The sequence below is a fragment of the Mercenaria mercenaria genome, chromosome 2, assembly GCF_021730395.1.
Source record: "Mercenaria mercenaria strain notata chromosome 2, MADL_Memer_1, whole genome shotgun sequence".
NCBI classification, from domain to species: Eukaryota; Metazoa; Mollusca; class Bivalvia; order Venerida; family Veneridae; genus Mercenaria; species Mercenaria mercenaria.
This window is the reverse complement of record NC_069362.1, coordinates 7,979,040-8,040,592: the sequence shown is the minus strand read 5'-3', so window position 1 is coordinate 8,040,592 and position 61,553 is coordinate 7,979,040. Positions and strand designations below refer to the sequence as shown.

The 61,553-nt window shown below is 32.6% G+C and overlaps 5 protein-coding genes across 6 annotated transcripts; 4 read left to right on the top strand and 1 right to left on the bottom strand.

Moving 5' to 3' along the window:
* Window positions 1-4,225: 4,225 nt before the first annotated feature.
* Window positions 4,226-9,356, bottom strand: LOC123563121 (solute carrier family 22 member 4-like). Its single transcript, XM_053522969.1, has 9 exons — window positions 9,242-9,356; window positions 8,592-8,950; window positions 7,827-8,248; window positions 6,760-6,978; window positions 5,993-6,127; window positions 5,469-5,551; window positions 5,199-5,316; window positions 4,750-4,822; window positions 4,226-4,514 (listed from the first exon to the last, which is right to left on the bottom strand). Exons 2-9 carry the CDS (start codon window positions 8,934-8,936, stop codon window positions 4,359-4,361), a joined length of 1,551 nt encoding a protein of 516 aa, XP_053378944.1. The 5' UTR covers window positions 8,937-8,950; window positions 9,242-9,356; the 3' UTR covers window positions 4,226-4,358.
* Window positions 9,357-17,096: 7,740 nt separating this feature from the next.
* Window positions 17,097-18,254, top strand: LOC128548370 (uncharacterized protein F23F12.3-like). The gene is made up of 2 exons (XM_053522965.1): window positions 17,097-17,407; window positions 17,812-18,254. Exons 1-2 carry the CDS (start codon window positions 17,171-17,173, stop codon window positions 18,235-18,237), a joined length of 663 nt encoding a protein of 220 aa, XP_053378940.1. The 5' UTR covers window positions 17,097-17,170; the 3' UTR covers window positions 18,238-18,254.
* A 791-nt stretch (window positions 18,255-19,045) lies between these two features.
* LOC123562547 (solute carrier family 22 member 21-like) lies at window positions 19,046-26,579 on the top strand. Its single transcript, XM_053522958.1, has 6 exons — window positions 19,046-19,215; window positions 21,552-21,686; window positions 22,732-22,814; window positions 24,921-25,038; window positions 25,722-25,794; window positions 26,105-26,579. The coding sequence occupies exons 1-6, from the start codon at window positions 19,199-19,201 to the stop codon at window positions 26,294-26,296; spliced, it is 618 nt and encodes a 205-aa protein (XP_053378933.1). The 5' UTR covers window positions 19,046-19,198; the 3' UTR covers window positions 26,297-26,579.
* Window positions 26,580-30,565: 3,986 nt separating this feature from the next.
* Window positions 30,566-34,251, top strand: LOC128550311 (uncharacterized). The gene is made up of 3 exons (XM_053529126.1): window positions 30,566-31,526; window positions 33,284-33,623; window positions 34,115-34,251. The coding sequence occupies exons 2-3, from the start codon at window positions 33,306-33,308 to the stop codon at window positions 34,205-34,207; spliced, it is 411 nt and encodes a 136-aa protein (XP_053385101.1). The 5' UTR covers window positions 30,566-31,526; window positions 33,284-33,305; the 3' UTR covers window positions 34,208-34,251.
* Window positions 34,252-34,255: 4 nt separating this feature from the next.
* LOC123563120 (solute carrier family 22 member 4-like) lies at window positions 34,256-61,026 on the top strand. Of its 2 annotated transcripts, XM_053529115.1 has the most exons (7): window positions 34,256-34,536; window positions 34,924-35,151; window positions 36,444-36,578; window positions 37,160-37,242; window positions 37,594-37,711; window positions 59,537-59,609; window positions 60,118-61,026. In XM_053529115.1, exons 1-7 carry the CDS (start codon window positions 34,256-34,258, stop codon window positions 60,253-60,255), a joined length of 1,056 nt encoding a protein of 351 aa, XP_053385090.1. In that variant the 3' UTR covers window positions 60,256-61,026. The 2 variants fall into 2 exon arrangements, with proteins under 2 accessions (XP_053385090.1, XP_053385092.1); XM_053529117.1 differs by lacking the exon at window positions 59,537-59,609 and having other exon boundaries at window positions 60,118-60,247.
* The last annotated feature ends 527 nt before the right edge of the window (window positions 61,027-61,553 follow it).

Genomic DNA, 61,553 nt, shown 5'->3' with positions numbered 1-61,553 from the left:
GTTCAAATGTATCCTTGATAGATTTCAATGAAAATTTTATTTGGTCCCCTCGAAGTATTCACCTCCAACAGATATGCAAAGTTTCAGTCTTCTAATCCAATCCTTGAAGGCATTTTCATAGTATTTTCTAGGTAAACTATGAAGATACTGGAATATTGCAGAACCGAGGTGTTTGCACAAATTTTCGACCAGAAAGGTATTATGTTTTGAGCCTTGAGAACAAAAAGAAGTCACACGGGGCAAAGTCAGGCGAATAAAGAGGGTGAGGGAGCACAACAACCTTTTCCTGCTTCAGAAAGTCTTGTACAATAGACGCCTTGTGCGATGACGCATTGTCATGTAGCAATCTGACATTGGCCAAACCAGTTGCGGGTCTTCGATTTTTTGAAATATTTCTTCAGCTTTCGAAGAACTTTAGTCTTGTAAAACTTCGCATTTACGGATTTGCCTTTAGGTACAGCAACCTGAATGGCAGAACCCTGAGTTGTAAGGATATGGCATACATTACCTTCTTGACACTTATGGTCCGCTTTGCAGTGCATGGTCTTTTGCCAGACTTTGTTGCCCATATTTTGTTCTGAATCTTTTGTTTGGGCTCAAAAAAGTGAACCCATGTCTCGTCACCAGTGACGACATTTGCGAAAGACCGTGCATTGTAATTTGGAAACTGTTTAAGCAACAATTTGCGCATAGCACGCGTGCCGTTTTCTGCTCATATGTCAACAGATGGGGAATCCATCTGCATAGATCTTTCTCATTTTCAAATTACGTTTCAGAGTTGTATGAGCTGCTCCTAATGAGATGCCAACCACACTAGCTATTTGCCTAGCGGTGTATCTTGCATCAGTAGCAACTATTTCTTTCACTCTAGCAACCATCTTGGCAGACGTTGCTGTTTTCGGACGACGGCCATGTGGTGCATCTTCTGTTGAAACTAACCTACATTTGAATTTCTTAAACCAAAGAATAACTGTCGAAAAAGACATTTCATTATGCCCATAAGCAGAACATATTTCACCAAAAATGTCTTTACACCCTATGCCAAGAATACAACGATTCTTAATATAGGACCGTATTTCAACGGCGTACGCTGACCTTCTTCCAACTATTTTTGTATTAGTATGCACGAGTAGTCAATGTTTAGCGAGCGATAGACACAGCTAAAGTAAACGGATTTAATGGTAGTGGTATCAATGTAAAGCTAACATATTTATCTACCCAATAATCTTAATTTCCTCGTGATTTTTGCATTATTGAGCGAGATAATGTTCTAGATGAATTCATATTTGAACAATCCTCGTACCATAATGTTATTTCATACCTGATAAAAGTTTCCTTAAATCTACATTTTAATAAATTCTATTTGCAAAAATGTAAATGAAATTATGATAGACACAAGGTGTGTGCAAGATGGATGAGTACTTTTGATCAAAGAGCAAAACGCCTACAGGGTGCACCACTGATGCAAAAACTCCCAAATCTATAAAAATGCAGCTGAATGCAAGTTTCACGAATTCTTACAAGGTATGAAATATTGGTTATATCATTTTAAACTTCAAAGGGGGATAAACAACAAAGTTAACAGCTAAGAAAGTGCGAAAATGACAAGTGATGGCAAAAAGATCTAAAAGTTGCAAGCGGGTTCTTTGTACAATTGTCTTTAGTTCCTAAGACTTTGCTGTGCAATTACCCAGCCAGTGCACCCCACAGATAATTTACTGGAAATATTAAAAGAAACAAGGTTCTAGAATTAGTAAGAAAACATAACCTTTCACATCAAAGCAGAAAAGGGCATTTCCTTTTCAAAACTGTAATTCTATTGAACCATTCAAATGGTTAGTTTCCATTATAATGATAATTGTATTACCATCAGGAAGATAACTTTAGTGTAAGTATATCGTCAGCATTTATAGTGTAGCTGCATATATTTCAGCTTCAGTTCCCCACGATGCTTCTGAATCGTCCGTTTTTTATTTGTCATTTGTTACTCATATTTCTCATTTAGATATACTGATTTCTTCCTCCGCTTATGTTCTACGGTATATTTAAGTATTCCTGTGTTGTTTCATCGTGTTTCATATATCTCTTGATGAACATCTGTATAGGTATTGTACATGTTTCAATGACAGTGCTACCAAAGCCATGTTTTGTATATAGCCTTTGATTTTCTTTATTTGTTTCCTGCACCTTATAATTTGGAAGTTTCCCTAGTTTCTTTATCTCTTTAACCTTCTTTATACACAATTTTTCTCTCCTATCTAGGACCTTTCTACATTCCATGTTTCTTTCACATGTCCCTTTTGCAAGATCATTTAATTTCAAGCATGTATCCTTTTCATATTATTTTCTAGCATTTTGTCAAGAATAAGCGTCTTAATGCGTGTTGTTCCGTGTGCGATGCCGTGCCCCTTTTGGCGGGACGTCGCTTGTATTGTTAACGTTAACGTCGTCACTTTGGTGAGTTCATTTAGCGTATTAATTTTATAAATGTGTAAGCAAAAGTAATGCAAAATTTGTAGTCTAAAAGATTTTTAATCTGATTTGATAAAGAACCTTGATCAACAGGTTGTCGCAGAGAGTGATGGTTGAGTTTATTCTGAACAATTTCCTGTGGATATTTATTATTACACATACTTTTTATGGCTTTTTCTTTCGCTCAAAATACGCACAAAGAGTACATGTTCTTAACCAAAAAATTGTAACAATATATACCATAAATATGCAATTTAAAGGAGGTATTTTTGTAAGAATTTTACAAATATGTCGACTGTGCGTGACTGCTTTATTATTTGAGTTACATTTTGAAAATGCTAACAGTTAAGTTTCAGTTCAAGACAACAAATAACTTACCGATATCTGTTAAAAATAAGATTATTCGTTTTATATTTTTTTGATGATATATTGAAGTACAGTCATAAAACACTATTACTAAAACATAGCTATTCAGTATACCTCGTTAATTTGATATACTAGTATATAATGTATAACATAAACTTAGAAAAATTAGAGCAATATAAAAATAAATCTTGCTGTAAAATTCTATTGAAAGATACTTACTTTTTAATTTTTGTCCTTACTTTAATCGGGTTTAACAATTGCGTTTCAAGTTAAATGTATTGTAAGATAGTGGTTAATACTTATATAATTAAGATCAGCATGAATATCAGAGCTTCATTTGAACTATGTTATCTCCTAGACAAATGTTCATGTTTATTTATTATCTAATTAAACTTTAGACTTTCCTGCGATCGCTGTAGCATAATGTTATAACATTTTTTATTAGTACTGCCCGCGATATCGCTTGATCATCTACAAACTGACTGAGTAGTTTGGAGGTCAAATTTTGTAGGTTATCAGATCGCTGAAATACGTAAATGTGGCTTTATCGCGCACATTACAGAGGAGAAGAAATAGTTGTTAATTCACTGAGTTTTATTTACGCCTAGAATAGTGGTATTAAGCGCAAATAATAAAAAGTTAGATATGTGAAAAGGTCTTTTGTAAGCATGGAACGCAACACAGCAACATAAAAGCAGACCCTGTTTGATCGAGTCTGTTCATGAGAGGTTGTGAAATATGCAATGCCCCTCACACCCCTGGCACCGACAAATTAAGTGGAATTAAAAACTAATGCCCTCCATGATTCTAAAGGACCAGTAAATATAACAACACTGAGTAAAGTTACAGGGTAACATTTTACAGCCGCCACAAGGCTATTGTAAAACCTGTTTCAACTCACCTACTGGTCATTCAAATGTGGTGACTTGCTATTTGCGTCCCTCATGTATGGGTCACGTGTTTGCAACAAATGTATTTTAATTATTTGAAGACAGGGAGCTACATGTATATGTATATTATTTACCTCAAAATAAACTATATTCCATAGGAAATCGGGCTTACAAACCTTGAGGAAATCGTATGGGATGTTATCAGATTATCTTCATATTTGTTTTGCCGCACTTAATTGGCTCAGCAGACCATATTTTTGATCAATGATTTCTTATTTCTTTGCCATGGAAAGGAAAATATATTTCTCACATGTGGATGAATAATTGTAACTGTTTTGTATTTCTAGCAATGTCTGCTTCGCTCATTTCGGCAAAATAGTCCCGGCGATCCTAATGCGCAGTTGGCAATATAGATGCATGAAAACAAACCATTGTAGAGAATGACAAATTAAATATAACTAAGAAATTATGCTTGAAGTTTAATCTCTTTTCCATCCAGCGTACACAATTCTTTTATTTTTAATACTATGAAAGAAGAAGCATACAATTTTAGACGGAATATAGAGTAGCTTACACTCTAAGGGCACCATTTAAACAGTGTATATACTATGACCAATGATTTTCCTGCATTTAGACAGGCACATCTTTTTGGTTTAAAACATTGTGTTCCTTTATTTTGTCAGTTAGATTTTTGTCCATTGTCTCAGGTAAGAAAACAAGTCCGATCACACAGATTACAGAAATAGCTCCACAAACGTAAAATAATAAGCCAGGAACGTACGTGTTCTACAAAATAAAATGGTAAATTAATTGACAATAAGAAAAATTTTAAAACCAAAGAATTACTAAAATATACATAACAATATTCGAACTAAACGTTAAGACAAAGGATGAAATTACGAACATATGAAGTCTTTTCTGCACAGAGTGTTTTCTTTTTTTTCTTACTACAAAGTTGTGGAATCGTGAACAATAAGATATATCAAACAAAACGACTAAATTATTACAACAGTACTCGTACCAGATAGACTATTTGTGGCGCAATTATTCCGCCTATCCGTCCAGCAACGCTTAGTGTGCCAAATCCAATATTTCTGCAGGTGAAACAAATGAATTTATGATAGCATTAATATCTTGTGTAAAATCGAATAATGATTGAAATATAAATAACTGAAAAACTGAAACGATATGTAAACATAAAATGTAATGTAAACTAGCAAAAATGAAGTATAGTTCTAATTTCAAAGGATTGTGGTCATTTCTCCGAAACAGTTGTACTGCCACTTAAAGTAAGTAGGTTTCAAATGAAAACCCGCAGCCTTTTATTCATAGATGAAATATTTATTTTTTTATTTCAATGTTTCATCTAACTTGAAATAGACAGAAAATCAAGACAGTTCCCATTGGGCTTGGGTGTATTTTTATTGGTTTAGTGTTATTTATCTACGCGAAGGAAGTATTAATACTCACCGTACAACGGTTGGGTAGAGCTCAATAGTCATAGTTTGTATAGGACCCCATGCTGTTACTATACCGGTGTTTGCAGTCAGTGCAAATGCATTAGTAAGAACGTCCTTATGCGGGGCATCTGTAAAAACGATAATAATAAAATAGTAATGAATACATTAAATGGTAAGCATGAATTGCACGCGACTTTGCAAACTAAAGAAATACTACCGGATAAGAGCCATACTATTAGAGAAGTACAAATAGTGTCACAAAAATAAATGTACAAAGTACCTGTTGTTTCAACGATACCAACGACTAAACCACCAAATGCCACCACAATGAAACATAACATACATGTAACCCGCCGACCAAATCTGTAAAAATATGTATCATTGAATTTATACTTTATTTTATATATTAAAAAAAAATATTTATAAACCAAATATATTGTGCTAATAAAAGCGTTAAGACAATTGGTAGACAAATTTAAATGTGTAATCAACTTTAGACTTCCAAAACCGAACCACAGACATTTGAATGTTTGTTATACAGGCAAAAATCCAGAAGGACAATTAGTATCCTGTATCTGTAACTTACATACGTATGGATGGGTACATGATATTACATAATAAATATATACATATAGTTCCATTAACAAAGTAAAATAGAGACAACGAAGATAAAACGAACAAATAAAGCAACGACTTGGACTGTCGGTGGCAAACTGGAATTGGAGAGTTTAAACCATTATATTTCATTTTACATTCTTAATCAGTGCAGTCTTGAGTTTAATATCTGCAAGCTTTAACTTTTACCTGTTTTGAAGCCACAACGCAATAGCCTTAGATGGAATTCCGGTTAGACTGAACAAGAAGAGATTCAGGTGAATGTTGCCCGATAATGACTGGATACCAAAGGCTAAGCCAAAGGAACAGAAGCCAAGGGCTATCCTGAAAAATCAGATCCATTCAGTTCAAGTACAATCATATCAGTTAAAGTGTACAGACTTGTCAATCCATCCGATGGCATACTATTTCAAAATGATAATACACGATCACCAGCTTGGTGTTATCAGCTAAAAATATTTGTTTAGTTAATGAATTTAAGCAGAATGATGTCAAAAACTTGTATCATACATCCTATCATATATGGAGAAACACAAAATAAAGGCGACCTAAAATGGGATAAGCCAAACGCAAACGAAACAGCCTGTACTGAAATACGCCCAACTCAAACAGGCATTCACAGATTTGAACGTCAACGTCAGACATGAACAAAATGTCGATACTCAAAACCGCATAATACCTTACATCATAGCTTAAATATCCAAAATACACCAAATGCAATCGACACTTTACGGCATACACTAAACGTGATTTTACTTCCTAATCAGAGATACACCCAACGCAAACAACATTCACAGCCTAAATCGAGATACACCGACAGAAATATCGGGTTTAAGCCTTAATCTAGATGTGCCATAAGCAATATAGACCTTACACCGACGCAGTCAAGTGTTTACAGCCCTAAGGCTCACTGCCAGCAAGATTTAATTTTATTTTATGTTATTTTTGATTATTACCAACTTAAAGCTGAGAGCAGGGTTACTCTGATCAAAGTCTTGGTCTTGACCAAGTCCAAAACCGTGTATCTTTTGTTATCTCTTGTTTCTGGCTTTCGTAGCGCTCTATGCAAATTGATGTTTTCATGTTTGTTGAATTTTGCAACGGATCTGAGTATTTCTTCTGCCTTTTCTGGTTTATCATGTGCTACATACCATCGGAAACTCTCTGGAATTATGCTTGTAACAAATATATAATCATTGTACGATTTATTTTGTATAATAAACTTTTCAAATTAGATCCGGGTTAGTTTCAGCATAACAGAGTATTATAGAAATTTACATAAATTGTATTCATAATTTTAAAAAACTAGGAATATATTTAACATTTAAAGTCAGAAACATGCGAAACTACGACACGTTTATATAAATTAGTATTAGGATATAAAATTCTAGCAAATATGGAAGTTGAGACCGATAATTATGAACCAAGGACAAAAGTTTAAAATAAAATCTGTCAGAACAATTATGGCAGACTCGGATTGATTGAGTATGTTTAGGAGAGGAAATGGTAAGCACAATACCCCTCACGCTATCCAGCATCAGCCTAAGCTGAATCTTATTACATAGATATTGAAAGAATTCCATAATCTAAAAGGACAAGAATATATAACAAAACTGAGTTCAAAAAATGGGGAGACATGTTAAGGCCACCACTGAGCACTTACAGACTGTTGTTGTGACACATTAAAGGAATACAGCCTGAAATGTAATAAAATCTGTAAGATGATCCTTTGGAAGCATCTAAATAAAGTAACAGTAGACTCGGTTTGAATGAGTCTGTTCATGACAAGTGATAAGTGGGCATCAGCCCTCTCGTCCCCTTGCACAGGCTTAAAACGCGTGACTAATTATTTGAGATATTTCAGCATTGTGATAATGATGTACATAACAATAGAGATTAATAAATATGCTAGATAAGGAAGGGGATTTTTAACTTTAAGAATTATATATAGAAAATATATGATATATTTCATGCTAGTATGTAAGGTTAAAGCATAAAGTATATACATGAATATTCCACTTACAACCAAGAAAGCAAACATGGCAACGCAAAGATTGCGGTAAAAAGTTGAATGTATCGCCAGTCGTGAAGTAACCAAGACACAAGTGAAAGGAAACATCCCTCTATCGGCCAAGATGGAAATCCCGTGATCCATACACGCCACTTTGCGGGTGAAAATTCGGATAGGAGACAGTAATGGGTCGTAAGAAAGAAACCACCTCCTACTCCTGTGAAAAATACCGCAACAGCAAACATTTCCCAACACGTTGAGAAAAAGCCTAGAAGATTAGATACCATAATTATAACAATGGATGCAAACATCGGTGGTTTTCGTCCAAACAAATCGGAAATTTGACCAGACATTAAATTTCCGCAAAGAATTCCGGCAAGTTGAACAGAATTTATTGTACTTGGAATGAAGTCTTGGGTACAAACAAGATTGAACTGAAAAAGAAAAAGGAAATGTTTCATCTATTGAAATGTTCTGAATAATAAACGTTAATTATTTTTCAGTTAGAAATGGTAACGTTTATGTTCATTAACATAGAAAGCGTAATAATCTTCGCAAGAGTATCAGCACAATTTTCTGTCAATAAAGTTTTTACTATCTCATTACTAGTACGGAAAGGTCTAGCGCACGTATTTACGTTTAACTGTACAATGCTCCCTCCCATTTGTCCTTAAATAGTACAAGATAAATGCTTTATAAAATTATTTTGAAGTAAACACCGTTACCTATAGTACAAAATATTACGAAAAATCAATGAATCGGTGTGGTTAGTCTTACCTCATTAACTATTGTATTTAAACTGTCTTCAAAGCCATATGATGTACATTGTGTTCCGTTAGCTGTATAACATGAGTGCGACTTACAATAGTTTACAGATGATCCATTTTCTACACTATAGCATGACGTCAAATTGTAGTGCACGAGATCATTTTTGCACCACCAAGAAGGCGGGGCAGTGTAAATAATCATTCCTGCAAAACTGAAGCAGACGATAGTCTTTATTATATGAGCAGCAATACTCATTCTAATTTGAAAGGGCCCGCATCCGCCGATATCATCAATTATTTCGTCAGGACTGATACTTGCAGCATGATCGCTTGTCTGTTGCTTCGAAACTGTCATTTTGAATTTCACAACTGCAAAATAAAATATTTTCTTGGTAAAATTGCCCCACATTCAGACCTTTCATTAACAAATAGTGATATTTTACATTTATTTGTTCAGTTTGAAATAAAAAAAAATACTAAAATACCAGGTTTTACTATAATTTAAAACTTTTAAATAATCAAATTAAATTAAATGCAAATTGAACGTTTGGTGCCCTTAACCACATGCATAGAAATGAATGTGTTTTTGCATTTACAACAAAAAAGTAGCTGTATACATAATAAATGTATTTGTTTTAAGAAAAGGAAAAGAGTTTTTACCTCGATTATAATTCCTGTTTAATTTGTAACGGCATAGTTTTAAGGATAACAACTTTAATATCTAAACATTTAATTTAACCTAGTTTTTTAACCATATCTTTACGGTGAATTTTGTTTTGACCTTAGGTCAAAATGATTCATATCAATCAAAACTTGGTTTATAACCCTTATCATCCTCGACACGACTGATTCTGTCTTTGCGACCAGTGTAGATCATGATCTTTAATATCTAAACATTTAATTTAACCTAGTTTTTTAACCATATCTTTACGGTGAATTTTGTTTTGACCTTAGGTCAAAATGTAACATATCAATCAAAACTTGGTTTCTAACCCTTATCATCCTGGACACGATTGATTCTGCCTTTGCGACCAGTGTAGATCATGATCAGCCTGCACATCCGTACAGTCTGATCATGTCTGCACTGTTCGCCATTCAGTCAGTACGTTTTTGGTAAGCACCCATTTTAACACTAAATGGTACTGAGTATCCAAATTGAAAGATGGACAAACGTCATTTATGTTTTGCTTTAGTTTTTCCCCTTGTAGAAAAAAATTGATTCAAACGTGCAGAACTACCTTAAATCTGTTTTATTAAAACTGAATCCCGTTAAAAGGCACGAGGGACTTTGTTCATTTCATTCAATACCTATCATGAATAGATTTAATCAAACTCGGTACGCTATTATTTAGATTGTCTCTTTCTATGTTTCTAAAGGATCTCCATATCGATTTTATTAACTATCACAATAATCAGTGACTTTTGCGGCTGTAAAATATCTCCCCGTACTCGGACTTACTGTTGTTATGTTTTCTGATCCTTTGGAAGTCTATCCAATTTTATCATAATAGAAGTTTGCTTCAGCCGGTGCTAGGGGGCACAAGGGGTGATGCACACTTGATAAGCGTTCATTAACAGACTTGTCAAACCAAGTCTGCTTCCATTTTTCTTGGTTGCGTTCTATACTTTGATACTTTCAATGACTTTTTCACTAATATAAATCAACATGGTCATGATTTAATTGAATTTCTTATGGCCAGTTTTTCAACTCTAGCACTAAGAAAGGCTCAAACCAGTATTAGTTAAGCCATCGCTCAACCTTGTTTTCTAACGGATTTTTACTAATACTTGGCGGGTATATTTGCGATGTATTAGCTAAGCCTTGGTCACACACTATAAACATGTAGATACAGTCATCGGACCGTTTCGCTGTATTTTTCATATATAAAACGTGTTAGTTTGGTGATTTACTACTTTCGAAAGAGAATTTCTCATAGAAATCATAGAAAAATAAAAAGACACAGAAGCACTAGCGCCCGTCTAATGAATGAAAAAAAAACATTTGCTGGGAAAAAAGGTGAATTTATTTCAATGTAAGACTACAAGCATTCCTATGTTTGCTCATTGTCTTATTGTTTTCATTATTCTTTAATGTTCCACCTTTCATGTACAAAACACGTGCAATATGCACTTGTAATTAGGAATGAATTTGTAAATTTAAATTAATAGTATAGGTACTCAAATTGCACTTGCAAATGCACGAATTTCAAAATCCACACGTCATTGAAAGACGTATATACACAGACGTGCGTATCCATATATAAATATGTTCACCTACTTATTTGTGCGTTACATGTACTTATAATTAAATGCATGCACTTACTATGCCCCAACGATAACTTGATATTTACAAACATGACTATAAATAGATTAAAATGGAACATAGGGAATTCAGCATTTTTCTAGCATGTTACAATCTATATATTTCTAGATTTTGTACAGGTTACAAATTTGCTCAGTGGTAAAGCATATCTTTTGCCGTGTGGGTTCGAAACTCAGCATTGAAATTAATTTTTTATTCCACTTTTGTATAAAAATTAAGTTTCCTTCATGAGCTCTGTGACAATACGACAGAGACTGAGAGAGATACCTAAAGCCGATTTGGCAGATCAGAATAGTTTATTATATATCAAAGATGATATTGATTAAATACATGTACTTAAGCCATGCAAATAATGAACATACTATTTTGTTATATAAAGACATATATACAAATTCAAACCATCAAAGAAAGAAACAAAAATAATGAAACAAAAATGAAAACGAATAGAAAAATATCTGAAAAAAAACAAAAAAACATGAAGATTCGAACCCACAAAACGATTTGTTTATACCCAATTGTTGTCTGCAGTTTTACCCAACTGAGCTATTTTTCCATGTACATAGTGGATTTTCAAATGAAAAAAATACTAATATTTAATTGTCAAGTAATGGGTAACCATTATGATTATTATTTCATAAGTTATCACGAAATAAACTCGTCCTCGCGTTTCGGCGGAAATCACGTTATCATTGGGGATTAGTATATATTTATGCTTGCATGTATATTTTGAAACGTGTACAAATGTAGCGAATTTAGTAAAGTTAAAACTGAAGAGTTGAATCTGTTACATTTTTAGCTCGACTTTTCGAATAAAAAATGAGCTTTTGCACTCGCCCCAGCGTCGGCGTCGCTGTTGGTTTAAGTCTTTTTTATAAAGCAAAACATCTGTAATACTAGCTTTACTGAGACGAAATCTATCCAAGCCCGCCGTTACATGACTGAAATACTTTTGAAAAACGGCGTTAAACCCAAAACAAACAAAAAATCTATCCAAAAGTCCAAATCATCGTACATAACGAAAGGGTTTGCTCAGTCCCGTATCATTCCCTCCCTCCTCAACATTTCCGCTTTAACTTCATACTGGAAATTTAAATCCATGTCTAAATATTCCGCTTCCCTCTTTCTTAAACCACCTATGCCCCAGGTTTAAAATAACAATAGAAAGATAAGCCATTGCTGACACCGCTCAAAGTAGAAAAATCCAATCGAAGGTTTAACTTTTGTCGAGCACGGTTATTCACGTGCTGACTTAATCGTTGTAAATATATCCGACACGGCTTAAGTCAGAGCTTAAGTCTTTACTTAATAGTTGAAAAACTGGCCATTATTGAATCTAGATTTTGCGTTTTAAACGGCAGATATGACAAAGAGCATAATAATTTTACATCTATATCAAGAAAGGGTAGAGCAGTCGTAGATTATCTGTGTGTGCCTCACGACAATTTGCAGTATTGTATAAACTTCAAGGTGTTAACGGTACAATCAATTGTTGACCGTCACAACTTGCACGATCTTTTGGGAAAGAGATCAAGACTACCTGATAATTCTGTATTTTTGTCTGAACTTAATACGTCACAATATAGGACACCGGGTCATTGTTCTTTCTCAAGGGAAGGAACACTTATGGTGAACATGTCATACTTGACTGAGCAGGTAATAAATACAATGGTATCATCAAAGGCATCCGAATTCCAGTAGGGCGCCGCCATCTTGGACTCATGCACATTCATTACACATAGCCTCTTTGACAATGTTTGTTTACGCATCTTTAAGTCTATCTTTAGTGGAATACAACGACGTAATAACAGACTTACAAGAAACAATAATATAGTTTGAATCATATAACTCCTAAATCTAACATGTCATAATATAGATTAGAGACTGATTAAATGAATATGCATCATCTAAAAATAGACTCCCGCCCAAAATTATTGTCTGCAATTATTCTCTTTGCTTTCAAAGGATCTTTTACAGATTTTATTTCATATCAACTATATTAATTTGACGTTAAGTATTACCATCAAAATATACTGTACTTATAAAGTAATTTGAGATTTTTTCGCTTGTCTGTTAATGCTATTTGCACGCTACGCACCGTCATTTCAATTACTTCCCTTGCTTTTATCCAGAATTGTATATTGCATTTTTTTTCATTTCATTGAGCTATAAAATGTTTCGAACTTTGTAATTTAATGCCTTCTGATAAGTTGTTTTGTAAGATTCAAGCTGTGATTTTTAATACGCATGTTTTCAAACCCATTAGAGTGTTGGTTCCCTACTTATATATAAGCCCTTGTTCTTATAGCTTAATAGTACGGTCCCAGACGGCCATATATCCCCAAAGTTTAATAGAATGATGATCTTTACTATCTATTGCCCGTTGATAATATTTAGGTAGAATCGCTAATCAAAAGGTGAGAGATTATTATTATAAATGAAATAAATATTTGTGTGTGAAATAACTCTATATACTTAAAAAAAGAGAGAAGAATGCACGGTAAACTAACAAAGCACTAACAAAACACATTTTTCATAATTGTTTTATTACACATCTGAAACAGGACCCTTAAAAAGAATATTTGATGTGCGCTAGAAGGAACCTTTTGGTAAGCTAAATATTGTACCAGTTTTACGGCTGAACAAACAATTCAACGGAGATACAAACTGAATGAAATACCGGATTATGATTATATTAGCTGTGTTAGAAATCATTTCTAATATTGAAAGATGTAGGAAATCACAAGAAAACGTTGATATTACTTACGAACGGCTGTGTAATGTGATACTTACTGAAATGTACAATAAAATCCCGACCGTCGGCTCATCAAACAGAACGAATAGACGTTTCAAGAATAAGAAACCGTACTGGAATGAGGATTTGACAAATTTGTGGAATGATAAGCGGACTAAAGAAGACCAGTATCTTAAAATGTAACGACAGCAGACGAAAACGGTTAGAAATATGTCAGATTTACATTACAAGAAATATATTTGACAAAACATTAAATAAAAGCGGAGCGATGTTACAGAATGTCAGTTGCCGTTGAAATAGAAAGTATGTCTACCAGTAATCCGAATGATTTCTGTGATAAAATAAAAAATATAGGACCAAGAAATAATAAAAATATACCTATAGAGATAATTGATTCCACTGGAATAATATCCAATGAGGAAACCGATGTTTTCGAGAGGTGGCGACGGGATTTTTAAAATCTGTACAATGGCGTAGACGATAATGAGTTTGATAATGATTTTTTTACAGAAATGCTAAAATACATAAACGTTTGTTAGCGGACAATATAAATGACCCATTGTATGTTTTAAACGAAAATATGAACTGCAATATTACAATAGAGGAAATCTCAAATATAGTGACGCACGCAAAATCAAGGTCAGCCAGCGGATACGATCAAATTCTGTATTGTGTATTAAAATTTCCGGCTATGATTGCGGTGCTGCAATAATTGTTCCAGCTTATTTTTGATACAAGCATTATTCCCTCTGTTTGGAGAAAATCAGTTATTTGTCCCATTCTTAAAGACAATACAACGGATCCCCACATTCCAATGAACTATAGAGGTGTCACTTTACTGTCGTGTATATGTAAACTTTATAGTGCATTTCTTAACAAACGTTTGTCAAAATACTTGGACGAAAGTGATATATTAGCTGATGAACAAAATGGCTTTAGGTCTAATAGGTCATGTGAGGACCATATCTTTACATTAAATAGTATTGTGCGAAATAATCCCTCTTTATATACAAGTTTTATTTTTCTTCGGAAATGCTTAAAAGTTTGATTTCATAGACAGAGACATGCTTTTGTACAAACTTTTGCTCAACCATGTTGATGGGAAGATGTACAATTCTATTCAGAGCATATACCAATATTCAACATCATGTGTACGCATAAATAGCAAATACACTGACTTGTTCGATTGCAAAACCGGAGTAAAACAGGGAGACAACATTTCACCGACACTCTTCTCCATATTCGTGAATGGCCTGGTGAAAGAGGTCAATGACCTTGACCGCGGTGTTAAAATTGGGGAGACCAAATTATCAATATTGTTATACGCAGATGATATTGTGTTGTTAGCCACTTCTGAAAATGACTTACAATATATGCTAGACCAGCTACACAGCTGGTGTAAAAGATGGAGGGTACTAACAAACACAGACAAATCAAAGTGCTTACATTTCCGAAAAGGCCGGTCCCAACAAACAGATTTTACTTTCACAATAGTATACTTGAAACTGTAGACACGTATAAATACCTAGGAGTATTTTTCACTGCAAAGGTGACTTTTCTTACAATTGCGATACACTAGCGAAAGGTGCAGGCAGAGCCCTAGGTTGCCTCTTATCAAAGATACATTGACTGAAGGACTTCGGATTTCAATCCTATGAAAAAGTGTATGAATCATGCATAGTTCCCATTTTAGACTACAGTGCATCAGTCTGAGGTTTTAAAAGCTCACAAGCAATTGACAATATACACAATCGTGCTCTCCGTTACTTTTTTGGTGTACACAGATTCGCGCCAACTCTTGCCTTACTTGGAGATGCAGGTTGGCTCCCGAGAAATTATCGACAATGGATTACTATATTAAGATATTGGAACAGACTTATATGCTTAGACGACAATCGTTTGTTAAAAAGGTATTCAATATGGATTATAATAGATGTGCCAATAACTGGTATTGTGATATGCAAGGTATTTTGTCCAAATTGGGATTATCAGATCAGTTTGAAAGAAAAACTATTATCAGCATTGAATCAGCGAAAGCAGGAGATTTATGGTCACGCAGCGTAAGAAATGTGTCTAAACTTCGGACATACACTACTTTTAAAGACGCATTTAATACTGAACACAACTTGAAATTATATCTACAGAAAAATGAAGGTTCATTACTGGCACAATTCAGGTGTGGTATTTTACCACTGTGAGTAGAAACTGGACGCTACGTGGGTGAAGCCCCAGAACAGAGACTTTGTAAACTTTGTGATGCAATTGTGATCGAAGATGAAACACATTTTCTTGTTGTCTGTCCTTTCTATTGTAGAATTAGAGATGAATGTTTTAACGAAAGCTACTCCGATCAATATAATGCAATGTCTTCAGAATGTAAACTTAGGCATTTAATGAGTATAATCCAAGAAAAGTGGCAAAGTATCTAAAAAGGAAAAAATCATTATACAGGTAGATATTTTGCATCTAATAGAGTGAACAATTTTCACTATATCCAATGTTGATGTATTATTTGCTATCAAATCACCAATGCATTTCTAATGCATACAGTTTGTTTCCATTTTTTATAAATGTACATATTAGATACCATTTTAAATGCAGAAAGATTTTTCTTTCCGCATGTAAAGTACAGCCTTTATTATATGTTATCCGGACCAACCACGTTACACTATGACTTCAGGTTTATTACATGCACAGTGTAACTGCCCTAAACTGTGATATGAAACAGTGTATTGCTTTTTATAAACCTACTTGTTAGTTATGAATATGTATGTAATTTGATGGAAAAAGTCAGTTATGGTGATGCATTAATAAACATTTAAACTTACACCGTCCTTTATGTTAGTAATACGGTTTTAGCAGGAGTGTATAAGTGTCAAATATATCAGACATATCAAATACTGGAACCTGAAAAAGATAAAAGTAAGTTCTTATCTATGTTCTATTACTGATTGCTACACTTAAATTGAAGTATGATGATACGCTAAGAGCAAGTGTTATACAAATATTGAATTGTTGGTAAATGAATTAATATTTTAGCGGATACAATAATTCTTTAGTTTACTCCCTACTCAGTCACTCCTTAAAGAAGGTAAATGGTCGGTCACTGCGATGTCTGACAAGTGCAGTTTTGTTTTAGCACAGCCTCTTGAAATATAGAAATCATATCTTATTTTTGTCATATAAATTGAACTCATAACTCAAATTAAACCCAAAAGAAGTTGGACTGAAACAAGTGTTGTGTTTTAAGGCATATTAGAATAAATGAGCATTGGTACATATTTTATTCTGATAGAAATACTGCATACGTCCTTGACACTGTTCGAACAAACCGTTTTTAAACCTTTAAGTCCAGGAGAAGAGGAGACCGATTTGTCTATACATCGTTATTGTCCATAACCGTATATGAAAGTTTAATTTCTTCTTTTTTCTAGAAATCATGGAACAATCAGTAGCTACAAGTCCGGATAAAATAATTGAAGATATTGGTGGATGCGGCCGTTTCCAAATTAGAATGGGAATTACAGTACATGCAACGAAAACATTTATTAGCTTCAGCATTATGAGTATGATACTGATTTCTGCTACCCCACCTTGGTGGTGTGTTAGTGAAGTCACATATTCAAATATGACATCATGCATTAATAGCCCCAACAACACGTTGCATTGTCAGGAAAAGACATGTTACTTAAACGGTACAAAATGTAAACGTTTTCAGTTTGGAGGAAGTGCTAGAACTATAGTTTCAGAGGTAGGGATTACTATAATTTACGCATTGTATCATCTTTGTCGTGATTATAAATGTATGACTGATCTAATTTTATACTTTGTTACTTTTACATAATTATTAACTGAATTCTCTTCTATTAGTGATTTATGACAAATGCTGTATTTTAAGACATTACTGTAGACTAGGAATATTTGCGATGTTTTAAATTCTTTTATATTCGTGAATGGTTAAACGCACGCTTACTTCTTAAATAGGTTTGGTTATTAGCCAACATTATTTTCAAATGCAAACTGGACACAATTTTTAAATGTTTAATAATTATGGAAACTATCAGATCATAAGTTAAATTGATAGATATGTATACAGTTTTCTACATTATTTCCATGCTGACAATCTTGTAATCTTGTTGACATTTTTAATTTCAGTTCGAACTTCTGTGTGGTCTTGACTACATTCCAAGTACCGTAATGTCTATGCAGATATTTGGAATGCTTACTGGCGCACTCCTAGCAGGGCAGATTTCAGACCTATTTGGAAGAAAACCACCCTACTTCGCTGGTCTCGTTTGCTTAATGATCTTCAATTTGATAGGCTTTGTCTCAGTTAATTGGATAATGTTTGCAATTTCAAGGCTTTTCATAGGTATAGGCGCAGGAGCATTTCTTGCCATACAGTATTGTATTGTGTCAGAGTTCTCACTTGCTCGGTGGCGCGCCTGGATTACTGGTTTTCCATCCTGGCCTTTACAATCATGTCTGTTTGCACTGGTAGCGTGGTTGATACAAGACTGGCGATATATTCAATTGTTTTGCTGCTTACTAGGTCTACCCTGCCTTCTTACATGGTTGTAAGTCATTCATATTTTGCACAAATAAGTTATTGATTAAAAAAATATGGTAAGTGATTTTGATAAAAATGATTAATACTAATAGTTTTAACACATTGTATTTAAATGCACCTGAAAGATGCAGCTTATAATGACATAGATAAAGGTGAAAACCACCACGTTAAAAAGGTTTGTGAGTCTTGGATAAAAGTAGAAAAAGAATAGTAGACGTGTATGAATTTCTTTTTTTTTTTTTTTTTTTTTTTTTTGGTAATGGTTTGACATTTCATTTTTTGGGTTGAAAAACATCGTACTTCGTAAATTCATTTTCCCTTTTTTATAGACTGGTTAATTTTTCAAGAACAACCGATTCTTGCTTATAATATTAAAGAGACGATTGTTATAACTTTGTCACTGAAATTCGTGCTCGCATATTAAAACAGTTTAGTATTTAAGGTCCATGTTAGGTGTTTTGAGACGCACAATAGTTCATAAACAAAATGACGAAATATTTTTGAAAATGAAGTTTGAAATTTTCTACAATAGAACGTGGACAATTGAAGTATATGCCATATCAGACGTAATTTGTTTTTCAAAACAAAACAACCAGTCTTGGAAGCCTCTTCTACTTATTTTGAACAGTTTTGTATACGTTGTATAATAAACAAAGGCCTATGAGCCGTAAAAAACCTAAAACAAAAGTTGGCCCGAGGGACGGTTTGAAAGCACTTAACTTGAACCTCAAATGTTTGTGACTGAATTCGTACTATTCGTACAATATCGTGAACTAGAAAGTTTTTCGCTGGTACATTGCACACGATCGCATAGAAGATGCTGCAAGGGTTATAGGTCGAGTAGCAAGGTTCAACAAACGGCCAGTACCAGATATTAAAAACATCGGCATTACCAAAGAGACGACAAGGGAAAGCAAAAAATACACATTCATTCATCTTTTCAAGTCAAAATCCCTAGCAAAGACAACAATAATGTTATCTATTAACTGGTAAGTATTAAAGGACTTAACAAATATTCTGGGCGTGATTCCTGATAAAACCATGTGTCATGTATTCCATTCATTTTACTTACAGATGATTTTAACATTAGAATGGAAATGAAATGGTAGCATCACTTTTTTATTTTACGAAAAGAGAGACTGAAATAAATAACCAACGTATACTTTTTATACTTCCCCTGTGGTAATGAATGCATTTCAAAATCTTTTAAATTTGTTTATATTTTGAAACATCTTTTAAATTTGTTTAAGTATTTGTATAATTTTATTAACGATTGTGTATGATTAGAGCACAGGTTCAAATTGATCGAAGATATATATATATGTGTGTATGTTAATAAAAAACGCTACTGAGCTTTATATGATAAACCTTACACCGTTGATTTTAGCTCACCTGTCACGTAGTGACAGGATGAGCTTTTGTGATCACCCTTCGTCCGTCCGTCCGTGCCCGCGAAATGATGGTTAAGTGACTGCATAACGGTACTTTCTCTTTGATGTCATTCATTCCGTTCTGTTTATGTGACTATTTTTCTTTTTATGTGACTGTTAGAACAATAGAGAGAACAATGGGGGAGTCACATAAAGACCGTTTCGTTAGAACTTCCGTCCGTCGTCCGTCCGTTCACAATTTCCTTGTGAAAACGATAGAGACAACATTTTGTATTTGGTTTTTATCAAACTTGCACACAACTTGTATGGGCATAATATCTCGATTACTTTCGAAAACTGGCCAGATCCCATCTTGGGTTCCAGAGTTATGTCCCCTTAAAGGGCCAAAATTTACCATTTTTGGTTTGTGAACTTGATAGAGACCACATTTTGCAATCAGCTTTAATAAAACTTGCAGACAACTTGTATTGGCATAATGTCTTGGTTCCTTTCGAAAACTGGCCAGATCCCGTCATTGGTTACAGAGATATGGACCCTTAAAGGACCAAAATGGGCTATTTTTGGCTTTTAAACTCGATAGAGACAACATTTTGTAATCAGCTATAATCAAACTTGTACAAAACTTGTATTTGTATAGTATCTCGGTTCTTTCGAAAACTGGCCAGGTCCCATCTTGAGTTCTAGAGTTATGGCCCCTTAAGGGGCTAACATTTGCTATTTTGCCTTTTGCAGTCATATAGAGACTTCATTTACAGTTTGATTTGATCCAAACTTGCATATTATATCTTCAACAACAATAAATCTTGGATTCCATGATGAATCTGTCAGATCCAATCATAGGTTCTGGAGTTACGGTCCCTGATTGACCCCTGAAAATTTTACCTTGTGAACACGATGGAAGTGACATTTTACGTTCGATTTTAATCATACTTACACACAACTTAATTCACAATAAGATCTCAGTTCTTTACAAAAACGGGCTAGATTCTATTATAGGGTCGAGAGTTACTGCCTCTGAATGCGGGAAAATTTTCTATTTTGGCCCTTTTAGCCATATAGAGGTTTCATTTATGCTTTGATTTTATGCTAATTTGCACAGAATGATTATCATGATAATCTCTAGGCCTGGATCAAAACTGGGTCATGTCGGGTCAAAAAATAGGTCATCAGGTCAAATCAAAGGAAAAGCTTGTTAACAAGATAGAGGCCACATTTATGACCCTATCTTCTTGAAACTTAGTCAGAATGTTTACCTTGATGATATCTAGGCCAGTTTTGAAACTGGGTTATATGGGGTCAGAAAGTAGATCATAAAGTAAAATCAAAGGAAAAGGAAAAACATTCTTCAGGCCACATTTATGATTCTATCTTCACGAAACTTGGTCAAAATGTTTATCTTCATCATTCCTAGGCCAAGTTTGAAACTGGGTCATATGGGGTCAAAAACTAGGTCATCCAGTCTAATTAAAGGAAAAACTTGCTAACATTCTTGTTCATTTGATGTGCATGAAACTTGGTCAGAATGTTTGTCTGCATGCAACATAGTATGAATTTTTATCAGGGTCATATGGGGTCAATAACTAGGTCACCAGGTCAAATCAAAGAATAAGCTTGTTTACATCCTAGGGAGCACAATTTTTATTCTACCTTCATAAAATTTGGTCAGAATGTTTGTTTTCATGAATTCTTCGATAATTTTCAAATCTGGGTCATGTGGGGTCAAAAACTAGGTCACTAGGTCAAATCATAGGAAAAGCTTGTAAACACTCTAGAGGCCACTTTTTTCTCTAATCTTCCCGAAACTTTTTCAGAATGTTTTCACGAAAGTTTGGACAAGTTTTCACTGGTATAGTGTTTTACACAGGTGAACAACCTAGGGCCGTCTCGGCCCTCTTGTTTGCATGTACGCTAGAGTTCCAAGTTTAATATTTCAGGTTTGCTCTTGGTTTGGTTTTCTATGGAATAAGCTTTGGCATTCAAGCGCTTGCTGGGAATATCTACCTCAATCTATTTCTGTTTAATCTTGTGGCAATACCTGCAAAACTGATTACAGTATGGGTAACAAATAAGTAAGACATAGTGTATAATTATCTATACAGATTGGTTTTGTAGGAAATTTTACCAAACAACGTGTGTAACCACGGTCAAACTAGCGTTAAAAGGCCTAATAAACAGATAATGTTTTCTGTTTTTTAGGGATAAAAAACATTGATATTATTTTTTATTTTCTGAATGCAAAAACAAACAAAAAATATTTTAATGAAAACACATTGTTCGTTTATAAAACATCATTTAAATCCGCACGGTTAATAAATTGTCATCACAGTAAATAAAGATATACTACTAGTACCGTTGAAAACCAAATAATACATTCATCATAATGATTGCTCATTAAGCGGCTGTGATTTTTTAAATTTTGAATTTCCATGGAGATATTGTAAGTAACATTTTGTGCAAACGCAAGGCAACATAAAATCAAATCGTCCATGTCAAAATCGCAAAAACTAATAAGTGACATTTTATGCACATGTTCGCAGACCTTACAGATCCAAGTTATGAAATATATGTGAAAAGAATTCTCATATAAGCGTGAGACTCGTTATAGAAGAGTGCAGTATAATAACAGGAGTAACATGAAATTTAGATTTACTTTATTACATGCTTTTCAATGAATTATCGAAATATTAGAGAGAAATATATTGGTATTTTCACAGTGAAAAGCAGGAAACTATAAACTGTGTAAATAAATCCAAAATACGAAAAGAAAAGAAAATGTGTTTGTCTTACATAAGATCAGAATATCTTTCACTAATGAACAGCTTAAGTTACATTTTCACTCTTGGCTATGACACTCGTAAAACTGCAAATGTTGTTCAATTTCAATCTCACACTGAAACAAATAATCTCTTTATCTAGTTTACAAAAATGATATTCTGATGTTTGTCTATAGGCAAGTTCCCGTAAAGGAAAAGTATTAATATAATAAATTTTACAATGAAGTGGTTATTTAAATGTTTTCACGTATTACACTTTTCTTATAAACAAACGTTCCGCATCAAAAGAGCATTATGATACGATGGTTTTCAATCTAATCATTTATCTTTCTATTGGCAGACTGGGGCGTAGGGGTTCAGCTATTATCTGTTTCACAACAGTTGCCATAAGTGGTTTTGTGGTTGGAATAGTTCAAGCTGTCGGTAAATAAAAATCAATTTTATACCTCATTTGCATACTAGTACGCCCATCTCGATCAATACCATACTATTTCATGTTCCACTTTATTAGATAAATATCATATGAAATAAGGCACTGCCTCAATCGGGAATCGATCAGTCTTCAACTTGAAAAAACTGTCTAATGACAGCACGGAAGGACACATATTTTAATTCGATACTTAATATTTCTCATTCGGTATACTCGCATATCGATCCCGATATTCGTCGCTATGCGTTGGATCCATTCCTTATCAATTTAAAAGTGGATTTTGGAATAAAAACAACACAGCCAGTATTATAGGTAATTTCCGGCTCTTGGATAGACGCTACATACGGAGAGGTATCTTTATCTATATGAACTGTGCTCACAAGGTGCTTTTATTTACAAGTGCACACTAAATGTATATAATTATACCAAATATCCATATTTGTACTGATGTGCGAGACGTTGCGGTTCGAACAAGTTATGTGGACGCTTATTAGGCACAAGAAAAAAGCGTATTCTTGCAAAAAATCCGAAGTCAGACGCTCTGTACACGTGCCGGAAGTACACATATTTTAATTCGATAGTATATATCTTATTCGGTATATCGCATGTTATACCGTAGTGGGATCGATTCCCTATAAATCATCGGTCTATATTTATTAACTGTACTTCTGTGTAGTCTACAGTCCAAACACTGGGCTAAGGTAAAAACCTGGAGGAAAAAATGAAAATTTATTTTGATGTCACGTCATATGTCAGAATGTCTTGCAGTTTGATAGACAAAACTATTAGTCATTTCTTCTATTGATCTCAGGCAACAGTTTTGACTGTTGACCGAAAAGCCATTCAATAAGTGTATGATACGAAACAGATTTGCAAACTTTCATGACGTTGAACAATGAAATGTATTTTTCATTTTTCAGAACAGCAATGGAAAATTTTTGGCCTTTGACACTAGCATTAGCAGCATTCAACTCAACGACATTAAATAAAAAGCAACCCAACGAATTATTTCTGGTCTTTACCACAATATTTCATATCATATGCATCAAAAACTGTGAGAAAATTAATCAGATATCATCCAAGAAATAATCATGTGTACTTTAAACAACAATAGTCAGCTATTTTCATCATTGACGTCAAGTCTATAATTTCGCGATATAGGTCAACAACAGTGGCAATCAAACTATCATAGGTTAAAGAATACTAAATATATTATTCAAACATTAAAAAGCCGTCTAAGTCTAACTAACAGGAACACTCAAACGTCATTAAACATCAATTTAAATTTTATATGAACTGTTAACATTGTCATTATCGCAAATATACTCCTCTGGGCAGTGGACACACCAGATATTTCGCAAGTAAACCACAAGGTCGCAGGCGTGGTAATTATTTATCGGAGCCTAACTCTGGTACAATAACTGATTGTTTTCTACCGGATACTTAGTAAACATGTCCTAATTCACTGTTCAGTATCATGGGCGTTTTTAGAGGAGATGGTCCCGGGGCCTCTTCTCTACCTCCCCCATAAAATTCGCCGCGCTTAGACGTATTGATATTTCATTCATTTTTGTTTAGTAGGCTGGAGGATGCTACGTAAAATCTGGTGTTCTCTAACCAATGGGCGGGACTTAATTTGCATAAGAAATGAGGGCAAATGCCGAACGGCTATTAGACGAACTTGTAAACATTGCAAATATTTGCTAAATTAATGGATATTGTTTTTAATTTCTGCACTTCAATTTGTAGATACGCGAAAAATACAATTGTAATAAATATGGACAGATCCTTACCAAGGTAACTGCAAGCAAGAACGTTTTTTCACTAGAAAAAAATAGGTCATGATCTTAGACAAGCAAACACCGCGTAGGTGGCGCAACTCAGATACCGCGAAATTAGTGATGACGCGAGATTAGTGATGGCGAGTATAGTAGCAATAGTAGTGAAAATAAATAATGAAATAATAAGAAACGTTTTATTCTACGAACGACTTATAATTTATGTGCTTTGATTTATGGTTCCTGCATATATAAAATACCTTCGACATTTATTACAACACCACAACAATATCCATACACAGTTAGTCTATTGTTTTCCAGATGCTCCAAAGCGCGACACTTTGACAAATGTGTTTGCCATCATAGCAAATATGGCTATCAACATGGCATGGGGACCGATACAGACTATGACAATAGAGGTGTATCCAACAGTTATTAGGTATGAAAAGGTGTTAACCCTTACCCAGCTAATTTTCTATTATGAACTTGACCATCTTTCAATTTGGACAGTACCATATGATATTAACTGTTAAAAGGGGTGCTTACCAAAATATACTGACTGGCAAAAGCATGATCAATCGTGTTTAGCATGATAAGGGTTAACATTTTACCAGTAATGCTACGAAAGACTAAATAATGACCTACGTTAGGAGCATTTTGCTGTTAGCAAAAAGGTTGATTGTTGTGTATCTATGTTTAAAGAATTGCCATAGTCAAAAGCGGCTATCTGTACATACAATCATTATGGCAAGTTTTGGTATTACAGTACGTTGCTTTATAAGCTAATGATAAAATAGAATATACATGTAACTAATATCATCACTAGGAACATGAAAAATATAATAGACTTAAGCACTATTTAAATGATGTCATTAGAAGTAAGAATATTTCTACGAAAGAAAAGTAAATTATTATCCTATCGTTGAATAGAATTTAAGTACTACAATGTTTAAAATGGGTTTTTCTACCGTAAACATCCGACTGATTTAATGCAGTAACTACCTCTTAAAATTGTTAAGTAACAGTTACTGTTATACCTTTTCCCGTTCTAACTTTTCTCAATTACGTTCGCTGAACTATGGTACTGTACGGTACATAATGAGACTTGTTTCTTACTTTTAGAAATATAGGGTTTGGATCATTAAGCGTGATTGCCCGCGTTGGTGCTGTGCTAGGACCACAGTTTGTTTATTTGGTAAGGCAATAAAATGTTTCTTTTACCTTTTACTAGTTGTGTAAATGATACCTATAATGATCTTGCAATTTTATAATCTTTCAATTTATACATCCATAATTTGTATATTCAAAACAAAAGGAATTTAAATTAAAAATAGAAAAGGCGCCGTAAAAGGTGTGTTCCAGATACGTTCCCCGTACAAGTATCATCTGAGTTTTTTGTTATCTTCTTGTTATTTCTTATTTTCTTATTAAAAAGACAGTATCTTTATTATTCAAGTAAAACACTAAAAACTGCTTTTTCTAGGTTATACACATACGTCTTTCAGAATGCTTATGTACCGGGATTACTGTTCTTTGTATGTGGCGGAATCGCGGTTTTATGTATTCTGTCACAACTGTTCCTACCAGAAACACGGAATTTAAATCTAAATGATAAACTACACCAAGCGGAAGCAGAAGTAGTGTCACTTGAAGACAAAATACAAGACGTAAATGGAGAAATGAAAATAGTTAATTAGATGAATATGTTGATATATTGTTAGACTATGTGTTCATTACTCAAGTGAAAATTGTTTGAATTCTGTCGAGGTTACTGTGTTTAAATTTTGTAAATAATATTTAATTCTATCAAACATAATAATTCCCGTTTAAACAGAATCAAAACTAAAATTATTACATTTATTGTTTTTACAAATATTACAATTATTGTATTTTGCTCGGGAATATGGATAATATCCCGTCAAACAAAATTTCTCCTGCTCTATTTCACCAAGGTGGACAGTTCACTTCTATGATACGTGTACATGCCAAGTCAGTACAATTCCTGACCATGAATATTAAAATGAATATCTTAATCCAATAACCTACTTACGTGCCTTTTTAATTAAATTTTACTAACCTCAAACGCGTCTGGTTCCTGATTATGAATACATTGCTAGTACAACATGTATAACTCATTAATTGCTACAAGCTCGGCCCGTCATTGGTTTCAACATGATTATTATTATGATGTGATGCATTTTGTAAAATAGCATGTTAATTGATGCAGTTGTTTCACCACTTTTAGTGCACCTCGCGTTATAGGTCATGTTATGCGCAATAGACTTGGCACTTAAACATGTTAAAGACATCTGTTTTGATGATTAATAAAACTTATAAGAAGATTATTAAATAATAGACTCGGTTTGATTGAGAGGTAATGAAATGATCAACACCCCTTACGCCCCCCCTAGCACTGGCTTAGGCGGATTTCTATTATAGAAATATTAGATTGGCGCATTTATTCGAAAGTACCAGAAAATATAACAACACTAAATCCAAGTATGGGGAGACTTTTTACAGACGCGACACGGCACTAAAAGACGCTGTTGTGATGATTAACAAAATCAATGGTCGCCCAACTCGACAAAAAATGTAAGTGTTGCAGGCTTGTTGTGATTGTAGCTGTTAATGGAAGATCTATTTGAAACATAGTACGCAACAAAGCAAAATATAAGCAGACTCGGCTTGATAATGTCTGTTATGAGAGGAAATGAAAAGCGCAACACCACTAACACCCTGTACGACGGGCATAAGCGGAATTCGATTATAGTAAAACTGAATGTTCTCCACGATCTTAAGGGACTAGTACGTTTAACTTAAATTAAGAGGTGCGGATAGAGCAGCTATACTGCAATACAGACAAATCAAAGAGCATTCAGTGATTGCATTTTTCAATTATTGATTTGTTTTTCTATTATAAAGTATGTTATGTGAATTGATAGAATAACCTTCATAGTGTTTTAATAAATTAATATGTAAATGCAAGCTGTATTTTGCCCAACACCACAAAAATGAGAATGTTGCAGATTCGGTTTGAGTGAGCCTCTTCATGGACGGTAATGGAAACGCACGCTACCCGTCTATGCCTTCTAGCCCCGGGTTGATCAGAACTCGACATCTGCACATGCTACAAGTACCAAAATACAATTTTAAGAAAGACGTCCGTAAATGTATTCATACGACAGTGTACAAGGTACCTTCAATAGTACACAAGAATACAATTCTATCGGTATGTGAAAACGTCTGCCTATGGCTTTAATACTGGTCAAAGTGTCTGCAGTTAAATCTTATGTTGTTGTGATGTCTGTACTACAACTTATGTCATGATATAGGACTTGTTGTTAAAAAGGCGAGAATAAGTTTAGGCGGCAGAGCATAGGTAATCCGAGGTCCCGGGTTCAAGTTACAGGGTGAGGTTTCTTTTTGCTGAGCAATTCGTTAAAACATATTCTTCCTTACTATACACCAGATTCTTCAACACTTTTAACTGATACATTGATGGTAGATATTTATAGTTTTCATGATTTAATTATGTATGCATGTAAATTTAATTTAGATACCGATCTGAATTTGCAAATAAACAGTTAATTAGACCTTTAAAAAAGATTCTTCAGAAACGTAGAACGCAAAGAAGTAAAATAATAACAGACTCGGTTGCTTGCATATGTCATGAGGGGGAATAAAGTGTGCATAACCCCTCAAGCACGCTTGCGTTGGCATAAGAGAGGAACTCCATTATAAAGCTACATAAGTGTATTCCACAAAACATTCTTGTAAATATTAAAATATTATAATAGGTGATGTACCAACCGTCTGCGATGGTACATATGATAACTGTCTAAAAATTAATCACATTAGCATGACTCGCTACCTCCCTTAGTCTTAGTCAAATGGCAATGGATATTTCTGTTACGACATCGAGCATTTAGAAGGTAGCTGAACTTGGTATCTCTGTAAAGTGGAAGTTATGATATTAGTTTGTTTAAAACGGCTTAATTTAATTATTGTTACTAAACTTTTTTGATTGATTTTTTTTTTCTCGCTGGGGTAAATTGTTAGTATGAGGCAAATTGTTATGACTGCCTGTTTAGACTTTTACGACAGTGCAGTAAATATAGAATGAATTTATCAATCTATACTATTTTTACTTACAATTGAACCATGTCGCTGAGTCAGTTGTAGAACCATTTTGAAAGAAAACCTATCAAACTCTCAGACCTTGTAAAAAAGGTTAGGGTAGATTTCCCGGAAGCGCAGAGCACACTAAATACAGTCAGAGAGCCACGTATCGCAAAGTAGGCCAGCATAAAAAACTCTGTAGTGGAAATATATAGCAGATAATTTCTTCAAGAATCCAACAAAAACAGTGAAATTATATGCCAGCTGCAAAAATGGATAAGGGGTAGAGAAAGGGATTGGGGTGTTAGGGGAAGTGGAAAAAGCAAGCATTAATATTCAACTGAGATCATAGCCATGCTTCAAAAGCGCAGTCTACTAGTATACTCTGATTATTTCAGCATGAACGCAGGCCTGAATAATGCATTACTGTTTACTAAACTAATAGTAAAAATAATAACACCTTTATTCAAAATGATGACAAATATGAATATTGTTGGGACATAAGTGCAGCCCTCACGGACTTATTCTTTGCACCCGTGACACTGAATACATACCTCTCTTCACAGACTGCTAGGGTATGGCTCAGTGCACACCAACCGAAACTGGTTTCCACCAGTATAAGTGTTTTATTTTGTTTTGCAGTTTTCGTTTAATATTGGGTACTTGTTTTGCTCACTCTAGCAGATTTTCAACATTTAATGCATTCCGTTTCGTGATGAGTTTGATGTTCTGTAGCATTCTTTCTGGGCCTTTCTGTCAGAACAGACACTTTATATTTCTTTTGCCCTCCATTTTTTTTTCTTTTAGCAATCGTAGGAAATGGGCGTATCTTTTCCGAAGAAAACAAGGCCTTTCTTTTTGTTCGCACACCCTTGTGCACTAGAAGTGATTTTTTTATATAAATGTTAATTACCGTTAGCACAAGTCAGATATATTGCAATGCTTTTACTGCAAGTATTACGATCACTTACGCATAGCCTGAGCATTTATAGCTAATCTCTGACAACTGCGTCAGGGAGTTGACTCTTTGGCTCAGTGGTTAGAACCGAACAACCCGGCTTCAAATCCTACCACAGGCCATTGAGATTTTCCGTCATGAAAATGCTATGCTCCTTGATTTTTTACGGCTAAAAGTCTTAAGATGGGGGCTCGTCCGGGATACGGCCTTTATTTCGTGCCGAAAATGGCACTGTCTATGCCAAAATGTCTTACACCTCATCATAAATGACGACTTCTTTGAACTTACAGTCGTTTACGCATAGCCTGTACGTTTAAAGCCAATCTCTGACAACTGCGCGAGGGAGTCCACTCAGTGGTTAGTGCATTGGATTAGCACCCGAGCGACCCGGGTTCGAATCCCGCCACAGGCAATTAGGATTTTTTTGTCATAAAAATGCTATGCTCTTTGATTTGTTACGGCTAAAAGTCGTAAGACAAGAGCTCTGATGATAGAGATGCTAAGGCAGTTAGAAGTCACACAATCCCGATAAAATAAGGTTTGCAGTGTCATTGTTCAATTCTTTTTAACTAACATAGCGCTCAATATCATCAGCTACATTTTGGCCATTTGAAAGTCTGTAGCAATCGGCAGCGGTATGAACACAATGTTCATTCCAATGAACATCTGCTACCTCTCAGTTCTAATATAATCGGGCATTTACTAAGACAAGAGCAGTGTTCTGAATTTATGTTGCCCAGTTTTGCTCGTCTCAAAAAGGAGTGTGTCCTCTAACATATCTTCTGCCTGTGGTGGCGCAATGACCTCAGTGCTTCCTGATATGCTTTCATGCTTTCAGTTGACACTTTACACGGGTCAGGGAGATCGGTCATGTAAAACGGGCCAAAATCTTTATTTTGAAGGATCTCGTTTTTAAGGGGATGAACGTTTGCAACTTATTCTAATATCTCATAAATAAATATAAAAGATCGTCAGTTGCTGACTTAATACTAAATGGTTATAACCTTATGATGTAGATCTAATACTAGTGACAGTTAAAAAATGAGACAAATATCTTTCGTTTAAAAGTAAAATTAACGTTTCAACAATAACATATATCTAGGTTGTAGGTGAATCATTTTCATACAAAGGTACTAACATTTCTGAAAGTGACTGGGAAGACCAGAAACCTTACGCTCATTTATTTGAAAAAAAAAATGAAACATTTGAATAACAAACTTTAATTGCAACATGTGTAAGGCTATCATCAACTTTACTAAACATATCCTTACAAGGACAATATCCCAATAAAATGTTTCATCCGTGCAGTCTGATCAAGATCTGCACTGTTCGCCATCCAGTCAGTACCTTTTAGGTAAGCACCCCTTATAGAAATTTAGCAGGATAAGGGTTAATACTAAGCTTATGTGAGAATGCCAGTTGTCAAGACGAAGAACCATTTTTCCAGGATTAGGTCTGCCTATCATGGTAAAATGTTGTGTGAATGTGTAAAAGTTTTCCAGCTGGTTTGCCTGATATTTTGCCCGAGGCGTCTGTCAGTACACAAAAGATATACGACCTCTCGATATATATGGCGTGTGTCAATACTCCAGATAATGAACCTTGCCCTCATCAACATCGAAATGCTGCAATGAATAATGAAAACAAAATTAGTGACATACACTCAACCAGCAGATGAACGATAATCGTTATGTATACACAAGCGTGTTATTATAAGGGAGATTATGTTTACCTGTGCTTATCACCGTGACGTTAAATGTATTAGACTGGGCTACAATACGTCGCTAATTGTCATGTATCTTTGATTTTTACTGACATTTCTCTTTATTAGAGCAAGTAATTTATCTCAGGTAAGTTTTGATTTCTTTTCACTTATTTAATGACAATTAATGTTTTTGCTTACTGACGACGCTAGGAAAAAGATCAAACTGGGAAGGCCACGCTCCGATTGATCAATAATGCCATAGCTGAAGTTTCTCTGATCTGATGTGTAATTCTTATTGTAGCATAAAAAGAATTTCTGTTTATACTTTACGGTGAAAATACACTTTTTAAACATGTGTATTGCCAAATTTGCTTATTTCTCTCTATTCTATATGACGTAACTCGGGCCATAAACAAGAGTAAAAGAACAACGACTTTTTACTTTTTATTTGGAGCGTGATTAAAACGCGACGTGTTCTTTTTATTTTTTTTATTTTTTTTTGCTAGTAGAGTTATCGTAAATCGTATATGGTTTATGTTTTGCGATGGGAACCATAAATAATTCGTTTTCTTACATGTTTTTCAGCGAAAGATAGAATTATTAGATTGAAATATATCTGGTATTTTCACAGTGAAAAATATCAAAATATATTTTCACTTGAAAGTAACTATAAAATGGTTAATTTTAGTCAAAACATGAAATGAAAAGAAAATATGTTTGTTTTACATGTGAGATCAAAATATCTTTCTTTCAGTGAACACCATATCTTACATTTTCACTTGTGGCTATACCACTCGTGAAAATATTGTATCTGGTGTTTACTCGTGAAAGATACTTCAATCTTACACTGAAACAAACAAATGTCTTCTATATAATACAACATTTTATACATGACATTTCGGTCCTTATGCAGTGTACGGACTGGGCAGTCAAACAAAAAAAAAGCATGCGACACGGACTTCAATTCCGCTTCGGTCCGAACCGTAAACTTGCATGTTGTATGCAATATTAAGCGTTTTCTATAAGTTAAACGTTAAAGACTTTCTGCTTGTATTTTCCAGCTGTTATTTCATTGTGCTTATAAGTCAGCCTGAAACGGTACTTGATATACTTAAGCTAAAGTCACACATACGGATATGTCCGTGCGTTGAGGTACGGTGCGGATAGGATTAGTCTGTGGGTGTATAACTACGGTGCAGTACGTCTTAGTACGGGAAAAATGGTGAGAAATAGGAAACAAACAAAACAATACAGGACGCGAATAAGTACGGATAGGTACGAGGTACTACGTTGAATTACGTTTTACTGCGCCTTGCAACTTGCCCAGCGCACGGACGGGTCTGCGTTAAACTACGTTGAACTTTGCTTAAGTACGAGTAGCCTCGGATAACTACGTTCAGCTACGGCGAGGTACGTAACAGCAGGAATAACTACGTTTAAGTACGTTTAACTACGGATGAATAGGTTTCAGCCAAGTTGGACTAAAGTCACGCTCAAATGGCTACGGTTCGCTCAAACTTTTGTGCATGTTCAAAAGTTGGAGAAACTTGCAAGTTTGGAATAAGTTTTGAATACGTTTTGACCACGTTTTGGTACGTATTTATACGAATGACTACTCTGAGGTACGGCTCAGGTACGGATCGATACGGATCGATACGGATTACTACGTTTCTGTCTGTAGCTAGACGTAGCTATCCGCGCCATATGTGTGACTGGGATATTACATAACTGTAAAGCGTAAAGTTTGGCCGTTCTTTTCACCATGGGATAATAATGTATTTTCTTGCTTTGCTCTAACTTCTTGTATTGCCTGAGATAATACCTTTACTTATGTTTTAACATCTTACATATTTGCCCAAATATAGATAAGTTGATACAATATGCAAACCTTTCTTCTTTCAGACATTAATTAATCACATGAAACATGCAAGAGAAACGTTCCTCGACCAAACCAACAAGCCCAGATCAAATAATCGAGGATCTGGGTGGTTGTGGCAGGTTTCAGGTATTCATGGGTATTACAGTCCATCTCACAAAGACGCTCATAAGTTTCAGTGTAATGAGCACGATTATGTTAACCGCTACTCCTCCGAAATGGTGGTGTGCTAATGATAAAGTGAAGTTTAATAAAACATCGTGCTCAGTGGATGCCAATGCAACATGTCCTGAAAAGACGTGTTTTATGAATGATACCAAGTGTGAAACATTTGAATTTGCCGGTGTTAGGACATTAGTGTCTGAGGTAAGTTATATAATCATATTCGTCTTCGCTATTCACTTGGATGCCCGTCCGCTTAGCTCAGTAGGGGTAGCGTAGAACTACGGCTCGCGGTGTCGTGAGTTTGATCCTCGGGCGGGGCGTATGTTCTCCGTGACGATTTGATAAAAGGCAATGTGACTTAAATCATTCTTCCTCTATCTCTGATTCATGTGGAGAAGTTGGCAGTTACTCGCGGAGAACAGGTCTGTCCTGGTACAGAATCCAGGAAGACTTGGTAGGATGACTGCCCGTCGTACTCTTGAAAAATGGCGTTAAAACCAAAGCAAACCAACAAAACCGTTCAGTTTGTATGCAAATAAATTAACAAACCTAAGTGTATGTTTACCCTATTAAAAATGTCCTGAAACATATGTCAAACAGCATTAATCAACATTAGATTTAACTTCCAAAAGGTTCTGAAACATGATGCTTTTAAAATGGTCTTGTTGATTGTCTATCTAGTTCCATTTCAGTTCAGCCTTCTGTGTGACCTTGACTACATTCCAAGTACAGTGATGTCACTACAGGCTTCCGGTATGCTTGTAGGAAGTCTCATAGCGGGGTAGATATCCGATACCTTTGGAAGAAAACCCATATACTTCGCTGGAATACTCATGGTTGTTGTATTCAATTTCGTTGGTTTTATGTCAACAAACTGGATAATGTTTTCTGTATCACGATTTTTCATAGGATTTGGTGCAGGGGATTTCATCAGCGTTCAGCACTGCATTTTATCTGAAATTATGCTAGCAAAATGGCGACCATGGATTACTGGCTTTCCTTCTTGGCCAATCCAGGTCTGTGCTTTGGCATTTATATCATGGTTAATAAAAGACTGGCGCTATATACAACTTTTCTGTTGTTTACTTGGGATACCGTTCTTGTTCACTTGGTTGTAAGTAGTATATTTACATTTTTTTATTTATTATTTTTGCAGAAACACTATTTCAAATATGACATCTCAAAACTCCTGTCTTTGACATCCGTTAACATAAAGCTGTTATTGCATTATTGAAATATGATTGTTTTATATCCAGTTTTGAATAAGAACTACAAGCAGAGTTATTTAGATACGGTTACATGATACACACTGATGAAAGGTGCGATCTGTAACGTTTTTCATTAATCTTTATTTTTATGCGAGTCAACCAGAACACAAACGTTCTTGTATTCGGTTTCATTCAATGTTTCGTAAGTATTAGTAATACTTGTAAAAAAAATTCACAAAACACAATGTACTATTGTTTGTAAATTATTTCTCGTTCTGATTTGTTTTCCTTAGCATCATACCAGAAAGCTTCCGTTGGTTTGTTGCCCATGATCGTCTTGCCGATGCTAAAAACATAATAGAACGATGGGCAAAGATGAACCGAAAACCTGTTCCTGAGCTTGATAACATAATGGTATGTGACGATTCAGAAACGAAAGAATCAGAGAAAAAATACACATTCATTCATCTGTTCAAATCGAAAGCTCTTACAAAAATCACACTTTTGTTGGCAATTAATTGGTAAGTTTTTATGAATTATTTATTTAAAAAAGAACAACAAGGATGATATCATAAAACTTCACTTTTTAGCTCGACTATTCAAAGAATAGGTAGAGCTATTGGACTCGCCCATGCATTGGCGTCGGCGTCGGCGTCGGCGTCGGCGTCGGCGTCCCGATTTGGTTACGTTTTTGTATGTAAGCTGGTATCTCAGTAACCACTTATGGGAATAGATTGAAACTTCACACACTTATTTACTGTAATAAACTGACTTACATTGCACAGGTTCCATAACTCTATTTGTTTTTACAAAATAATGCCCCGGCTTATTTGTAAGGTGGTATCTCAGTACCCACTAATGGGAATGGCTTGAAACTTCACACACTTGTTCACTGGGATGATCTGACCTGCAGTGCACAGGTTTCATAAATCTATTTTGCATGTTTACAAAATTATGCTCCTTTTTTGACTTAGCAGTTTTTGGTTAGGTTTTTATATGTAAGCTCATATCTCAGTACCTACTTGTGGGAAAGAATTGAAACTTCACACACTTGTCCATTGTCATGAGCTGATATGCTTTGTACAGGTTCCATAACCCTGTTTTGTAATTTTACCCATTTTTTAACTTTTATATTCAGTCAATTGACAAAGCTGTTGAATAGTCGAGCGTTACTGTCCTCAGACAGCTCTTTTTATGTTATTTTTGTTTGATCATTTATTTTGCGACAGCGCATGCAGTAAGGTTGGGCTCTCAATTCATGGAATTTCTGAACAAACTGGCCATGATTATTAAGTGACTGAGGCGTATACATGTACTCGAGGAACTCCACATATAATTTAATAGTGTAAATATTCATACCTTTTTTTTTCAAGGAATGCAATGTGTTTGCATTATAGAATTAATTCATGTTACAAATTCTAGAATGAATCGATTCGTTTGTCAATTAAACAAAACAGACGAAAATGAAATAAAAACGTTCGATTTTAACGTTGAATATTCTGTGATAAAGAACGGATTAGACGCACGGACCTGTAAGAGACCATTATGATATCAGATTTTGCCGAATGATGGCGGATTCATTACCACGCTTAAACTAAAAATCAGCATACGGTTTATCACATTATTATGAGCATGTTAATTAATTCATCTAGAATCCTGTGCATCTAATTTCTGAACAATAAAATATCAGACAATAATTCGTACAAAGGTCTTGATAATTTAATAAATAAATTTAATTTTGGAACGACGATTGATATATTTTGAGTTCTTAATTATACTACAAATGACATATTCTATGTCTGGTCTGTTGTAGGCTGGCTTTGGGCATGGTGTTTTACGCAATTACGTTTGGAATCCAAGCTCTCTCTGGAAATATTTACTTGAACTTGTTCCTGTTCAGTCTGGCGGGGATACCCACTAAAGTTGTAGCCCTTTGGTTGCAAAACAGGTTTGTGAATCTTTGAAATATTACAGGAATATGTTCGTGTTAGAACCAAATTAATCCTTTTTTCGCAAATTTATATGCATTGTGGAGTAGATTACATTTTTATGCCATATTTATAAGATTTTCAAAAAAAAAAATAACTATTGCACACTATTGATACAAATTTAAAAGGTAGATTTTCAAAAGGAAGCTAAATGTAGCAAAGTAAAATTTAGAACCAGTAAACTGGTGTATGTTCCACAGTGGTGGTTTTTGCCAATCACCATTCCAATGGAAAGTACTGTTGTATTCATCCTTTTTGTTTGTGCTTTTTTTTTTTGCTATATAGATTCTATGTCTTTATTACTGCATTCAGTTGTGTATATGCGTACATGTGTTCAATCTGTGGGCACGCATTTGCCATGTTGAGTGATGTAGGGCGACATCGCTTATTGAATGTACCTTTTTCTGTTTTTGTTTTGCACTGATGCGTATGGTTTAGAATAGAACAATTAGCACATAATTGCAAAATAATAAGGACAAAGAGCCATGTTCTAAAAACGCAGCCTCGTACGGTAAAAAGCCTTTTGACGTTTAATTTATAGGTTGGGAAGGCGAATTTCAAACGTGTTGTGCTTTATTCTTGTTGCTGCCAGTGGCTTTATTGTTGGAGTTGTACAGAGTATAGGTAACGTCCGATATTGAGATTTTTTTCAGTTAAGTCCCTTTGCAATCATATCAAACACTGGCAATATATTTTAGTTCAAACATTACGTAGATATAAAATATTTTGCGTTAATAACATGTTTATTTACTGTTCTATCCGTTATTTGCTGTGATAAATTGCTCATACGAACAATGATGATACAAATTTTTACGTAGTTGGCAACGAATGACTGAATAAAACCATTAGTTTATTGGCCACTGTATGAAAAAATTAAAACAATTTACAACTCCATATCGGCAAAGTGATTTTGTTTATTTTCAGTATCGTATTTTATTGATTCGCGTTTAGTATTTCATATTATTGTAATATCAGATGCAAGCAACAAGGAAATACTTACAAACGTATTTTCGATTATCGCTAGTGTGGGCATCAACACTGCCTGGGGACCTGTACAGACTATGACTATTGAAGTGTATCCAACCGTTGTCAGGTAGTTATCTATCTTACAAACTGTCAGTTACTACAAGTTCTACAGATGATTCAATAAATATAAAACATTTTATTCTGCAATATCTTGATAAAATATGGTAGAAATCGTTAAAAGCATTTCAGACTGTTTTGCAACTACAATCGGTACCGTAACATTGAATAAAGCGTCAGAATAAAATAATAGCTAAAGAAATTGTTCCGCTTGCTATTCAGCTGAGGGGCCTTCGTGGCCGATTGGTTAAGGTCGCTGACATCAAATGTGGGTTCGCGCCATACTCGTGGCGTTGAATTCTTCGTTCTTCAGCTGGCTTACGGGAGGTCGGTGGTTCTACCCAGGTGCCCACTCCTCGTGATGAAATAATGCACGGCGGGGCACTTTGGGTCTTCCTCCAACATCAAAGCTGGAAAGTCGCCATATGACCTATAATTGTGTCGGTGCGACGTTAAACCCAGGAAACAAACAGTCCTATTCAGCTGCTTCAGTATAACATTTCGCCTGTGCAATAATGATCTTTTTTTTTGGCAGCCAAGGACCTTTAATTTTAAGTACTGACAATTTTTCGAAATGTTAAAAATAATGGTGTGTCGGAAGTAAAAGGTTGTAAATTCAATATCGATTGACATAAATTAGACAAGAACGTATGTCTTTAATCAAGCAGTAATAGTGAACTGTACATGGCGTCGTGGGCTTGAGCTTACATAAACTTGAAGCCAAGCCGACGTGAATTGGATACATATGTGCAGGAAATGATAACACTCCTGCTCATTTTATATGTTACAGTGCTATAGAAATTTCAAACGCTCTTTCACTTATTTTGGTACACAGTCTGTGCTGATGACTGAAAAATTGTGCATGTAAAAAGATCGAAAACGAGTGTTTGCTGTTTCACATATTAATAGTAAAAAGTTTGATAAACTTCGTCCGCTGATTAACTTAGTGACCTTCAACTTACATGGTGTCTGCTATTAAATTGCTTGGTTGCGTTCTATGCTTCCAAAAGATCTTTCGCAGATTTAATTAACTACAATGGTTTATACAAAGATCCACGTCTGGTCATTACAACACGGATAAAGAGTATCCCTTAGTTCAAAATACGTTTGATAATTAATGCTCACTTAACTGTATAATAGCTTACGTCAACGATGCTGGCAAAGTTGCCGAATCGGTTTGAGTGTTACTTCTGACGATAACACTATGTGTGCATTAAAATGACACTAAAGTCTGCTTGACAATGTGCTAAATGTATGAATTCGCAGTAGTTAGAAACATGATGTTTTTGAAACAGTATAACCTCATTTGACCTTTTGACCCTTGGTCAGGACTGGTCAATGCCGGACAATTTAAAATCCACAGGTTTTAAACCCAGTAAAAACCTCTGATTTAACTAAAGATGATTTAATTGAAGATGATTTAAAATGAAGAAAACATATGTCTTTATTTAAAAACAGTTTCCACTTAAAAACTTTAAACACTACACCGAGAGACAAAATGTAGAATAAGTTTGGCCTAATATAACATACAGGAAGTAAAATATAATTTGGTTGAATTTAGACCACATTTATTTTCTGTTTAAATCACTCTTTTACTTCCTTGTTTTGTAATCCTTCTACATAGATAAAACAACTGTTAAAGACATTAGAAATGACACAAAATGTACACAATACCAATAAATACATTAATAATTATCCATGAAACAAGAAAATTTCAAACTAAAAATAACACAGACCGGGAAACCAAATGCTAAATATAACAAATATAACAAGGTCAGGTTATTTACAAATCTATCCCCCTTTTTAATAATTGAAATTAAAAAAACAAGTAATATCTCCCTTTGATAACTGAAATTCATACAAATTATTTTAATTCATATTGGAAGAATAAAATTACTTTAGGAGTTGTTATTATTTAAAAACAAAAAGTAATTGAATAAATTATAACACATGAAAAATAAAATTATGATAATTTCAAAACCATAACACTATTATAATAAAGAATATACACTACATAAAACCGGTTTCAACTTTTATATCATTGAGCCGAGTTGTGTTACGCTTAGTTCCGGAAGTCGATCTGACGCTTCCTTGTCTGTTTAAAGGTAGCTTGCAGTATGGTTTGTGTACTAGGTCGCCTTGTCTGTTAACGGTTACAGCCTGCTGTTATGACATTGACTGGTTGTGCACATAAAGAATTCTTCCGTCAATGTTGTAATAGCACTGAATTGTCTTACTTCGTTCTTGTCTCTAGTTTCGAAGGTTTCGGGAGGCAACGAACAATGGGGTTGAAGGTGATTCTGGCAGCAAAACCGGGCAGGTTTGATGATTTAGGAAAAACCAGCTGTATGGTGAGCCTACAGATGAGGTCTCTTAGGAAAGACTAATGGTTCACCCCGGCGTCGGGTGTGCACGTAATAAATTCTACCTGGCGTCGGGGTTAAAATAAATGTACACAACACGGCTTTTGCATTTTTTAACAACTATTAAACAAGTATTACAAGATTTAAGTACAAACAACTGAAATCACTCAACCATTTGAGTATGCTATAGGTATACGCATGATTGAATATCATAATACTTTTATGTTATGAAAATCACTCAACCGTTTGAGTATGCCATAGGCATATGCATGATTGAACATACGCTTTTGAGAGTAGTATGAAATATTCCCATTATATTAATTATTCCAGTTAAATAAAAACACAGTAATTAATAAAAGTTTTAATAAAAACTAAAGATTAACTCAAAAGTTTGCTTTCTTTATAATTTAGTGTATATTCCTCCAATATGTAGAATTTGATGTAACTATCCGTCAAAGGTATAAAATTTATTTCTGTAGATGATGAATCGTCATAAGGATGAATGTCAAACATTGTTCCTTTTGTTAGATAAATTTTAAATTTTTTCTTATACATAGATGCTCCGTCTGATCCAATGTTATAGTCCTCGGCTGCTATATTTACACTGTTAATGGGAAATAATTGAAATGGATCATCATCATTATCATCCCACCACCTAAATATAAAATATGATATTGAGCTTTTCCTCAGTTGATTTAAAGGCCCGAGCTCCGATAATAAAAACATGATATCTATTATATAAATTCCAGCTTTTTTGACTGAAAACACACCTTCTAAAAGTACATCTGGTACAGCCACTTTATGTTGTTGGTTTATGTGTATAAAATCTCCATAATTTATGACATCGCTATGTTTCAAATTAAGTGTATTCAACATATGAAGATTGGCCTCATTAAAACCACTTAAACCTTCATATGTTGAATACATCCAGGCACCATTACGGTTAAAATACTTTTTCATTTTTAAGTATCCATAAGTACTGTATTTCCATGGATCTGTGTTATAACCACTGTTGTATTCAAAAAGAAATACTTCATTCCGTTTTAATTTTTCCAATTCTTCTTTTATTTTTTTATCTTTCTTTTTAAGTTGAAGAATTATTTCAGCTAAATCATCAAGTCGTTTTGTTGTAGCAACTTCAGAAGCAGATAAATTGTTAACAGTATTCTTTGTTCTAGCTAATTGTGTTTCTTGTTTTAGAAAAACATTTTTTACTTTTGTAATTTCTTGGGTATTAGTGGTAATTTCTTCAACATTGGTGGTTATTGCTTTAGTATTAGCAGTAATTACTTGGGTATTAGCAGTGATTGATTCTCCTTGTTTAGCTGATTTTTCAACTACAGAGTCCAGATCATTTATTATTTTTTTTTAATTTTATCATTAAATTTATCTTTAAATTCATTAATATCTTTTTGTAATAAACCTGTAAGTGTACTTAATTCCGCGTACTTTAAATTGTGGCGTGTGTCAACAGTACTAATCAAGTTCCGAAGTTGTTTCTTAAAATTTTCTAGCTGATCATTAATTGTGTTAATTGCTTTAGCATTAGCAGTGATTGATTCTCCTTGTTTAACTGATTTTTCAACTACAAAGTCCAGTTCATTTTTATGTTTTTCAACTTTAACATTAAATTCATTAATATCTTCTTGTAATTTTTTTGTAATATTACTTAAGTCTGCATACTTTAAATTATGACGGTTGTCAACAGTACTAATCCAAACTCGAATTTGTTTTTTAAACTCATCTATTTTAGAATTAATTTCTTTTTTAAGGTTATCTAATGCTGTGTCATGATCATCACCCCTTTGTGAAGCTGCCTTTTCCAATTCAGATTTATATTCTGCAAGTTTATTTGAAATTAATTCTAATAAATCTTTATGCTCATTTTCAGTTTCAGTATTTAGTTTATTTATTTCTGTTCTGATTTCTAACTGATACATATTTTGTAACTTTTTCTCAGCTTCAATAATCTTGTCTTTTAGTTCTTCATGTTTAATCATACTATCTTTTAATTCTTGAACTCGATTGTATAACTTTTCAAAATTGGTTCTAAATACTTTCTTTATGTTGCCATCTGTCAAATCAGATTTCTCTTCAAGTTCTTTAATAGAATCAACCATAGCTTTCATTTCTTTTTCAATTTTATCTTGTAATTCAACTATTAATAATGAATTGTTTTTTAAGTCTTTTGTTAATTCTTCAATATTCTTTACTTCTGCTTCTAGTGTTTGTTTTATAGATTTGATGTCTTCAAGATTATAGTTATCTATTACACTTTGAACTTTTTATGCCCCCGAAGGGAGGCATATAGTTTTTGAACCGTCTGTCCGTCTGTCAGTCTGTCGGTCTGTCGGTCTGTCAGTCTGTCAGTCTGTCCGCAATTTTCGTGTCCGGTCCATATCTTTGTCATCGATGGATGGATTTTCAAATAACTTGGCATGAATGTGTACCACAGTAAGACGACGTGTCGCGCGCAAGACCCAGGTCAGTAGCTCAAAGGTCAAGGTCACACTTAGACATTAAAGGAGAGTGCATTGATGGGCGTGTCCGGTCCATACCTTTGTCATCGATGGATGGATTTTCAAATAACTTGGCATGAATGTGTACCACAGTAAGACGACGTGTCGCGCGCAAGACCCAGGTCCGTAGCTCAAAGGTCAAGGTCACACTTAGACATTAAAGGATAGTGCATTGATGGGCGTGTCCGGTCCATATCTTTGTCATCGATGGATGGATTTTCAAATAACTTGGCATGAATGTGTACCACAGTAAGACGATGTGTCGCGCGCAAGACCCAGGTCCGTAGCTCAAAGGTCAAGGTCACACTTAGACGTTAAAGGAATGTGCATTGATGGACGTGTCCGGTCCATATCTTTGTCAACCATGGATGGATTTTCAAATAACTTGGCATGAATGTGTACCACAGTAAGACGAGGTGTCACGCGCAAGACCCAGGTCCGTAGCTCAAAGGTCAAGGTCACACTTAGACGTTAAAGGTCATTTTTCATGATAGTGCATTGATGGGCGTGTCCGGTCCATATCTTTGTCATTCATGCATGGATTTTAAAATAACTACGCATGAATGTGTGGCACAGTAAGACGACGTGTCGCGCGCAAGACCCAGCTCCGTAGGTCAAAGGTCCTAAACTCTAACATCGGCCATAACTACTCATTCAAAGTGCCATCGGGGGCATATGTCATCCTATGGAGACAGCTCTTGTTTAAACATAAATCGTCTTGAAACTGCATCGTTGGGTTTATCTGGATCTCCTAGGTTTATAAGGTTATTACCTCCCATATCTAATGCTCTGTTCATTGTGTTACCAAGTTCCTTATTTTTGTGAAGATACGATTCCGTTTCCTTTTTAAGTTTTTTGAATTGTTTTTAGTAGCATAATCACTTAAATCAATATCAAATTTAACTTTACTTATACTGCCAGGTTCACTTATTTGTTTCACATCATTAAAAACTCCCATTATATAATTATTATATATTACCAGTAAAGTTTTTTCTAAAAAACTTCCTTGGTTTGTCAATATATAAGAAATCATATTTTTGATTTGTTGCATTAGCAAAAGATTTAGGGTTAATATTTTGTTCATTACAAATCATATCATTTTCTCGTTTACCTGGACTTTCAAATAAAATATAATGTGAACAGTTAATTCGGATATCTTTTGGTGTTTTATAGTAAGACTGACTTAAATAAATAACACAACAGTTTTTGTGACGTCCTTGAATAAAGTATTTTGTTATTTCATTTTGAACCTTTTTATCTTCACATACAAAATCATCAAATATTACTACTTTTTGTTGTTCTGATTCAAGGCTATCGCATGGTTCAATTTGGTTGGGATCAGCTGAATATTCAAGTATTTCATTTGGATTTATTTTATTTTTTTCTGCAATTCCATTTAAAAGTTTAATTAAATCCTGATATTTAGATTGTTCTAGGTTTTTAGCATATAAGTATAATTTATCATAATATATAAGAGGTTTTCGAAGTATATGCATTAGTGTATTTGTTTTTCCAGATCCAGACGATCCACATATTAACATTCTAAAACATGAATCTGGCATAAAAGGATAAAATTGTGTAAAGTTATTGGATTTATCACTTTTTGTATCATAATTTGGAATTTCCATTTATATATAATAATAATACATTATCTTACATTATCTTGCATTATTTTACATTATCTTACGTTATTATATAAATGCAATCAAAACTTAATGAAATAAGAATAAGAAAAAAATTAGTCGGGCAAAAGATGAGAGCTCTTAGAGAAGAAATAATGAGAGAAAAAATTAAAAAAGCTACAAATCGGGATATGTATACTGAAATTTATAAGCCAATTACTGAAGGAATAGAAAGTCAAAAAAAAAACAATTATCAAGTCAGTTAAAAGCATTACCTGGAATTAAAGAACAACTGGCATTAATTCCAGAACAGTTTGCTGATAAGATACAAGAAGCAGAAAATCTAAAAGGGTTGGAAGAGCTATTCCAAGAACCAATACGATTATTACCGCCGAAAGATCATATGGGTTTGGATGATGAAGATGATGAGTTTGAAGACACTAGAGAATTTCCTGAAGAATCAGAAGAATTAGAAGAAGAATTGGGAGCAAGACCAAAAGAATTTACAGTTAATTTTAATAAAGATATTGATTTAGATCTTTTAGATGAAAAACAATATTATACGCCGCAAGAAGTGTTTGATTTTTTTCACAGCAAATCTAAAGATCCAGATGAAAAAATGACTAGAGAAGAAGTAGAAAATATCATAGAAAAGGCATCAAAGGATATAAAAAAATTGGGTAATGAATCTGGTGCAATAACTAGAAAGAAAAACAAAACAAATTTCGATCTGAAGCAAAAGGAAGCAATTATAGCTAAGTCGGAAAATTATAAAAAATATAGAGACGTAATCATTGATATTTTAAAACAAGGAAAAAAGTATATGGGAAAAGGAATAAGATATCATAACCCATATAAAGTTTCACCAAATGGACAATATGGTAATTTAATTATTAACTTAAATAAACTTTATGGTCACAACAAATTAATTGCTAAGAATCAAAGAACCGGAAAAGAAGTAATTAATACTGAAGTAGATAATGATTTGATTGATTTGATTAATAAAAGATATAACAATAATAAAAAACATTCAATTCATTCTAGAAAAATATTCAAAGAATTAACAGAAAAGTCAGGATTACCTATCAATAAAAGATCTATGAAATTTAAAAAAGTAATTAGAGGACAAGGTTATGACGTTTGTCCATGTAATCCAAAAGAATTGGTTAATGAGTTGGAGTTAATTTGTGGTTCAATTAATGCTGGAAATAATAATGAAGAACTAAAAAATGAAGGTATTAGGGTAGTAGATCAATTATTAAAAATGAATTCACTCTTACCAGAACAACATGAAATGTTATATAAAAAATATTTTTCTTGAATTTAAATTTTAATTAAAGTTTTAAAACTTTAGTTTTTAATTATATATAAATGGAACAAAAAATAGTATAAAGTTCTGAAACAGTTAAAGATAATAACAAAAATACTCCGAGTGATTTTACAATCAGATTTAGTCGTTCTTTAATTTTAGATAAAAATAAAACTTATGCTGTTGGTTTGGATAGTATTAACACTATGACCTACTCTTGGCATAATATTAGTGATGAATATGACAATAAAAGAATTCGTTATAATAATGGTAAGGATTGGAAAGATATCATATTTACAAATGGTTCTTACAGTTACACAGATATTAATAAATATATCAGGGAAACATTAATAAGTAATGGTGATTATGAATTTGATAAATCGAACAGTACACCAATAAGTTTGGAATTTGATTTAAGTAGTTTTAAGATTTTGATTTCAATTAAAGATAATTTTATGTTGGATTTAGGAATGTCAAATTTTCATACATTGCTTGGATTTGAGAAAAAAAAATAAACAATACTGAATGGGGAACTACAACACCAAATATAACTAACTCTGTGGATACAATTTACATTCATTGTGATCTTATTGATAATTCACTTGTTGATGGTATTTCAGTGATATTATTTATGCTTTAAGTACTGCAGATTTAACAAGAGCTTATCCATTTACAAAAGAACCACAAAGAGTTGGATATTCTGAAATTAATAAATATATTATAAATTCAATTAGAATATATATTACAGATGTATTTGGTAGAATAATTAATTTTAATGAGGTTGAAACAAGTTTTACACTAATTTTAAAAGAAATATGAAATTATAAATTTTAGTTTTATATAATGTACAAAAAAGTTTATGACAAAAATAAAGGAATATTTATTTATGTTGATGCTCACACGGGAAAAGAAATCATACACGGTACAGGTCTCTTTGACACTTTAACAAAATTGCTTTCAAGTGGAGTTGCATCTTCAATTAGCACAGCTGGAAAAAAAGCTTTGGAAACAGCAAGAAAAGCAGCACTAGAAAGTGGAACAAAAAAGGTTGGAACAGAAGTTGGAAATTTAGCTTCTGATAAAATTGTTGAAAAATTTAAAAAGAAACCTGCTCCAGCAGTTGGTAATTTAATTGCTAAGGAATTGCAAGAAAAGAATAACAGTAAAAATAATAATAGAAATAATAAGGAGGAGGAGGATATTCATATGAGAATAAATAGAATATTGTCAGGATCTGGAACTTCAACTCAACGTAAACGTATTAACAGATTAATTTATAAAAACTAAAGTTTTAACTTTAATAAAAACTAAAGTTTTAACTTTAATAAAAAAATAAAATAATATATAATATATACATGTTTAGAACAAAACAATATTGTGAAAGATATGAATTAACTCCTATTCAATTAGATACAGCTTTAATATCTGTCTTGGGAAATAATGTTAAGCAACAAAAAAACGGATATCACTTTACAATTAATGATAGAAGTTCATATTTTGATTGGTTTAATGGTTATTTTGAAGTAAGTTTTAAAGTAAATAAGCTTGCTAATGGTAATAATTATGCTGATGGAGACCAAATTGCTCTAATTAATAATGCAGCTTCATTAATTGATCAGTTAGTGGTTAAACAAAATGGAAAAATTGTATATGATTGTAATAATTTATACAAAATAATAAATGTAAAAAATTTAGTTGAATTATCTAATGATTATGCAGAATCAACTGGAACACATGAATTTATCTCTTTAGATACTACTGCTGTTGCTGAAAGTAGGGATGACCAAGCTGAATATAATAAAGGTTTTGCTACTAGGAAGTTATTAATCCAAGGTGGTAATGAGGTAAATGCTAAAATTCCATTAAATAATTATTCATTTTTTCAGGGTTTAGAAACTAATATTATACCTCCAAGTCAAATTCAAATAACACTACAGCTGACAGATGATGATGAATTAATTTTTAGAGCTAATGCTGCTGATGCTGGTAGAGTAATTGTAACAAAATTAATTCTATGGGTTCTTCGTTTGGTTTTTAATGAATTTGGACTTAATTTAATTTCTGAAAGATTTACAAAAGCAAGATGGTCATACCTTAGGGAAATGGTGACGCAATCAACTGATACACAACAAAATAATATAACCTTTAGAATAACAGCTGGTGTAACAAAACCACAACATGTATTTGTTTATTTACAACGACCTGACAAAAGTAATTCACAACAACATAACCCACACCTGTTGGATACATTTAAGGTAAATGCTAATAATTATAATTGTACATTGGAATCTTGTCGTCTTGAAGTTGGTAATGGTGTTTTTTATCCAGAAACAGAATACACAAGTATATCAAGAATATATGATGATGTAATTAATTATTATTATAAACAAAATAATAAGACTACTGGAAGCCTGCTAAATAGATCAAATTTTTCTAGATTATTTGGATTTATTCATTTAACTTGGAATATAAAAAGGAAGTAATAACAGAAGATCCTAAGCATATTACATTAACAGCTAAATTAAATATTCCACCAGCAGCTAATATTCGTGTTTACGCAATTGTATTGTATGAAGAAACAGTTGAAATAAATACTATTGGAAATGAACTTGTTATTGTTTAAATAAAATAAATTTTAAATATATTATGTCATCAAATTATATTGAATATAAAGTTAACCTTACAGATGGACAAAAGAAAAATTTAGCACAAGCTTATAATAATAAAATTCCACATACTTTTAGATTAAAACATGAACAACGTGGAAACTTCCCTTTACTTTTAACAAAAACACAAATTAATCAAATTAAAAAAGCTGTTGCAAATAATAAGGAATTAGAAATTACAATTTCAAAAAGTCAAATGTCCAGTCAAGGTCAAAATGGTGGATTTTTAGGAGCTTTGGCTGGTTTGTTAGGAAAAACAATTCTTCCAATGGCAGCAAAAATAGCTCCAAAAATATTAGCCCCTCTAGGCATTGGCGCTTTGTCTGGGCTGGCCAGTACTGGTGTTAGTAAAATACTTGGAAATGGTATGATTTCAGTAGCTAATGATAAGAGAAATATAATATCACCATATCTTACACCTAATCAAAGAAAGCAACTAGTAGGATCTGGAGTGATTAAATTAACACAAAAACAAAAACAAAATGGCGGCTTTTTAGGTATGTTGGCTGCTAGTCTAGGGATACCTTTGATTACATCTTTGTTAAGTGGTAAGGGACATGGTCAGGGTGGAATTATAAATTCCACAGGAACCAAAGGTTTTGGTCTACAGATTGATTCTCAGAAAAGACCTTATAGACGAATTCCTATAGTAAAAAAAAAATAAAATTTATAAACAAACCAATTTCTAACTTTGAAATTGAACAATGGGTAAAACAATTAAAAATTAAAAACTTTAGGGGTGTATTTAGTAGAAATAATTTATTAAATTTATTAAAATCAAAAGTAAAGGACGAGTGTGGAATTATAAATTTGGACGACTTTGCTGGACCTGGAACACATTGGGTTTGTTACTTGAATACTTTGTATTTCGATCCATTTGGACTTCCTCCGCCGAAAGAAGTAATTAAGTATTTACCAAATGTAAAATACAACAATGTTCAATATCAAGACAAAACAAGTACACTCTGTGGTTATTATTGTTTATTTTTCATAAAAATGTTACAAGATGGTATAAACATTTATGATTTATTGTATAAAATACTAAAAATTAATAATGTAAAACAAAATGAACAAACTATTATAAATTATTTTAACCAATAAGGACATGTAAATTTTTCTTCCGGGTTTTAATTAAAACTTATTAAAACTGTGTTTTTATTTAACTGGAATAATTAATATAATGGGAATATTTAATAATATAAATGAAAAAGTAAATAAAATAGAAAGACAATTAATAAGAAAACCTCCATTGTTTTTAACATGTTATACCCAAGATACTGATAGTGGATTATTTCAATGGAAAACTGTAAATGCTAGTCCCGGTTTAGTTCAAAATGGTAATAATGTAAGAATTAATTTTAATTGCATTTTAATTATTCTTGTTGATGCAATTAAATTAGATAAAGGAGAAGCTAAATTACAACTAAAAAATAAAGAAAATGTAATTCTTCAAAGTTACGGTGTAAAAAATAACAGAAAAAATGAATCTATTTCTATTAATTATGCTAATAAATTTAAAATAAATGATGTTATTTATATTAATTCTTTAAACGTTAAAAATATTCAGTTAACAATTTATGGTTCTATAATTTAAGAGTTAATTTAAGAGTTAATTTAAGAATTAATTTAAGAATAAGCTAATGTATCAATACCATTATCAAGAATATATCTTTTATCGTCATAACATGATAAAGATGTTTTATTTATAACATAGCTGGAAAGATTATGCTTATCAGAGCGAATAACTTTAAAGGTGTGATTAGTTTGGGTTGAATTAAACAAAGTATCTTTGTAATTTTTATGAACTATTGTTTTCTTAACAACAAGTTTTTTTAATTCCTTTACATTTTTTAACAAGTTACAAGTTACAAGTTTATTGGCAAAATTCAGCAATATAAAATTGCCTTTGGCCATTTACAAAACATAATACATTATGGCAAAGACAGGTACAAATACAAAAACATTTCATTTGCAATATATACATGTAATAATCACAGAAACAGTTCATTGTTCAAGGGTATTAATACGTATATTCATAGCTTCTTTTATATATTTGGCTATGTTAACTAGTTTAGTTTTATTATTAGTTGACATCAAAGAATAGTATTTCTGTCTACTAGGCCATGATACATTACCTAGATATTTCTTTCTAATATCATGATATTTTGTACAGCATAACATAAAGTGGTATTCAGATTCAATCATATTCTTATTACACAAAGCACATATTCTATTTTCCCTTGGTATGTTGTTATATCTACCAGTTTCTATGGCTAAGTTGTGTGAGCTAAGTCTTATACGAGTAAACCATTTTCTAAGTTCATCATTTGATAATTTAACAATATAACTTTCAAAACAAAAAGTACTTTTAAAGTTACAATAAGTATCTAGCTTAGCACTTTCATTTACGGATGCATTCCAATCTTGCATGTATTGATCGAATAATCGTGTCTTAAACATATCAAATTTATGTATATCGACTTTAAAATTAACACGTACATTATGATATCCTAAGTGGTCAATTATAGAGTGTATTCGCGATGTCCAACAATTTGAATTAACGTTATTACACAAGTCAATATAAACTGTATGGATAGGTGAGTTTACATTTTTCATGATTTTAAACCAGAATTTCAGTGCTCTGGACTTACATATTATTGACAAAGGAAACCTTCCAAGTTCCCCATATACAGCACTGTTTGGGGTTTGTTTCTTAACACCCAATATATATTTACAAAAGCGCACGTGGAGTTTATCAACATCCTTCAAATTATACACACCCCAAACCTCGGATCCATATGTCAATATTGGAACTACCATAGTGTCGAATAATTGAAGTTTGGTCTTAACATCTAAATTCACTTTATCAAACAATGATAGTAAATTACTATAGGCTCTTAAAGCTTGATCGTGTAGCGCCTTGACAGCTTCGTTCATAGATCCAGTGCGAGTGAATTTCACACCCAGGTATGTAAAGTGCTCAACCCTTTCAATTATTTCATTGTTTATATAAATATCAGCATAATTATTTTGCCTACGTTTCGAAAATACACATAGCTTAGTTTTACTTACGTTAATTTTTAAACCCCACCTCTCAGAATATTGGTATAGACTATCAATTTGCGCTTGTAAACTAGTAGGATCAGTGGTGAACAAAACAATATCATCTGCAAATAGGATTAAATACATTGATAGAAGTTCAAGATCTTTCTCAGTCAGTGCATGCATATTTATATTATCAACAATATCATTAACAAAAAGTATAAATAACAAGGAGATAATGGTTCTCCCTGTTTTAACCCAACAGTTACTTCGAAAAAATCCGGAAGTTTCATAGAGCTACATATTTTGACACAAGATTGGACATTATTATATATACATTTAATCATATTGGTCATTTTACTACTAATCCCTGTTTGAATCAGTTTGTGCCAAAGTGCATTCCTATTTACGGTGTCAAAGGCTCTTTGGTAGTCCACAAACAAACACCATAAATTGGATTTTTTGGACAAAACTTTCTGGATAATAGCATGTAATATGAAAATAGCATCAGCCGTAGAACGGCCATCGCGAAAACCATATTGAAAATCATTGTAAGTATGTTCAGCCTCGCACCATTTGTTAATACGATTTCTAAGTAGCAATGAAAAGATTTTTCCAATAACATTAACAAGAGTAATCCCACGATAATTTGCGGGATTATTTCGATCACCTTTTTTGTATATAGGTATGATAACTCCTTTCGACCACACCTCAGGATAAATACAATTATCAAAAATGTGGTTAAACATAGTACATAGATATGGTGAAATAAATGAATTTGAATCAATAAAAAAGTCAGCAACGTTTTGCTCAAAGTCGCAACTTTTATACCTGTTTAGCATCGATATAGTTTTTTGTACTTCCTCTATTGTAATAGTACTATCTAAACATTCAATATTCTGATTCAGACTGAGAAGTCGACACATCATCAGAACTGAGTTGACTATTCACATCATTCGAAAGTTTCGAAAAATAATCTACTAAATCATTTAAACCAATAGTACTTTCACTATTGTCATATTTTTTAAATTTATTTATATATTTCCAGAATTTACGCGGAGATTTTTTACTCATATGCGATATCTTAATTTTTTCAGCTTTGAAAAAATTCAACTTAGCCTTGCGTTTCGTCTTAGCGAATTGAGTTCTACAATTTAAAAAAATTACCTTGTTTTCATGGGACATGTTCGACAAATAATTTCGTTTAGCAGAGTAGAACTCAGATTTAGCTTTTTTACATTCTTCATTTAAACCAAAGAGACTTTTTCTTTTTATGTTTACTATCTTTTTTTACTGTTTTACCAAAACAATTGTAAGAAATGTCATGGACCGTGCTAGAGAAGTTATTCATACATTGGTTAATGTCAAGTTCACCAGATAATAATTTTTCATTTAATTCATCAAAAACAGCCTTTTTGTTTAACATTTACTTCGTTTTCTAATAAATATGAATACATTTTACTTCTTAATCCGACAAATTCAACAATGGAAATGCCGGCAGCTTCATCTTTAAATTTTCCAATTACTTTTTTATTATTGTCGAAATAAAATTTTGAATTACTATCGTAATCACTATTATCAAATAAATCTTTGTCCTTATAAAAATCCTCATATGCATCTTTGGTTTTTATTTCATAACATAATGAATCAGTGTCAGTGAATAGTAATTTACAATTACCCTCGTACTTTTCCTTAATGTAATTATAATGAAAATCATACATTAAATATTTTGATAAATCTAAAATGCACATTCCAACATAACAAGGTCTGTTTAATAACAAACTTTCTTTTATTCTATGAATTCCAAACAAATTCTTGTTAAACATCGTTGAACTAACAAATGAAGGTTTGGCTATATATTTTAATAAAATGTTTTCATCATGAGTTAATTTAATATTAATCCTCTTGCATAAATTCTCCATCGTCTTACCGAATACAGAATTGTTCATTAACTTAAAAAAGTCTTTTTCAAATGAATTTTTTGCTTTAGATCTTTTTTGAGTATTAAAATCAATATACTTTCTTAACCAAGGACTTTCGTCAAAAGTTAATATTTTGTGTATTTTTGTTACTTTTAACCCTAATTGTGTATATAGTTCAAGATTTTTATAATGAACTACATAATTTTGTTTTTTCATTAAAGTTGGAGCTAATTTTTTTACATTACTTTTTCCTATTTCAAATTTTGTTTTAATATTTTTACTATAATTGGAAAGCCATTCGTCTGGTATTTTAATTTTTTCAGGAGCTAAAGGATAATCGTTGTGGGTTTTATGTAATTCTTTTGGATATTGAAGATCACATTCAACTATAAAGTTAGTTTTACCTTTTGCAATTAATTTCTTGAATTGTTTTTCAGATATAAATTTAAAGTTTCCAGAGGGTAAAGGTTGACACATAGCCCAATCGTAAAGGTTATTGGCATCGAGGTACATAATGTATTTGCTGTCAAGTTTAGGATCATAATCTTTCATATATTTATTGTTTGCTTTACTGTATCTGTTTGAAATATAACTTATTCCTCCTCTCAGTCCTTTTTCAATAAAAAGATACATCTCAATATCAGTTATTAAATCTAACTTAATTCCAGTCATTTTTAACATTGCATCCCAAGCTAAACCAGGGCTACTAAAATAATGACAAGGATCTAATTTGTAGTACTCCAAACATAATTTTGTAAAATTTTCGAATACATCAGCTAAAAGTAATACGTCAGTTTTTTTAAATTATAGATCATGATATTCTCCCATTGTTTTAATTTTAAATTTATTCCAGATATTTTTAGCATGTTCATATTCGTTGTCAGATATGTGTGTTTCATTTAAAATTGAATAAAAATCTTCTTTAGAAGGTAATTTTGTTTCTTTGAATTTTTTAAATGAATCCATGTAATCATATGGATAAACACCTTTTGTTTTTAATAATTCTATGTAATCAAATTCTTGAGATAAGTATTTAAATTCTGGAATATTTTTTACTAGGTTATCCAATGATTGAGACATAAATTGGAATGAATCAATAAAGATCAAGTCGGAAATCATAAATGCCATATATCTTTCCATATTGTTAGGAATAACATTAATTTCTTTTTTGAATTTTCCTATTTGTTGCATAATAAAATGACCGTCATAACCTCTTAAATTATGAAAAATAACAGGAATTTTGTGTATTAGTCTAAAATTAATATTACATTCTGAGTGAGCACTTCCTCTGAATTTTCCTGTTATATGACAATGATCCCGGACAGGATTTTCATTTTCCTTATATTCTTTTTCACAGATATGACAAAACTTTTGTTTTTTAAATTCACTTTCATCTTTTTTAGACATTCATAAAATCTTTGTTAAAATGTTCTTTAAATATTTCTTTACAATATTCCTCTTCCTCAAGCATTTTTTCAATAAATTTATAAACTGCGTTAGGACCTCTATAAATCTGGGTTGGTTTAGTATAACTGTTATCATAACAACAAACAACTTTATAGCCGTAACCACAATCTATATGATTTTGATATGGTTCTGTAAATGAAGATTCAGTTGATGGTAAAGCAGTTAAAACTTTTTTAGTTATTGATTCAAAATCAGCATAAATTACAAAAGGTACTGCTAAACCTTTATGATAATTTTTAAATTGTACTTTACTTCCCTCTTTTGGCATTTTTACACCTTGGGTACCATTAATAGCTAAACAATTTGGTATGTGTTCATTTAATATTCTTTCTTGAGAAAAATGTTGCAGACAGCTTTTACAGAAGTGTTTTTTATTTGCATGTTTTGTTTTGTTAAACATTAATCTATTAAAGTCTTTTATCCAAACATAATGTTGGACTGGGGTCTCTGGTGATTTACAGTCGCCATTTATCTTATCTTTATTAATTAATAACATATCACAGTGTTCTTCGTATTGATATTTTGATATGTACAATGGATAAATTCCCGTAGGTTCTTCATATCCAAATATATTAAATGATATATCATTTAAAACTTCAATTTTAGGTATTTGATTTAATGTAACAGGAAATTTAATTCCAGTATAATCAAGATCGTTTATATGTTTTTTATATTTTGAAACTCTATGAGGGTTTTCTTTAACAGGAAATTTGTAAGCTAAATGACACCATCTAAAACATTCGTTATCATCATTCTTTATATTTAATAATCCTTTCATTGGATGTTGTAATGGTTTTGGTAATTCTAAATAACTTGAAGCAGCCAAAGGACTATACTTATATCTATTTATATAATGAGCATCAACTGACTCTATTCTCCAGCCGCTTCCTTCAGAAATCCAATTACCAATTCTATTTATTATTTCATCAAAAGCTTGATGTAAAGTTTTTTTTTATTTCATTTGTGTTAATAATTTCTAAAGCCTTTGATTGAAAATAAGCTGATTTATATATTGTATCAGTTTTATCCATTTTTTGCAAAAGTTATTTTTAAAACAACGTTTATTTTTATACCTTTTAAAGTTTTAAGTTCAGATTTAAGTATTTCATAAGAGTCGTTTATAGTTAAATATAATTGATTCTTTGGATCTTGTCTATATGTAATTTTAATTTCTAATTTCTTATAATATTGTTTTGTAGATCTCTCGATTTCCATCTATATATTATATTTAGAAAATAAAATTCGTTAAGCAAAAAAGGATTAAAAAAATAATTAAAAAAATAATAAAATAAATAAAGTTTTAAATTATCTTTAAGAAGAATTAAAATATTTAAACTTATATCGTTTTCCATTAGTTTTTGATATTCCACATTTTACTCGGTTTTCTCCTTTGCAGCACATTGTTATTAACCCAGAATTAATACCAAGGTCTTTAGACGCTGCATAATTGCTTTTATATGTTTTTTCTTCATTAGTATCACAGTCGGTTACAATAACTTTTTTAGGATTGTTTCGAATATTATTTGGTCTGGGACAATCACATAATCTTTCAGCATTTTCTTCTTCAGATAATAGACAACCACAGTTCCATTCAAATAAATTATTTTTTAAAAGATAAGGATCTATAACATTTTGTAATTTATCAATGACATGGTTTTTATATTCATCGCTAACTATTTGATTAAGTTTTGATTTAATAACATTTCTTCTTTTAAGAACTTTCTTATATGAATTTTTGTCTGGATTCATTATTTCTCCTAAAGTGCTAGATAATTTTGGCATAATCATTCTATCTATCTTTCTATTAACCATCTATATATAATATACTTATAGAAAAAAAATCTTTAAAAACACATCTAAAGAAATTATATTGATTTGAGAAATTTGATTATATTATCTATATCTTTTGAATAAGATTTTAAAGTCATTTTTTCTAAATTGTTATCAACTGTTAAAATTTTAATACCTTCTTGAAACATTCTGTTTAACCATTCTTCGTGTAATTTGTGTAGTTTTTCTAAATAATCTAAACCAACTTTGTTTTCTTCCGTTCTGTTTCTTTTTTGGAGTCTTTTAAAACATATTTCTGGGTCGGTTTTAACATAAACAAATCCATCATTTGGGTTTTTTCCGTATGGTTTTATAATATGATCAGTTAAGAAAAGATTGTATACTGCCCACTCGGGGTCATTTATAACACCGTTGTCGTGATGTTTTTTGTAAAAACGTTACTGTTAGTTAAATAACAACGTTCAAGGACAGAAATACCATCAAACTGTTTAGCAGAAGATAACATTTTTATATGACTATTTAAAGTTGTTAGCTGAAAAGGAAATAAATATTTGGAAGGTTCTTGAGCAGCAAGTTCAAAAAGGTTATATGAATTATAATCAGAGTCCATAACATTTTGCCATTCGTGAATTGGTTCTAGAATTATATTAAAATTAGGATTATATTCTTTAATAATATCTAAAAACGTACTTTTTCCTGATGCAATATTACCTTCAACTGATATAATTTTTCTCATTTATATAAAATACTTATAGAAAAAATCTTTAATAAATCTTTAATAATCTTTAATAATCTTTAATACAACTCTTCTTCTTTTTTACTTTTATATCCGTTAAGTTTAAATTCCTTCATATGCATTTCAAGAGGTGTTGAATAATATTTTTCTTCCTGCATTTCTAATAGTATTGTAAAAATATCTTGAATAACCTTTTTCTCTTCTTCTTTATTTACTTTTCCAATTCGTGCTTTTGTTATAAGTTGTTTTATTTTGTGATGATGTGCTTTTAAAATAAATTTCTTGTCGTCAAGTTTTAGTCTGTTAGTAAATATGGTAATTACTGATGGAACAGCGCCAGCAACTGCTACAAATATAGGAATAGCTGGAACAAGTGCTAATGCAGCTGAACAACCAAAGACACCTGCTGTAATATATAACCCAGTACTTACTCTTCCGCAAAACTTATAACTTTTTCTGTAAGCAGCAGCTTGTTTAGTTAAGTGAATAATTAATTGATCTATTGTTTCTATTCCATTATTATTAGAAATTAGATTTTTATTACTCATTTATATAATTAAACTTTTTATTTTCTAAATTAAATTTCTTCCAATTCACTAAACGGAACCCAACTATTAAATTTTTCATTGTAACCTTTCCATTTTACTAAAGCTTGTTTTTTCTTATAGTCTCGTCTGATAACTTTTTCTATTCTAAAAACCTCTTGTGTAGTAGGTAAAAGTTCTTGTTCATAAAATGAACCTTGAATTTCATCATTTAAATCTTTAATAGTGTATGTTCTGGGATTTGTATTATTAATTTTATAAATTATAAATATTTCCTCTGTCCAGTTTGGTGTATATCCTTTTTCAAAATGTCTTTTCAGTTTGCTTAAGCGAACTCGATCACCAATTTTAAATTTTGCTTTACTCTTTGGTATCTTTAAATTACCATATAAATTAAAGTAAACAGTACCCTTATTTAAGTTTTTACTAGCTTCGGTTGGTGTCATTTTTATACTAGAATGTTTTGTTTTGTTATATTTATCAACCATATCCTGCAAATTATCTAAATAAGTATAAGTATTATTTGCTGTAAAATATTTCCACATTATTCTTTTTAAAGTTCTATTGAATCTTTCAATTACTACAGCTTTGCCTTCATTAAATGTATGATACATATTAATCTTATTTTTATTCAAAAATGATTCAAACTTTTTATTATAAAATTCTTTTCCTTCATCCACCCATAAATTTATTGGTAATAGCCCTTTTAAAATTATTTTTGCAAATGCTTCTGTAACAGATTCTCCGGTTTTATTCTTTAATGGAATAACCCAAGCATATTTACTGAATATATCAATAACGGTTAACAAGTACTTTACTCCTTTATTGTATTTTGAAAAAGCTTGCATGTCAACTAAATCAGCTGACCAAGTATCATCAATGTCATTAACTATTACCCTTCGTTTTTGAAATTTTCGTTTAATTGGTTTGTGTAATTCTTCTGCTAATTTATCACTCCAATTTATTTCGGGGGTAGTAAAAGTTTGCTCTACCCCCTTTTCCCGTTTTTTGATTTTTGTCCGAGACCAAGTTTGTATTTCGTTTTGATAGCTGGTTTTACAACTAAATGTTTTGCAATCTTTTCTCCAAATGTTTTTGACTTAGTGTTCTTTAAATTGGAAAGCATTTGTTTATCACATTCACTTTTACTTAGTCCTGAGTCGTAGCAAAAGTCATGATTCATACATACTGCATCTAGTTCGTAAACAGGGGGTCCATTGTCTAGGAGGGTCCCCGGCCCACAATAGTTATATCCTGGGAGGGTAAGTCCTTTTTTAGGCAACAAAGGTAACATTGCTTTATGGATATCTAATTTACCTCCAGTTTTGTTTTTAACGAATTTTGATTTCGTTTTTCCACAAGATTTACATTTTGCTTTTATCATTAGCCTCCCGTTTTTTGTTGTAACATAATGAGGATTTATATTATCAGTAAATTTTCTTTCTTTCAAACAATATATTTTATTTTGTAAACTCATCTTATATTATATGTGTTTAAATTTAACTTTAAAACTTTTTAGTCGGTTTTTACTGGGTTTAAAACCTGTGGATTTTAAATTGTCCGGCATTGACCAGTCCTGACCAAGGGTCAAAAGGTCAAATGAGGTTATACTGTTTCAAAAACATCATGTTTCTAACTACTATTCGCCATTGCTGTCGTCATTCGGCTTGACTTGTGGCTTGAGATAGATTGTGGTACAGAAGCTCACGGGGTCATATATTTTGTTGATAGACGACATGCTTTTGCCGGTACGCTTTTGAAACACCTATCAAAATAAATGTAGTGTCTTTTATGATATATTATCACCTTCTTTCTCAAATACTGAGATTCAAAGTTTGACGTTTTTCTTCAAGAAATATAGGAATGGGTTCAATGAATGTCATGGCACGTGTAGGCGCAATTGTGGGACCTCAGCTTGTTTATTTGGTAATAGTGCATTTCAGGTTTACTTACGAATTTACGTTAAATACAAAAACAATACTCATTTTGTGTTCAGACTGAAATGTGAATGTAACGTATGTGTTAATGTCAACTTCGGATAGATCTAGTAATCTTTGTAAAAATTGAACCAATTTTCTTAAGATAAATGCAGCATCGGTCAAAGAGGTTAAGATTTTTAAAAATGTAAGCATTTCTTTACTAAACATGTTTTGCACAGAAAAATATTGCTGTTTGCCAAACTAGTTGAGTTCAAGTTTGATTACTTTATGTAATACTTGTTAGATATCAAATGAAATAATACTTGATTAGTTAACCATTTATAGATGTCTCTGCTTTTCTCTGATTTACATATGGCGGCACGTTTCTTTTATGTAATAATAGCTCTATAAAACTGCAGCACCATCTACATTTCAAATATATTACTCCTGTCTTTGAAGCGTAATCTAAACAGTATTTCAATAACAACTGACACGATAGTTCTTTTATTTCTCAGAATGCCCACGTGCCCGGATTGATGTACTATGTGTGTGGAGTAATAGGCGTTTTGTGCATTCTCTCCCAGCTGTGTTTACCTGAAACAAAAGACTCGAACCTTTACGACAAATTTAAAGTTTCGAAAGACAGTAGCTAGAAAAATGTTTTGTAGATAAGTCGGATCAAGAGGGACAGTATATGATAGATCCTGGAAAATACTATTGTTCCAATTAATAATGTTAATTTGCTTTTACAAAGTGATTGTTTTATTACTTCCAAACAATCAATTTTGATATTTGGAGATTTCTGGGATATATCCAGTCATAATGTCTAGAATTGGTGATTTTATCAAAAACATAGAACAAAAAGTATTAAAACTTAACTTCAAAAGACAGAATATGCGAACATACTTACTCAAAATATTTCGTCTTTGTAATACGGTAAACGTTTGATTTTAATGAAATAGCATGCTTAGTGATACGCCAAAGATGTGTACATAATTGTCAAGCAATTTATTGAGTTTAGAAGTCAACGATTGAATATGAGGTAGCGTCAGTTGGTTCCGCAATGTAGGGCTGTTATTCCAGGTAGCCTTACAAGCTAAAGACAAATGCTAATTTCTCATATAAATACCATACGTAAAAAAGGCTATATTTTGTGAAGAATTGTATCTTAAATTATTATCTCTTAATTATCGGAGCAAAGTAAACAAAAGGTAGAGCAAATTGGCCCGTATGGCACTCTAAGGAAATACAGCCCATTCTGTTACCTTTGGAAATATAGAGGAACATTGCAGGGTTACTTTGATGTATTTACAAAATCGAGATTATTGTGATATTTTAGAAGAAATTAACTTGGAAATAAATTGTACCTCTATTGCTCTTTAATAAACTTTAACTATTAAACAAATAAACGCAATATAACCTAACATTCGTTGTGTTGTTTTAAAGGACTTAAATGAAACAAAAAACGAGATCTAGAGGGTCTGTATCACTACCCATTTGTTGAAATAGGTTTTCGGAAAACCATGACAATGATCAGTAAAGAATAGCCTTGTTCTATCAACGCAGCCTCCTGTAGCAGTATACGTAACAAAGGTAAATGTGCACATAATGGACCTACAAATATAGACATCATGTGTAAAATATCATGTGTAAAATATAAAGCAGACAAATCTTAATTCTTGAACTCGAATATCGGAGCCGAGCAAGGAGACCTAACTAAGTTCAAGTTTGATGTTTCTGTTTTTCGTAAATGAAATAAGTAGCATTAATTGTAACGTCGATGGTATTTAAGAAATAATTTATAGCAAAAGAGTGAAATTATTTGTACGACGTATTACCGCCCGAGTATATAAATAGTGTTAAAACACTCTTTTGCCATAATTTATTTCGATTCTAATATGCCCTTAACCTAAAACAATAGATAAAATATAGTAGCGCTCTTCCTTGGTCG

Bases quoted from the DNA above. Each gene is read 5' to 3' on its own strand.
- LOC123563121 (XM_053522969.1), bottom strand. From the start codon at position 8,936: ATGACAGTTTCGAAGCAACAGACAAGCGATCATGCTGCAAGTATCAGT. The intron at 8,249-8,591 runs GTAAGACTAACC...TTTCTTTTTCAG, and splicing joins TAAATACAATAGTTAATGAG to TTCAATCTTGTTTGTACCCA. The intron at 4,515-4,749 runs GTACGAGTACTG...TTTATTTTGTAG, and splicing joins CGCCACAAATAGTCTATCTG to AACACGTACGTTCCTGGCTT.
- LOC128548370 (XM_053522965.1), top strand. From the start codon at position 17,171: ATGGGAATTACAGTACATGCAACGAAAACATTTATTAGCTTCAGCATT. The intron at 17,408-17,811 runs GTAGGGATTACT...TTTTAATTTCAG, and splicing joins CTAGAACTATAGTTTCAGAG to TTCGAACTTCTGTGTGGTCT.
- LOC123562547 (XM_053522958.1), top strand. The intron at 21,687-22,731 runs GTAAGACATAGT...TTCTATTGGCAG, and splicing joins ACAGTATGGGTAACAAATAA to ACTGGGGCGTAGGGGTTCAG. The intron at 25,795-26,104 runs GTAAGGCAATAA...TACGTCTTTCAG, and splicing joins GACCACAGTTTGTTTATTTG to AATGCTTATGTACCGGGATT.
- LOC128550311 (XM_053529126.1), top strand. From the start codon at position 33,306: ATGCAAGAGAAACGTTCCTCGACCAAACCAACAAGCCCAGATCAAATA. The intron at 33,624-34,114 runs GTAAGTTATATA...GTTCCATTTCAG, and splicing joins TTAGGACATTAGTGTCTGAG to TTCAGCCTTCTGTGTGACCT.
- LOC123563120 (XM_053529115.1), top strand. From the start codon at position 34,256: ATGGTTGTTGTATTCAATTTCGTTGGTTTTATGTCAACAAACTGGATA. The intron at 37,243-37,593 runs GTAACGTCCGAT...TTGTAATATCAG, and splicing joins TGGAGTTGTACAGAGTATAG to ATGCAAGCAACAAGGAAATA. The intron at 37,712-59,536 runs GTAGTTATCTAT...TTTTTCTTCAAG, and splicing joins GTGTATCCAACCGTTGTCAG to AAATATAGGAATGGGTTCAA.